The following is a 72,089-nucleotide window of genomic DNA, read 5'->3' as shown; positions in this document are numbered from 1 at the left end:
ACAATCATAGCCCACGCCAAGTACTACACGATGCACACACTTGTCACCATTACAGCGTGCGAGCGGGAATAAACTACTTTAATAACATCACTAGAGTAGCACACGAGATATATTGTGATACAAAACACATTGCAATCATAAAGAGATATAAATAAGCACTTCACTATGCCATTCATAACGGTGAATAAGTATTCTGTTAAATATAGCCTAAGAGACCCACACGGTGCACACACTGTCACCTTTACACACGTGGGACAAGGAGTCTCCGGAGATCACATAAGTAAAATCCACTTGACTAGCATAATGACATCTAGATTACAAGCATCATCATATGAATCTCAATCATGTAAGGCAGCTCATGAGATTATTGTATTGAAGCACATAGGAGAGAGATTAACCACATAGCTACCGGTACAGCCCCGAGCCTCGATGGAGAACTACTCCCTCCTCATGGGAGACAGCAGCGTTGATGAAGATGGCGGTGGTGTCGATAGAGGAGCCTTCAGGGGCACTTCCCCGTCCGGCGGCATGCCGGAACGGAGACTCCTGTCCCCCGGATCTTGGCTTCGCGATGGCGGCGGCTGCGGAAGGTTTTTCTGGTTTCGTCGAACGTGTCGAGGTTTTTAGGTCGGGGACCTTTATATAGGCGAAGAGGCGAGTCGGAGGGTCGACGAGGCGACGACACACTAGGGGCGCGGCCAAGGCACGGGCCGCGCCACCCTGTCGTCCGGGGCCCACATGGCCCTCCTGCGGCGGCTCTCGGGTGTTCGGAAGCTTCGTGGAAAAATAGGATGCTGGGCGTTGATTTCGTCCGATTCCGAGAATATTTCCTTACTAGGATTTCGGAACCAAAAACAGCGAGAAAACGACAGCGGCCCTTTGGCGTCTCGTCAATAGGTTAGTTCCGGAAAACGCATAAATATGACATAAAGTATGCATAAAACATGTAGATATCATCAATAATGTGGCATGGAACATAAGAAATTATCGATACGTCGGAGACGTATCAGACACTCTCAACATTGATCACATAACAGAATAAATAGATAGATGCTAGACTCTACACCCTCTTGTTGGATGATGAACACCACTAACTGTGTAGGATTACACGAACCGTCAATGCCGGAGTTAACGAACTCCACAATATTCAATGTTCATATTTAAATAACCTTAGAGTGCATAACAGATCAACATAACCAAACCAAGTACTAACATAGCATGCACACTGTCACCTTCACACTACGAAAGGAGGAATAGATCACATCAACACTATCATAGCAATAGTTAACTTCATAATCTACAAGAGATCACAATCATAGCCCACGCCAAGTACTACACGATGCACACACTTGTCACCATTACACCGTGCGGGAGGAATAAACTACTTTAATAACATCACTAGAGTAGCACGCAGATATATTGTGATACAAAACACATTACAATCATAAAGAGATATAAATAAGCACTTCACTATGCCATTCATAACAGGTGAATAAGTATTCGTGAAATATAGCCTAAGAGACCCACACGGTGCACACACTGTCACCTTTACACACGTGGGACAAGGAGTCTCCGGAGATCACATAAGTAAAATCCACTTGACTAGCACAATGACATCTAGATTACAAGCATCATCATATGAATATCAATCATGTAAGGCAGCTCATGAGATTATTGTATTGAAGCACATAGGAGAGAGATTAACCACATAGCTACCGGTACAGCCCTGAGCCTCGATGGAGAACTACTCCCTCCTCATGGGAGACGGCACCGTTGATGGAGATGGCGGTGGTGTCGATGGAGGAGCCTTCCGGGGGCACTTCCCCGTCCCGGCGGCGTGCCGGAACAGAGACTCCTGTCCCCCGGATCTTGGCTTCGCGATGGCGGCGGCTGCGGAAGGTTTTCTCCGGTTTCGTCGTACGTGGTAGGGTTTTCGCGACGGAGACCTTAAGTAGGCGGAAGGGCAGCCTCGGAAGGGGTCTGGGGCCACCAGACACTAGGGCGGCGCGCCCCCCTCCTGGGCCGCGCCGCCACCATGTGTGGGCCCCCTGTGGCCCCTCTGCGGCGGCTCTCGGGTGTTCTGGAAGCTCCCGGGGATTCTAAGATCTTTGGGCGTTGATTTCGTCCAATTCGAGAATATTTCCTTACTAGGATTTACGGAACCAAAAACAGCGAGAAAAAGCAACTGGCCCTTCGGCATCTCGTCAATAGGTTAGTTCCGGAAAACACATAAATATGACATAAAGTATGCATAAAACATGTAGATATCATCAATAATGTGGCATGGAACATAAGAAATTATCGATAAGTCGGAGACGTATCAAACACTCTCAACATTGATCACATAACAGAATAAATTGATAGATGCTAGACTCTACACCCTCTTGTTGGATGATGAACACCACTAACTGTGTAGGATTACACAAACCCTCAATGCCGGAGTTAACAAGCTCCACAATATTCAATGTTCATATTTAAATAACCTTAAAGTGCATAACAGATCAACATAACCAAACCAAGTACTAACATAGCATGCACCATTGTCACCTTCACACTACGAAAGGAGGAATAGATCACATCAACACTATCATAGCAATAGTTAACTTCATAATCTACAAGAGATCACAATCATAGCCCACGCCAAGTACTACACGATGCACACACTGTCACCATTACACCGTGCGGGAGGAATAAACTACTTTAATAACATCACTAGAGTAGCACGCAGATATATTGTGATACAAAACACATTGCAATCATAAAGAGATATAAATAAGCACTTCACTATGCCATTCATAACAGTGAATAAGTATTCGTGAAATATAGCCTAAGAGACCCACACGGTGCACACCTTGTCACCTTTACACACGTGGGACAAGGAGTCTCCGGAGATCACATAAGTAAAATCCACTTGACTAGCACAATGACATCTAGATTACAAGCATCATCATATGAATCTCAATCATGTAAGGCAGCTCATGAGATTATTGTATTGAAGCACATAGGAGAGAGATTAACCACATAGCTACCGGTACGGCCCCGAGCCTCGATGGAGAACTACTCCCTCATGGGAGACGGCGGCGTTGATGGAGATGGCGGTGGTGTCGATGGAGGAGCCTTCCAGGGGCACTTCCCGTCCCGGCGGCGTGCCGGAACAGAGACTCCTGTCCCCCAGATCTTGGCTTCGCGATGGCGGCGGCTCTGGAAGGTTTTCTCTGGTTTCGTCGTACGTGGTAGGGTTTTCGCGACGGAGACCTTAAGTAGGCGGAAGGGCAGCCTCGGAAGGGGTCTGGGGCCACCAGACACTAGGGCGGCGCGCCCCCCTCCTGGGCCGCGCCGCCACCATGTGTGGGCCCCTGTGGCCCCTCTCTGGCGGCTCTCGGGTGTTCGGAAGCTCCCGGGGATTCTAAGATGCTTGGGCGTTGATTTCGTCCAATTCGAGAGAATATTTCCTTACTAGGATTTACGAAACCAAAAACAGCGAGAAAACGAGCAAGCGGCACTTCGGCATCTTGTTAATAGGTTAGTTCCGGAAAATGCACGAATATGACATAAAGTGTGCATAAAACATGTAGGTATCATCAATAATATGGCATAGAACATAAGAAATTATCGATACGTCGGAGACGTATCAAGCATCCCCAAGCTTAGTTACTGCTCGTCCCGAGCGAGGTAAAACGATAACAAAGATAATTTCTGAAGTGATATGCCATCATAACCTTGATCATACTATTTGTAAACATATGTAGTGGATGCAGCGATCAAAACAATGGTAATGACATGAGTAAACAAGTGAATCATAAAGCAAAGACTTTTCATGAATAGTACTTCAAGACAAGCATCAATAAGTCTTGCATAAGAGTTAACTCATAAAGCAATAAATCAAAGTAAAGGCATTGAAGCAACACAAAGGAAGATGAAGTTTCAGCGGTTGCCAGACAAACCTTCAAAGACCGGCTCCCATGAATTATTTTTATTTTTGTGTGGCACTCCTTCCAACCTTTCTTTCACAAACCATGGCTAACCGAATCCTCGGGTGCCTGCCAACAATCTCATACCATGAAGGAGTGCCTTTTTATTTTAGTTTTATTAGGATGACACTCCTCCCCACCTTTGCTTTCTCAAGCCATGGCTAACCGAATCCTTTGGGTGCCGTCCAACAATCACATACTGTGGAGGAGTGTCTATTTTTGTTAATTAATTTGGGACTGGGAATCCCATTGCCAGCTCTTTTTTGCAAAATTATTGGATAAGCGGATGAAGCCACTAGTCCATTGGTGAAAGTTGCCCAACAAGATTGAAAGATAAACACCACATACTTCCTCATCAGCTATAAAACATTGACACAAATCAGAGATGATAAATTTTGAATTGTTTAAAGGTAGCACTCAAGCAATTTACTTTGGAATGGCAGAGAAATACCATGTAGTAGGTAGGTATGGTGGACACAAATGGCATAGTAGTTGGCTCAAGGATTTTGGATGCATGAGAAGTATTCCCTCTCGATACAAGGCTTAGGCTAGCAAGGTTATTTGAAACAAACACAAGGATGAACCGGTGCAGCAAAACTCACATAAAAGACATATTGTAAACATTATAAGACTCTACACCGTCTTCCTTGTTGTTCAAACTCTTTACTTGAAATTATCTAGACCTTAGAGAGACCAATTATGCAAACCAAATTTTAGCAAGCTCTATGTATTTCTTCATTAATAGGTGCAAAGTATATGATGCAAGAGCTTAAACATGAGCACAACAATTGCCAAGTATCACATTATTCAAGACATTTTACCAATTACTACATGTAGCATTTCCCGTTTCCAACCATATAACAATTAACGAAGCAGTTTCAACCTTCGCCATGAACATTAAAAGCTAAGAACACATGTGTTCATATGAACCAGCGGAGCGTGTCTCTCTCCCAAACAAGCATTTATTCAGAGATTGAAGATAACAAAACGAAAATAAAAGCACACAGACGCTCCAAGTAAAGTACATAAGATGTGACCGAATAAAATAGTTTCAAGAGAAGAAACCTGATAAGTTGTCGATGAAGAAGGGGATGCCTTGGGCATCCCCAAGCTTAGATGCTTGAGTCTTCTTGAAATATGCAGGGATGAACCACCGGGGCATCCCCAAGCTTAGAGCTTTCACTCTTCTTGATCTCATTGTATCATCCTCCTCTCTTGACCCTTGAAAACTTCCTCCACACCAAACTCAAAACAACTCATTAGAGGGTTAGTGCATAATCAAAAATTCACATGTTCAGAGGTGACACAATCATTCTTAACACTTCTGGACATTTCCCAAAGCTACTGGAAGGTGATGGAACAAAGAAATCCGTCCAACACAGCGAAAGAGGCAATGCGAAATAAAAGGCAGAATCTGTCAAAACAGAACAGTCCGTAAAGACGAATTTTATTGAGGCACCAGACTTGCTCAAATGAAAATGCTCAAATTGAATGAAAGTTGCGTACATATCTGAGGATCACTCACGTAAATTGGCATAATTTTATGAGTTACCTACAGAGAATTAGGCCCAGATTCGTGACAGCAAGAAATCTGTTTCAGCGCAGTAATCCAAATCTAGTATGAACCTTACTATCAAAGAATTTACTTGGCACAACAATGCGATAAAATTAAGATAAGGAGATATTGATACAGTAGTAACAACTTCCAAGACTCAAATACAAAATAAAAGTACTGTAGCAAAATAAACACATGGGTTATCTCCCAAGAAGTTCTTTCTTTATAGCCATTAAGATGGGCTCAGCAGTTTTAATGATGCACTCGCAAGAAATAGTAGTTGAAGCAAAAGAGAGCATCAAGAGGCAAATTCAAAACAAATTTAAGTCTAACATGCTTCCTATGCATAGGAATCTTGTAAATAAACAAATTCATGAAGAGCAAAGTAACAAGCATAGGAAGATAGAACAAGTGTAGCTTCAAAAATTTCAGCACATAGAGAGGTGTTTTAGTAACATGAAAATTTCTACAACCATATTTTCCTCTCTCATAATAACTTTCAGTAGCAACATGAGCAAACTCAAAAATATAACTATCACATAAAGCATTCTTATCATGAGTCTCATGCATAAAATTATTACTCTCCACATAAGCATAATCAATTTTATTAGTAATAGTGGGAGCAAATTCAACAAAGTAGCTATCATTATTATTTTCATCATCAAATATAGGAGGCATATTGTAATCATAATCAAATTTATTCTCCATAACGAGGCGGTACTAAAAGACTACTATCATTATAATCATCATAAATAGGAGGCAAAGTATCATCAAAGTAAATTTCCTCCTTAATGCTTGGTGGACTAAAAAGATCATGCTCATCAAAACCAGCTTCTCCAAGCTTAGAATTTTCCATATCATTAGCAACAATGGTGTTCAAAGCGTTCATACTAATATGTTCCATGGGTTTTTTAATTTTCGCATCAAACCATCCATGTCTTAAATCAGGAAATAGAATAAGAAGCTCATTGTTGTCCATTATGCCAAACTAGTGTAAACAAGAAACAAAAAGATGCAATTGCAGGATCTAAAGAAAATAGCTTCGAGCACACACACAACGGCGCCAGAAAAGTACTTTACCTGGGACCGGAGTATGAATGCCTTTTACCTTTCCTCCCCGGCAACGGCGCCAGAAAAGTGCTTGATGTCTACGGGAGCTTCTATTCTTGTAGACAGTCTTGGGCCTCCAAGAGCAGAGGTTTGTAGAACAGCAGCAAGTTTCCCTTAAGTGGATCACCCAAGGTTTATCGAACTCAGGGAGGAAGAGGTCAAAGATATCCCTCTCATGCAACCCTGCAACCAGAAAGCAAGAAGTCTCGTGTGTCCCCAACACACCTAATAGGTGCACTAGTTTGGCGAAGAGATAGTGAAATTGTCAACACCCGGATTTTTAAGTCCAGATGCCTATTATGCCATACATCGCAATCCCAGGAATATTGTTGTTGCGAGACATAATAGTTGAATATCATAGAGTCATCATTTATTACAACACATAATCATCTTACAAAGATAGATCACATGATCCAATATTACACTAGTAGTTGATCTATTGATCAACGAACATCACAAATAGCGGAAGCGAAGTAGTAGTGGCTAACTAATCCACAGGCCAACGCTTGATGTCAGGAGTAGTCCTAGTTGTCGTAGACGTGCTGCTGTCCATCTTCCTTGTACTGCGATTCTCCTTCAAAGTCTGGCCATTTGAATAGCCAGGGACAAAGCCATGAGTACTTTTAAAGTACTCGCAAACTAATACTAAGGTAAGTACTTATCAATTTTAGTAAGGGGTGCTAAGCTCTAAGTTTATTTGCATAAAGCCAATTTTAGTTCACAAACATTTAGTAAAAGCCTCCTCATTTGCTAACTAATTCAAGTGGGAACATTAGTGTCATTCCCACAACTCTGTTGTAATTCAAGCCAAATTCAACATTCACCTTTCAACTGCAAAATCACAAGTCATATGTCACATTTTTGAAAATGGTCTGATGACGGAACAGTATGGCCTTTCCAACCGTCCTTAACCGTGGACGCGGCTATTCGAATAGGTTTACACTCTGCGAGAGGTTGTACGCTTGTGCCACAACTTTTGATTACATCCGTCGAGGGTAACCACTGAATAATCGTAACTCGAGTACGCGGATCATCAACCATAACCTTTCACTTACATATCCTAGTATAGGCACCTCTCCCCATGAGCTTGGCCTCCCAGTGAAGACAGACGGTCAGCCTGGGAACTGCACAGGGCTTGGGCCGGACATTCACCTCATCTTTAACGTCGTTTCTTTTGTGGTGGAGGCAGCTTTCGGCATAACCCCGATGACGCTTGTTTAGAGGGAACCCATACTAAGACACATAAACTTCCAGTTAAGCCCTACCCATAATCAGGTATTGTGGGGGTACTTGTAAATTGGAATGGTATCACATCTGAACCCAACCATCAGTTTTCATCAAAATTCACCTAATCATTCATGTCACATTCACCTTCAAAATCTTTCAAAGTCATTTCATTTCACGTGTTCCCATCTAGAGTAGTCAATTTTATTTATTTAGCAATAGCAACTAGTCATGAGGGGTGCTATCTAGCTTTGTTTGCTTTAGGCTAAATTTGATGCTCTTGTTCTATTCTAGCCCAAGTGAATCATAAATCAAAAATAAGCTTTGAAATACAATAAGCAAAATAATTGCAAGGTAAAAACATGGGATAGGTTTATTGGACATAAAAATAAATGGTGATGGTGCCTTGCTCTTGTAGAGCTTTGCACTTGGGACTTTGCAAGAATGTTAGCTTGCCTTGGTTGGTGTATTGATCAAAATGTTCCTCCTTCTTCTCCGTAGATGTTCTCGTCGTCCCCTTCGTAGCCTTCGGTACTAGCGTCTATAAACGAATACGGGGTACACAATCATCATACCAAACTTATATACTAAACTAAGCACACCCATGATTCACACACTTAAACTAGCATCACACATTACTATTAAGTTGGTGGATGTGTTTTTCTTATTAAAGAAAAATAATTTCCTCTCATACTAACTTAGGTGTTATTTTCAATTACTTAGAGAAATAATCTCCTCTCATTATCTTATTAAGATTTAATTTCTCTCATGAGTAATATGTGACCTAGGTTGACCAAAGTCAACCTCTTCACACTTATCATTTGAGAAAATGATTTAAATGAGGTGAACACCTCATACCCTTTAATCCTAGCATGGTAAAGATTTAATATCACCAACAATTTATATGAGACCTAGATGACCAGAGTCTCTACCTCATTTTGAACTGGTGGTGACAAGATTTAAATGAGAGAAACACTCCCATAAGATTTCTTAATAGTTTTGGACAATATCTTTGATTAGAAATAGCCATAAAGTCCTTTAATTAAACTAGGCCATGATCATTCAAAGTAAGCATGGCATATTTTTCCAGAAACAATTAGTACAAGTGAAATTTGAATTATAGGAGTTGGAATCAACTCAAAAGCATTTTTGGTTGATTTTTAATAATTATTCTAAGGCAGAAAAGTCCCTGTCTTGTTTATTTTTCTACTTTAATTCTACAATAGATATGGGTTTGAATCCAATGGAATTGTGTAGAGAAAACTCTAAGCTTTCCAAAAATATAACGTTTGTAAAATTTGGCCAAGTAGATTTGGAGTTATTCAATTTTGAACACAGCATCAGTTTGCAATTTAACTGAAAAAGAATTAACGAAATTTGAAATCAAATTGGGGGCGGGAAACGAAGTGGGCCGGCCCAGCGGTGGCCTGGGCCACGCGTGCATGGCGCATGCACGTCGGGCGCGGGCGACGCACGCGGTGCGTCGGATCAGGATCCGACGGCGCTGGGCCGTCGTCTTCCTCCCGACTCTGCTAGCTTGCGGGGGCGATTTCTCTCACCTCGGAGCTCGGATTGAGGCGTGGTTAGGTGCGTTGGAAAGGTATTTTCAAGGGCTACGAGATGGGGTAGGAGTGACGAAAATCTGGGCAGCTATGAGGGTGGCCGCCGGGTGCACGCTGGCGAGGTTTGGAGCCGTGGAGAGGCAAGGAGGGAGGAGGAGAGGCTCTAGGAGGGAGAGGAGGATGTTTCTAGGTGTGGTGGTGCCGTCCAAGGCGAGCGGAGGGGTTTATATAGCGTCCAGGGGCGGGAACGCGGCGTGGAGGCCATGGCGGGCGACGTCACGGTGCACGTCGTGTGCAGTCGACTGCGGCGTGGCTTTTGTGTCAGCAAGAGAGGTACTGGGTAGGAGAGGATACGTGCATAGTGGAAGGCTGGATGGCGTCGTGTGCAGGGCGCACGGGTACGAGGCCAACGTCGGCGTCCTCTCGGGGCGTCGCGTCGTGGCGTCGTCCTGGGGCGCGGGTAGGTCAACGAGGGTGTCTAGGAGATGTGTGAGAGAGAGAGAGGAAGATGGTGGCGCAGTGGGACACGGTGGTTTGCGGTGTGCACGTCGGGTGACATAGGTGTCCTCGGTTGGGTGACCAGTGACGATGGCATGAGGGTGGTGGTCAATCCCTTGCTCTCCTTCACCAAGGACCATGTCTGGCAGGTGTCTAGGGTCTAGGGGACTGTAGATGACATGGTGAGAAGGAGGGAAAAGGGCCAGGGCATGTGGGTGCATGGTGGTGAGCATGTGAGGGGCATGGTGTGACATGGGCTATGCTATGCTTCTCCTGAGGTCAACCTTGGCATGGTGGGGGTCAGTGAGGTGAGTGAAGCTTATTTGACAAGGTGAGGGTGACTAGAGAGGGAGGAGGACAAGGGTTGGCATGTGATGTCATTTGGAGTGGCATGGTCAAGTGGGGTGAGTCCAGGTGAATTGACAAGGTGAGCAAGTGGAGAGGGGTCTAGAGCATGTACATCTAATATTTGTCAAAGTGTAAGTGACATATGACATGAATTTGGGCATGGTGATGGTGTGAAGTGACCATGCACACTAGGTGAGGTCATGTTAGCTGGTTTAGGGTACCATGTCTTGTAGATGAGCACAAGGGAGAGAGAAGTGAGGTGATGGTGGGTGGTTGAAATAGTGGTTGAATAGTGTTTGTACTCTATGGCATTGAATTGATTCTTTGCTATGGTCTCATGTGTGATGACTTTTGACCAATTTTTGTGATGGATGGGTTCTAAATTATGTTGGGCAGCCATGTATGGCATTGGTTTGAGATTTGGAATGGATTTGTGAAAATCCTAAATTTTGAGGGAATCTAGAATTTGTTTCAAAGTGGCATTTTGGTTTGACTATTGTGAGCAATGGTCAGAGATCTGGTCAAAGTGGTCAACATCAAAAGTGTTCATCTTGATGAGTTCTTGGATGAGGTGCAAAAAGTTGAGAAGATTTGGTTTGAGAATCTCCTAATAAAAAGGCTCAAAGTGGGTATGATATTAAAAATGTCAATTTTGACCATTAGTGTATGTAAGCTCATTTTGATTTCATATTTGATTTGAGTTGAGTTTCTTTGGTTCCAAATGTGTTAATAAGTGTTTATTAACCATTTCCAACCAATGGGGCAAGCCAAAAGGGTCTAGGTTAAAGATTGCAAAATTGGCCATAACACATAAGAGGTGACATGTCAAATTTTCTTATTCTTGTAATTTGCTCCCCTTGCTTTACTTGGGCAAGGTTGAGGTTCAATTTAGTGTTAGATTGGGTTTAGATATGGTTTCACACCATTTAGTCAAGGTAGAAGTGCATAGGTCAAGAATTGGGTATTATGGCTATGTGTCACATATGCCTCTATGCATATGTTGCATTTGATTTTTAATTTAACTTGGCTTGACCCAATTGTTGTTGTTGAGTGTTGAAATGGTATATAGGAGTGCTCCAACCATTCACCACAATTCTTAGGGTCAAGATCCTCAATTTCACAAATTTGTTATTTGCTCTCATATGCCTCTATGGCATTATTACTTTCTTTTATTTTCTTTGGTTTCAACTTGGAATTGGTTTGAGAAGTACTAGATAAGGTTTATGAAGGTTTTCCAATCCTCTATATAAAGTGGAAAGGTCTAGAGTAAAGTTTTATAAAAATAGCCATAGGCACATATGCCCTTTTTCTTATTTAAATTCTTTTTATTTTATTTTAACTTGGATGGAAAAAAGGGGGGATTTGAGGTTTAGGGTATAAGAGTATTTCAAAAAACTAATTAAACAAGCAATCATGGCAATAGCACAAGGATTAAACAAGATCTCTATGTATCAACTGGATTTAATAAAAGTTTTTGTTAGTTCCAAAATTTGGAACTAGGGAAATTCATTTTGTTTGTTTTGAAATTTTTGGGATGTTACAAACTCTTCCCCCTTAAACAAATCTCGTCCCGAGATTTTAAGAAAAGTTAGGTTCCTAAGAAAGATTGAGCGAGTGAGATTAACGGGGGAACATACTTGGCATGGCCTGGGGTGCTTCTGTGCTTCGGTGGTATTCAAGCGGTAGTAACGACCGTTGCGGTTGTTTGGGTAGTTTGGGGCAAACTTTCTTCCGGTTGCGACACGAGCGCTGCTGCTGGGCAGGTGCAGCGGTATTGAGGGCAATCTTGGCAAGCTTCTTGGGGCATTCATTGGAGTAATGACCCACGGTTCCACATTCATAGCAGGTTATCGTTGACTTGTCCTTTTGGGCAAGGGGTAGAGCATTGCTTCCGAGTCCTTGGGGCATTGTTGGCGGCTTTCATCGGGCACTTTTTAGAGTAATGACCAGTAACACCACATGCATAGCAAGTCACAGTGGACTTGTCTCTGGGGGCATGGTTGGGTATTGGGATGAGCTGCTCCAGTGATGCTATCCTCACGCGGAGGCGAGCAATGAGGTAGTCCTTCTTGGCGTGCTTATGACGAAGTGCCTTGCGCTCCATTGCAAGGATGTTGATGGTGTCAGTCATCTTGGCGTGCTTAATGTGCATCTGGTTGGCTTGGGCACGGGGGTTGTTGCGGGTAGGAGGGGCCATCTGAAAAATGAGGTAGATCATAAGATAAGGGGGAATTTCTATGGTTTGTTTGAGATAAAATTTGAAAAGTTCCAAACTTGAGTAGTGTTGAGGGGGTACAACCAACAACACTTTTTCATTCATACCAAACATCACACATTACAAAGCTAACACACCGTTGGTTTTAGACCATTCATCGCTCTACGATACAAGGGGATCCTGATACAAACTCTTGCGTAGGTGTGAGTTCTACTAAAGTGATCAAGTGTGCAAAATTTTAGGTAGAATTTCAAGGAAAAGTAGAGCATGGACTTCTCCTTTTGAAAAGATTTCAAGGATAAGAGTGAGAATAAGTTTTCATAAATATTCACTTCATTGGTTTTGAAACTAAGTTTTTCGGACGTCCATTCTAACTAGGGTCTCCTAAGGTCAAACAATGGCTCCGATACCAACTTGTCAACACCCGGATTTTTAAGTCCGGATGCCTATTATGCCATACATCGCAATCCCAGGAATATTGTTGTTGCGAGACATAATAGTTGAATATCATAGAGTCATCATTTATTACAACACATAATCGTCTTACAAAGATAGATCACATGATCCAATATTTCACTAGTAGTTGATCTATTGATCAACGAACATCACAAATAGCGGAAGCGAAGTAGTAGTGGCTAACTAATCCACAGGCCAACGCTTGACGTCAGGAGTAGTCCTAGTTGTCGTAGACGTCCTGCTGTCCATCTTCCTTGTACTGCGATTCTCCTTCAAAGTCTGGCCATTTGAATAGCCAGGGACAAAGCCATGAGTACTTTTAAAGTACTCGCAAACTAATACTAAGGTAAGTACTTATCAATTTTAGTAAGGGGTGCTAAGCTCTAAGTTTATTTGCATAAAGCCAATTTTAGTTCACAAACATTTAGTAAAAGCCTCCTCATTTGCTAACTAATTCAAGTGGGAACATTAGTGTCATTCCCACAACTCTGTTGTAATTCAAGCCAAATTCAACATTCACCTTTCAACTGCAAAATCACAAGTCATATGTCACATTTTTGAAAATGGTCTGATGATGGAACAGTATGGCCTTTCCAACCGTCCTTAACCGTGGACGCGGCTATTCGAATAGGTTTACACTCTGCAGAGGTTGTACGCTTGTGCCACAACTTTTGATTACATCCGTCAGGGGTAACACTGAATAATCGTAACTCAGTACGCGGATCATCAACCATAACCTTTCACTTACATATCCTAGTATAGGCACCTCTCCCCATGAGCTTGGCCTCCCAGTGAAGACAGACGGTCAGCCTGGGAACTGCACAGGGCTTGGGCCGGACATTCACCTCATCTTTAACGTCGTTTCTTTTGTGGTGGAGGCAGCTTTCGGCATAACCCCGATGACGCTTGTTTAGAGGGAACCCATACTAAGACACATAAACTTCCAGTTAAGCCCTACCCATAATCAGGTATTGTGGGGGTACTTGTAAATTGGAATGGTATCGCATCTGAACCCAACCATCAGTTTTCATCAAAATTCACCTAATCATTCATGTCACATTCACCTTCAAAATCTTTCAAAGTCATTTCATTTCACGTGTTCCCATCTAGAGTAGTCAATTTTATTTATTTAGCAATAGCAACTAGTCATGAGGGGTGCTATCTAGCTTTGTTTGCTTTAGGCTAAATTTGATGCTCTTGTTCTATTCTAGCCCAAGTGAATCATAAATCAAAAATAAGCTTTGAAATACAATAAGCAAAATAATTGCAAGGTAAAAACATGGGATAGGTTTATTGGACATAAAAATAAATGGTGATGGTGCCTTGCTCTTGTAGAGCTTTGCACTTGGGACTTTGCAAGAGTGTTAGCTTGCCTTGGTTGGTGTATTGATCAAAATGTTCCTCCTTCTCCGTAGATGTTCTCGTCGTCCCCTTCGTAGCCTTCGGTACTAGCGTCTATAAACGAATACGGGGTACACAATCATCATACCAAACTTATATACTAAACTAAGCACACCCATGATTCACACACTTAAACTAGCATCACACATTACTATTAAGTTGGTGGATGTGTTTTTCTTATTAAAGAAAAATAATTTCCTCTCATACTAACTTAGGTGTTATTTTCAATTACTTAGAGAAATAATATCCTCTCATTATCTTATTAAGATTTAATTTCTCTCATGAGTAATATGTGACCTAGGTTGACCAAAGTCAATCTCTTCACACTTATCATTTGAGAAAATGATTTAAATGAGGTGAACACCTCATACCCTTTAATCCTAGCATGGTAAAGATTTAATATCACCAACAATTTATATGAGACCTAGATGACCAGAGTCTCTACCTCATTTTGAACTGGTGGTGACAAGATTTAAATGAGAGAAACACTCCCATAAGATTTCTTAATAGTTTTGGACAATATCTTTGACTAGAAATAGCCATAAAGTCCTTTAATTAAACTAGGCCATGATCATTCAAAGTAAGCATGGCATATTTTTGCAGAAAAAATTAGTACAAGTGAAATTTGAATTATAGGAGTTGGAATCAACTCAAAAGCATTTTTGGTTGATTTTTAATAATTATTCTAAGGCAGAAAAGTCCCTGTCTTGTTTATTTTGCTACTTCAATTCTACAATAGATATGGGTTTGAATCCAATGGAATTGTGTAGAGAAAACTCTAAGCTTTCCAAAAATATAACGTTTGTAAAATTTGGCCAAGTATATTTGGAGTTATTCAATTTTGAACACAGCATCAGTTTGCAATTTAACTGAAAAAGAATTAACGAAATTTGAAATCAAACTGGGGGCGGGAAACGAAGTGGGCCGGCCCAGCGGCAGCCTGGGCCACGCGTGCATGGCGCATGCACGTCGGGCGCGGGCGACGCACGCGGTGCGTCGGATCAGGATCCGACGGCGCTGGGCCGTCGTCTTCCTCCCGACTCTGCTAGCTTGCGGGGGCGATTTCTCTCACCTCGGAGCTCGGATTGAGGCGTGGTTAGGTGCGTTGGAAAGGTATTTTCAAGGGCTACAAGATGGGGTAGGAGTTGGAGGCTATGGTGACGAAAATCGGGGCAGCTATGAGGGTGGCCGCCGGGTGCACGCTGGCGAGGTTTGGAGCCGTGGAGAGGCAAGGAGGGAGGAGGAGAGGCTCTAGGAGGGAGAGGAGGATGTTTCTAGGTGTGGTGGTGCCGTCCAAGGCGAGCGGAGGGGTTTATATAGCGTCCAGGGGCGGGAACGCGGCGTGGAGGCCATGGCGGGCGACATCACGGTGCACGTCGTGTGCAGTCGACTCCGGCGTGGCTTTTGTATCAGCAAGAGAGGTACTGGGTAGGAGAGGATACGTGCATAGTGGCAGGCTGGATGGCGTCGTGTGCAGGGCGCACGGGTACGAGGCCAACGTCGGCGTCCTCTCGGGGCGTCGCGTCGTGGCGTCGTCCTGGGGCGCGGGTAGGTCAACGAGGGTGTCTAGGAGATGTGTGAGAGAGAGAGAGGAAGATGGTGGCGCAGTGGGACACGGTGGTTTGCAGTGTGCACGTCGGGTGACATAGGTGTCCTCGGTTGGGTGACCAGTGACGATGGCATGAGGGTGGTGGTCAATCCCTTGCTCTCCTTCACCAAGGACCATGTCTGGCAGGTGTCTAGGGTCTAGGGGACTGTAGATGACATGGTGAGAGGGAGGGAAAAGGGCCAGGGCATGTGGGTGCATGGTGGTGAGCATGTGAGGGGCATGGTGTGACATGGGCTATGCTATGCTTCTCCTGAGGTCAACCTTGGCATGGTGGGGGTCAGTGAGGTGAGTGAAGCTTATTTGACAAGGTGAGGGTGACTAGAGAGGGAGGAGGACAAGGGTTGGCATGTGATGTCATTTGGAGTGGCATGGTCATGTCTTGACATTTTTTTGTGCAATATCTTTATCCCTGGGTCCATGGCTTGGTCAAGTGGGGTGAGTCCAGGTGAATTGACAAGGTGAGCAAGTGGAGAGGGGTCTAGAGCATGTACATCTAATATTTGTCAAAGTGTAAGTGACATATGACATGAATTTGGGCATGGTGATGGTGTGAAGTGACCATGCACACTAGGTGAGGCCATGTTAGCTGGTTTAGGGTACCATGTCTTGTAGATGAGCACAAGGGAGAGAGAAGTGAGGTGATGGTGGGTGGTTGAAATAGTGGTTGAATAGTGTTTGTACTCTATGGCATTGAATTGATTCTTTGCTATGGTCTCATGTGTGATGACTTTTGACCAATTTTTGTGATGGATGGGTTCTAAATTATGTTGGGCAGCCATGTATGGCATTGGTTTGAGATTTGGAATGGATTTGTGAAAATCCTAAATTTTGAGGGAATCTAGAATTTGTTTCAAAGTGGCATTTTGGTTTGACTATTGTGAGCAATGGTCAGAGATCTGGTCAAAGTGGTCAACATCAAAAGTGTTCATCTTGATGAGGTCTTGGATGAGGTGCAAAAAGTTGAGAAGGTTTGGTTTGAGAATCTCCTAATAAAAAGGCTCAAAGTGGGTATGATATTAAAAATGTCAATTTTGACCATTAGTGTATGTAAGCTCATTTTGATTTCATATTTGATTTGAGTTGAGTTTCTTTGGTTCCAAATGTGTTAATAAGTGTTTATTAACCATTTCCAACCAATGGGGCAAGCTAAAAGGGTCTAGGTTAAAGATTGCAAAATTGGCCATAACACATAAGAGGTGACATGTCAAATTTTCTTATTCTTGTAATTTGCTCCCCTTGCTTTACTAGGGCAAGGTTGAGGTTCAATTTAGTGTTAGATTGGGTTTAGATATGGTTTCACACCATTTAGTCAAGGTAGAAGTGCATAGGTCAAGAATTGGGTATTATGGCTATGTGTCACATATGCCTCTATGCATATGTTGCATTTGATTTTTTAATTTGACTTGGCTTGACCCAATTGATGTTGTTGAGTGTTGAAATGGTATATAGGAGTGCTCCAACCATTCACCACAATTCTTAGGGTCAAGATCCTCAATTTCACAAATTTGTTATTTGCTCTCATATGCCTCTATGGCATTATTACTTTCTTTTATTTTCTTTGGTTTCAACTTGGAATTGGTTTGAGAAGTACAAGATAAGGTTTATGAAGGTTTTCCAATCCTCTATATAAAGTGGAAAGGTCTAGGGTAAAGTTTTATAAAAATAGCCATAGGCACATATGCCCTTTTTCTTATTTAAATTCTTTTTATTTTATTTTAACTTGGATGGAAAAAAGGGGGAATTTGAGGTTTAGGGTTTAAGAGTATTTCAAAAAACTAATTAAACAAGCAATCATGGCAATAGCACAAGGATTAAACAAGATCTCTATGTATCAACTGGATTTAATAAAAGTTTTTGTTAGTTCTAAAATTTGGAACTAGGGAAATTCATTTTGTTTGTTTTGAAAATTATGGGATGTTACAGAAATACAGGTGGTATGAATAAATGCGAGCAGTAGCAACGGCACCAGAAAAGTGCTTTGCTGTCCAGGACTGGTTGATGGTGGTAATATTGCAGGAAGTATAGATGCAGTAAAACAGTAAACAAACAGCGATAGCGATATTTAGGAACAAGGCCTAGGGATCATACTTTCACTAGTGGACACTCTCAACATTGATCACATAACAGAATAAATAGATAGATGCTAGACTCTACACCCTCTTGTTGGATGATGAACACCACTAACTGTGTAGGATTACACGAACCCTCAATGCCGGAGTTAACAAGCTCCACAATATTCAATGTTCATATTTAAATAACCTTAGAGTGCATAACAGATCAACATAACCAAACCAAGTACTAACATAGCATGCACACTGTCACCTTCACACTACGAAAGGAGGAATAGATCACATCAACACTATCATAGCAATAGTTAACTTCATAATCTACAAGAGATCACAATCATAGCCCACGCCAAGTACTACACGATGCACACACTGTCACCATTACACCGTGCAGGAGGAATAAACTACTTTAATAACATCACTAGAGTAGCACGCAAGATATATTGTGATACAAAACACATTGCAATCATAAAGAGATATAAATAAGCACTTCACTATGCCATTCATAACGAGTGAATAAGTATTCTGTGAAATATAGCCTAAGAGACCCACACGGTGCACACACTGTCACCTTTACACACGTGGGACAAGGAGTCTCCGGAGATCACATAAGTAAAATCCACTTGACTAGCACAATGACATCTAGATTACAAGCATCATCATATGAATCTCAATCATGTAAGGCAGCTCATGAGATTATTGTATTGAAGCACATAGGAGAGAGATTAACCACATAGCTACCGGTACAGCCCCGAGCCTCGATGGAGAACTACTCCCTCCTCATGGGAGACAACAACGTTGATGGAGATGGCGGTGGTGTCGATGGAGGAGCCTTCCGGGGGCACTTCCCCGTCCCGGCAGCATGCCGGAACAGAGACTCCTGTCCCCAGACCTTGGCTTCGCGATGGCGGCGGCTCTGGAAGGTTTTCTCTGGTTTCATCGTACGTGGTAGGGTTTTCGCGACGGAGACCTTAAGTAGGCGGAAGGGCAGCCTCGGAAGGGGTCTGGGGCCACCAGACACTAGGGCGGCGCGCCCCCCTCCTGGGCCGCGCTGCCACCATGTGTGGGCCCCTGTGGACCCTCTCTGGCGGCTCTCGGGTGTTCTGGAAGCTCCTGGGGATTCTAAGATGTTGGGCGTTGATTTCGTCCAATTCCGAGAATATTTCCTTACTAGGATTTCTGAAACCAAAAACAGGAGAAAACAGCAACTGGCCCTTCGGCATCTCGTCAATAGGTTAGTTCCGGAAAACGCATAAATATGACATAAAGTATGCATAAAACATGTAGATATCATCAATAATGTGGCATTGAACATAAGAAATTATCGATACGTCGGAGACGTATCAGTCACCGGTGTAGGATTCCATTGTTACCCCGGAGTTCTGATAATCGCTCTTCATGTCCTTTTCCTCGGTGTAGAATGTGTAGCTGTTGATATCGTACGCCTGAAATGTCATCAAGTTGTGTTCGGCGCCCTGTGACAAGGTGAATATGAGTTTTTCTTCCGCAGGAGAATCCTCGTCTATAGGGTACATCAGCATCTTGTCCTTGAACCACCGCGTGAAGGTTGAGTTGTGCTCTCTGATTATATCTCCGTCCGTCCTCTGTTGGCCCTGGTCATTGTACGTCTTTGCAATGAAGGTTTTGTGCTCTACCACCCAAGGATCGACCACGTCTATGTGTTGTAGCGCGACTAGGTTTGCTCTTTCAAAGTCGGCGATTCGACCCTTGAATTCGACATGCATTTCGCGGCTACCCTCGCGGTGACCCCATCCAGCGAGCTTCCTGAGGTGCCTGTTTACAGGCAGACCAACGGGGTTCTCGATTTCTAGATAACTCGTGCAGAAGGAGATGCACTCTTCGGTCAGATAGCCCTTGGCTATGCTTCCGTCTGGACGTGCCCTGTTACGAATGTACCCTTTGATGACACCATTCATCCTTTCGAACGGCCTCATGTTGTGCAGGAACGTCGGCCCCAGTTGGATGATATCCTCCATGATATGTACCAGCAGATGCACCATAACGTCGAAGAATGCGGGCGGGAAGTACATCTCAAGCTCGCACAGTATCATCACGATCTCTTCCTGTAGCCTTCTAAGTTGCCTCACATCAACAGACTTCCGAGAGATGATGTCGAAAAAAGTTGCATAGGCCAAAAAGCGTTTCACGGACGTGCGCGTCCATGATCCCACAGATTGCAACCGGAAGTATCTGCGTCATCAGCACGTGACAGTCGTGAGACTTCATCCCGCTGAACCTATCCTTCGCTTTGTCTAGGTACCTGCTTATCTTCCCCGCGTAACCGTAAGGAAGTTTTACTCCTAGGAGACAGTCGAAAAACTGCTCGATCTCCTCCTGACTTAGAGTGAAGCACGCGGGGGAGGGGGGCAGTAATATTCAATCTTCTTGACCTTTTTGCCCTTACAACGACTTTGCGTGTCCTCCGCCTCATCATCATCATCATCGTCATAATCATCATTAGGGCGTCCCGCGTGAAGCTCCTCCCTGATCCCAATTGATAGCAAGTCGTACCTTGCTTTCGGCCCATCTTTGGTCCTCTCTGGCATGTTGAGGAGGGTACCAAGAAGACTCTCGCACACGTTCTTCGTGATGTGCATGACATCAAGGCTGTGAGGCACACGGAGGATCTTCCAGTACGGCAAGTCCCAGAAAACAGACCTCGTCTTCCATACGTTAGCTGGCCGGCTCCGGCGCCTTTCGCTTCTTTCCCGGCGGTGGGCACTCTTTCCAATTTGTCAATAGCTCGTCTATTTGCTCGTCGCTTCTCATACGTGGCCGTCTTCAGGGTTCATCTTGACCATCGAACAGATCCTTGCGTTTCCTCCATGGGTCGTCGTCGCGAAGCCACCTTCGATGTCCCATGAACACCGTTTTCGAGGACCCGGGATCTCTATCTAGCTGGCGGTACTTTGTGTCATCCATGCACTTGACGCATGCATTGAATCCGTGGACTACCTGCCCCGCGACATATCCGTAACCGAGAAAGTCGTGCACCGTCGTGAGCAGCGCGGCTCTCATAGGGAAATATTCTTCCGCGGCGGCGTCCCACGTATTGGCAGACGCGTCCCATAGCATGGCTAGCTCCTCTTTCGGAAGCCCCATATACAGATTGATGTCGTTCCCTGGTTGTTTCGGCCCTTCAATTAGCATACTCACTTGAATGTACTTCCTCTTCATGCACAACCAGGGGGGAGGTTGTACATCCACACAAACACGGGCCAGGTGCTATGCGTGCTGCTCTGGCTGCCAAACGGATTGACTCCATCGGTGCTCGCGCCCAGCCTTATGTTCCTAGGATCGTCCCCAAATTTTGGGTACTCGAGGTTCAACGCATTCCACTGGCAAGCATCCAAAGGGTGTCTCAACATCCTGTCCTTTTTCTTTTTCTTCGGATCATCTGCATTATCTTCTCCCTTCCACATCTCTGCGTGCCAGCGCATTAGCTTTGCTTTCTTAGGATCCGCAAAATACCGATGCAGACGAAGAGTGATCGGAAAGTACCACACCACCTTCTGAGGAGCTTTCATCCCCTTCTTGTACCAACTGACGCCGCACTTCGGACATATGGTAGACTCTGCGTGCTCGTCCCGATAAATGATGCAATCGTTCAAGCACACATGGTATTTCATGTGCGGTAAATCCAGAGGACACACGATTTTCTTGGCCTCCTCGATATTAGTCAGACACGTGTTACCTTTGGGAAGACGTTCGTGCCAGAATGACATGTTGTCATTGAAGGATGTGTCGGTCATTTTGTGCTTTACGTTCATCTCTAGAGCCATGAACGTTACTTTCAGGCGGGTATCCTCCGGCCTGCATCCTTCATACAATGGAGTAACCGCGTCTACCTCCAGTTGATCCATCTTGGCTTTCTCTCGGGCAGCAGCTCTTGCGTTACTCGTCTACTTGAGAAGCAACTCTTGAAGATAAGGGTCTTGCACCCAGTCCATCGACGATGGTCCGTCGTCTTCATCTTCATGATCGGCATGATGACGTCCATCTTGATCTTCCTCATCATCGGGTCCAGGATCTCCTAAATTGTGATCATGATCATCTCCGGGATCTTCTACATTCTGATCATGTCCGGGATCTTCTACATCCTGATCATGTACGGGATCTTCTACATGGTGCTCACCTCCTTCCTTATTTCTTGAAATCCCATGGAAAAATTCATAATCATCTTCGTCGCCTTCCCACCGATAGCCATCCATGAAACCACGCACGAGAAGGTGGTCCCGCACCATATCGGCTTTAGGGTCCAAAAGGCTCGTCAGCTTGCATCTTCGACACGGACATCTTATCTCCTTTTGGTTATTTTTAATCATCTCGGCCATCACGGATTTCAAAAACCTAGCCACAACGCCTTCGCTCATCATGCGGACCATGGTCGCCTGCAGGTATAGAGAAAATGGATATATCTTAGTATACCAAAAGAAAATTTTGGCATGACCTTCCCTAAAAATAGGACATATGTATATGCGTAGTATGCCCATTATTCGCCGAAACAGAAATGAATCAACGTTTCGGCAAAATATTGGCAACTCGATCGCATTTCAAATCCCTGCAAACAAAAACATGCAACACATGTGTGGAGGGCTTCGCATATACAACACATGTGGAGGGTTTCGCATACAACACACATGCACATGACTCTTCGCGCATGCACAACACATGTGGAGCTTCGCATAACATATATGCACACACACGTGTGCAAGACGATCGGAACTGTTCACACACAAAGCATAAAACCAACAAAGTTACCGATACGGCGAGACCTAAAGTGTTGGATGAGGAAAAAAGTTGAGATTAAGTAGGGTATTGAGCTAAGAAAGCTTCACCATTACTTACCTATCAAGAAAATTAAGTTTACTAACTTAATTTTGGTGAATGAAGAGGTGAAAATGAGGTGGGGAGGAGGGGCAACACGACCAGATCCAGATTTGATGGGAGGTGGTGGTGCAAGAGTGTTTGGAGAAAGTGGGTGGCACATGTGGGGAGGGGGATGAGCAGGAAATGTGGTCCCAGGTTAGCAGTGGCACACCACATAGTTGTGCGCCATTGCTAGGGTGACATAGCAATGGCGCACTGCTATGTGGTGCGCCACTGCTCACCTGATACCTGCACCCCACGACCCTGCCCAACTTAGCAGTGGCGCACCTTGTTGGTGGTGCGCCATAGCTAGTAGTGGCGCACCGCGGCAGTGCGCCATTGCTAAAGCCCTCATCTCTAAAGGGGGCCTGGCCACCTCCTAGCAGTGGCGCACCAGCACTCAGTGCGCCATAGGTAGGCAACGTAGCAATGCCGCACCTCATCAACGTGCGCCACTACTAGGTTGGGGCAGGAGCTGGCCTCCTGTCGGCATTTAGTGATGGCGCACCACATACCAGGTGCGCCACTACTACATTTGTAACAGTGGCCCGCCGTTTTGTGGTGCGCCACTGCTAAGTAGTAGTGGCGCACGGCCTTCATGATGCGCCACTGGTGACAATCTAACGGCCAAGCCTTTTTCTAGTAATATTAGGTTGTATGCACAATAAGAAGGAGTAGAAAAACATTGAACCAAGTGCATGATTTACACGTGTTTATCATGGGAACAATAACACTGTTTGTACTTATCAATTTTTACTAAACATCAGTATACAGAAAATGAATCACATTTTTAAATGACATAAATAGATAAACAATGACTCAGTGGTCTGAATAAATTTTCATAAAATGAATTGTAAATACTTAGATGCCTTTACTGAATATTGTCAGAGAGCAGATCTATGTGGGCTCACATAGTACAGTTACCGAATTATTGGAGTGACATTTTTCTTGCTAAAATGGGCACAAAAAATCTACAAATCGATTGGTAAGCTGGGTGTAGAGAATTAAGGTGCATACATACAACGGAGAGATGTAAACCCACAACTAACTGAAAATAAGTGACGGGAAATTGGAAGTTGTAATGTGAACAACAGTTTCTGAGATATCCTCCATTCTGTCATCTGTAAGGATCTAGCGATGGTACAAAGCTATGTATTGCCGTGAATTGTCCAATATCCAATAGTGAATTAATTCATATCTAGCACATGTTTCCAAAGATTATACAATATCCAATACTAAATGAATTGATCTCTAGCACATATATATTTCCAAAGAATTAATCGTATAATGATGCCTCCTTGGTGTGCTGTCTCGTGCCTAACAAAAATTTACAGAAGAGATAGGCTTAGTAGAAGCATCCCCTAATATAGAAAAAGAACATTTGCTCTCTAAAAACACCTTAAACAATCATTGTAAGTATGCAATATTTTATTGTGCTCAGTCAAAAAAATCACTTGCGGGTGCTACTCTCCGTTGGAGCGGTGTGAAGGCACAAGGCACTCCAAGAAGCCACTAAGGTCACCGTATTCTCCTCGAGCCTTTCCCACCAAAGGGAAAGCCTCCATCCACTAAGCACTACTAGAAAACAGGCTAGTGGTGTACCACTTTTTGCTATCAGTGGCGCACTAGTGGTGCGCCACTAATATCACGCCACTGCTAACTATTATCAGTGGCGCACCATGCAGTGCTCCACTGGTAAGGCACCTAGTAATAGCGCACCACACAGTGCGTCATAAGTAGCATAAATATGCGCCATAGCTAGCAATCAAAGGTGCGCCACAGCAGTACTACGCCATGCGCCATAGTTAGCAACCGAAAGTGCGCCACATGGATACTACACGGTGCGCCATTGGTAGCATCGTGGGATAAAATAAAATAAAAATGCAGGGGCACTTGTACGGTGTTCTACTGCTCTGATTCTGTCCCTTTTATTTATTACATACAAACAGTCTCTAAACTTTGCAACTAACACCCTAAAAGAAAAGAACAAAAGCAATCAAGTCCCTCATCTACAAGGCCATATAGGTGCGATTTTGGCCAGCGCAGTGGCGCACCACATATAGGTGTGCCATTGCTACCTCATATAGCAATGGCGCACCTATATGTGGTGCGCCACTGGTAACTCTAGATTCATCTATAATTCAGTTTAAACTTTAGGGATGGTGCACCTTAAAAGTAGTGCGCCACTGCTATATTTTTACCAGTGGAGCACCATTTTTCGGTGCGCCACTGCTAACTAGTAGTGACACACTATTTTTGAGGTGCGCCACTGACACCTTTCTTACGGCTAGACCTTTTCCTAGTAGTGAAGGGACCCTTGAGGGTGGTTACCGAACCCATACAAGCTTGGGACAAACACCCAAGTATCAAGCTTGAGGCAAACTCCACAATACTAGAGGCTCTCAAGTACAAGGCCACAACGTGTCACAGACGACTACAAGGCCACAAAGGCTCCAAGGCCCCACAAGGGCAACAACGACACAAAGGCGGCAAGGCCACAAAGGCTACTACGCCACAAAGGAGACAAGGCCACGAAGACAACAACACAAATAAGGTCAACAAGCCCTCTAGGGTTCCAAGAACCCTAGAGGGAATACACACGAACTCACACGAGACCAAAACCCCGGAGAGAACCCAAACTGATGCACCTAATGCAATGGCTAAGAACAACACTAAGATGGCCAAGTCCTTCTCTCCCAAATTACAACAAAGCTACAAAAGCTATTGGGGAATAAGGAAGGAAGAACAAATAGTACGAAGAACACCAAATTACTCCAAGATCTAGATCTAGCAAGATCCCCTCACAAGAAGAGGAATTCACTTGGTGGAGAACTAGATCTAGATCCCTCTCTCCTTTCCTCGAAAAAGATGCAAGGAGTAGTGGAGGGATCAAGAGGAGAATCAAGCTCTTCTAGGTCAACATGGGAGGAGAGATAATAGATGGGAAGAGCTAGTGTGGATGGAGGTGGGAGAAATGTATAAATAGGGGTTCCACAAATGTGTCCGTTGGGACAGAAAACTGGGCAGATTCGCCTCGACCGGTACTACCTCTCGGTACCTCCTATGTGTAAAAGAGCATCTTAATATAGGAAAAAAAAGCATCTTGAGCCGGTACTACCGCCTCCTGGGCCGGTAGTACCGGCCATGTACACAAGCATGAGAATACAACAAAAGAAGAGGCTTGAGAAGAAGCTGGGCCGGCAGGTGGGCAAGCAAGTAGCAGTGCGGTGCAGCTAGGTCGGCCCATGTGCGTGGGCGAGCAGCACGGGTCCTCCTCCCTCGCGCCCGCGCGCCCCCTTCTTCCCTAGCGCTGAGGTTATTTCTTATCTGGGCCGGCCCAACTTCGACTGTTCTGTTCGACTTTTGTTCCTTTCTGTTGGATCGTTTTGTTCCCGGACCCTCCAGCTTGTTCCCGCTCTCGTGAGTTGTCCTTAGCGGGCCGTTTTCAGCTCGTTCGGGCTGCTGGTGCTACCACTGTTGGTCGGTGGGTTTATAAATCGGTCTATTTTCTGCCAACTTTCGATGTGGGACTATTCTCCCGGGAGGCCGAACGAAAAAACGTCCGTTAAAGGATTTTCTCAATGGGCCGTGTTTTGTCTAAGCCCATTTAAGGGTTTAATTGTTTCCGTTTGTTTTCTGAATGGGCCGCAGGCAGCGCAGCTTCGCCGATCGATTCGGCCTGTCCGTTGCGTCTATACCGTATGTACGCCGCGAGCTATCCGTTGCATGTATACCGACATACCGTAGATAGCTAGTTGTACGTTGCGTGTATATTGTACGTACACTAGTAGTTAGCTGCCTGTGTATACCGTACGTAGCTAGCTATCCGCTGCGTGTATACCGCATGTAGCTAGTTTTCTGATACGTGTTTCGTTACCTAAGCTATCCGTCCATGCATGTACTGCATTGTACGCGCCGGAGGGAACAACATCGTAGATGGTGGGGAACAAGAGCCTGAGGGGAACAACCGCCTAGACGGAGGGGAACAACATCGTAGACGGCTGGAAACAACAACCTGAACGAAGGGGAAGAACAACCTATACGGTGGGGAACAACAACCTAGACGGATGGGAACAACAACCTAAACGGAGGGGAACAACAACCTATATGGTGGGGAACAACATGCTACACGGTGGGGAACAATAACTTGAACGCAGGGGAACAACTACCTGGACAGAGAAGAACAACATCCTAGACGGAGGGAAACAACAAACTATACAGATGGGAACAACATCCTAGACAGAGGGGAACAACAAACTATACAGAGAGGAACAACATCCTTGACAGAGGGGAACAACAAACTATATAGAGGGGAACAACATCTTAGACGGTGGGGAACAACAAACTATACATGGGAGAACAATATTCTAGACGAAGGGAACAAAAGAGAACATCACAGGAAACACGAAAAATACCATCGGGAACAAAAGGAACAACTCAGTATATTACGGAACAACAGAGAATATCACCAGGAGGAACAACAGAGAATATCACCAGGAAGAACGAAGCGTACTAAGAAAGAATAAAAAGAAGGAGAGGAAAAAGACAAGAACGTACTAAGCTGCAGGTAGTGAAATGAAAAAAAAATCTGAAGGAAAATATGAGGAAACAGCAGCTTCTGTATAAAAAGTATGTTACTTCAAAATCGAACAAACATGGGGTGTAGCTTTACTGGCTCCGTTCTCGTGTACTCTTTCCCGTGATGCGAGTTCGAATCTTGAGCCAGTCGATCTGTTTTTGCCTTTTCTCGCGACAAACAACGAGGGTGGAGGTTGACGAGCTACATGGTCCGAGCCCACGATTCAAACCCTTCAGCGAAACGGTGCGGGAGCGAGCGACGCGGGGATCAAGCGAAGCTCGAGCGTGGCGGTGCGCAGGGCGCACAGCGGGTTGGGCCAGCAAAGAAGCGACGGATGGAGTCCAGTGGACACATGTGCATGTGAGGTACCTGGACCGGTACCACCAGCGGTAGTACTGGCCGCCAAAAAGACTTATTCTCCTTTTCTTTTCCAATTAGGAGGCAACCATAAAATGCATAACTTAAGCTAGAAAATTTTAATTGAGGTGAAACCAATTTTGTTGGAAAGAGAACGACAAGAGCTACCTTCATACAAGGTGAAAACATGGAAATGAGTGGAGGATGATTTTATATAAATTTAGAGGTGCAACCTCTCAATACGGTAAACCGGGAAAATCATCCAACTCGAACACGCAATATGAGATGCATCCGGAATCCGTTTCCGATGAGCTAGATCTTGTTATGAGAATGAACACAAGCTCTAAAACAGTCCATGGATAAAAACCAACAACAGCCAAGAAACACAATGCAATGCATGCAAGGTTTGAGCTCTCTTCGACGATGTGACCAACTATCCTACGGAGCACAAACCTTGACCTTACGCATTCCACTCGAGCCGGCAAGCTCCGTCTTCATCTCTCTTCAACATTGCACATGTCACCATCTTCATCCAACATACACGCCACCTTCTTCATTCATCCTACACCGTCTTCATCAATCTTCATTTTCTACACCGTTTTCATCCGTCTTCATCTTCTACACCGTCTTCATCCATCTTCTCCATTGCACTTGATCTCTTCTTCATCTTGCAACCTTGAGACCAACATATGGCTCAAATATTGCCTATGGACTCAACCTAAGAGAGAGCATTAACACAACCGTTAATCCATAGAAATTATCATCAATTACCAAAAGCGCACGTGGGGGCTCCATGTCCTTTCACCACAACTTTGTGCGCTTGGGTTCCCGTCGGGCCATGCCATCAGTACGCGCAGATCAAAAGGATAACTTTAATTTGTTTACGGTACACTGCTGCTGGAGATGCCCTATTCCGCCCGGTCCAAAGCGAATGGGTGGGGGGTCTTGCGTCTTCAGCCTGGCCTATCCTATTTGCAGGTGCATCAGATTAGCAATACGAGATGCATCAGTCTCCTCTACGGTGAGTAACGCAAGCCTCGTAGCGATGCCAGCTCAGCACTAAGACCCATGCAACACCCGCATATAAATCAAAGTGTCCAAAGAATTAGTGCATCATTGGGTCAATTGCCATCAAGAAATCATCATATGATCCTTCAAAAGGAAACGGAATCACATCTAGACTGCCACCAATCCTTTAGGCATTGGCTCCCCACATGAGTGGAAAAAAGACACCCAATATAAACTCAATGTCATTGACATGACTGATAAATAGTGCCGGATGTCAAAGCTACATTACTGGTGAAGAAGAAACAAGAAAAAAAACAATAGCTTAACAGCTCAGCGCACGGCAGAATAATACCAAGCACAATTACCACCAATAGGCTCTGCCTCATGGTGGCAAGGATGAGGCAGAGAAAGCCGGGGCACCAGCTAGCATCTCCACGCAAGAAGGCTCATTCAGCACTAGAAAAAAAGTACACACAAGCAGACAAGAAGATATCATGTAGGTGATCAATACAAGATACTACACCAAATCGATCAAACAAGCACAAATCTGTCTGTGTGAGATGTTAAATTTGCAGTAACTTTCGTGCATATACATTGTAGGAAAAACAAGACCATGTAGGGTTTTTTTTTCTGTAGAACTAGTGTATTGTGTGAAACAGTCAAGATTGTTAACATAACTTTTTCGGGAAAAAAATGTGTTCACATAACTTCCATGTTACTGGTGTTACCGGTAATATGGATACAAATATTTAACTCCCATTCACCAAATATTGAATGAAATCCAGCTAACAAAAATTAAAAAAAAAACAAGATTTTGAACTCTCGAATTCACTTTAAAAAGCGGCTAGGATTTTGAACAGCGACTTTAGTTCAACTAGCACTGGATCGAGGTCAGATGAATACTATTGTGAGGCTTAAGCATTTGAAAAATAAATTCTATCCTAGAACCAGCTCATTAGAAATTAGTAGTACAGCAATGGATTAACTGTGAGTAAGGTTTACCCCATTGCGATCTGCAATAACTATCGTCCATATACAGCAAGAAAAAAAAACATGACCACTTAGCTTTTTTTGTGTAAAACTAAAATACTGTGTGAAAAGTCCAGATGATTCACATAACTTTCGGAACTAGATGATTTAACCCTTATTGGTGCTGCCTATAGAATGTATTCAAATATTTAGTTTTAATTCACTAAACATTGATTAAATTCACGTAACAACATTTGCGGGCTTGTGTGATAGGCTTGGACATGGCGGTTCACAGAAGTGATTTGCCAATCATCATAGAAACAGACTGTTCAGAGCTGGTTCATGCCGTGAAATAACTGATTAAGAGCGTCTCCCAGTCGCGTCCCCAAACCGTCCCCAAAACGGCGCCAGATTGAGCGTTTGGGGGACGTGTTTCGTTCGTGCCGCGTTTGGGGAACGTCGCTCCCCAGCCGCGTCCCCCAAACGCCGCCCCCAAACATTAAAATACTCTTTTTTTGTTTTTTTTTGCATTTTTATTTCAGTAAAGAGAAAAAATATTGCAGAAACTAATACATAATTGGCAACGCGGTTTACACGAAGACATAATTTGGAACATGATTTTCCACAAACTAATACATAGTTTGAACCATGGTTGACACAAATATAAAATATTGCAAAAGAACTAAACCTAACTAGGTCGTGCATCAAAGGTTTCGTGTGTTCGCTGCTAAGAAAGAACACTCGAGGGCACACGCAGTCACTCTAAACTGGAAAATCCAGCTGGTGACGGTGCCCCTGTTGGTTCTTCCGAGAAAGAACAACCAGAAACCTCCGTGCACGTATTCGCTGCGAAGAAACAACACTCTTCAGTCGTCGTCCTCCTCAGCGATGTCGCTGTGGTAGTTCCGGTGGCAACGCGTCTCGTCGAACACCTTGACGCTCATGTCCCTGTCGCCAAAGTAAGAGAACAGGAGGACGAAGCCAGCTTCGAGGCGGTGGTAGCGCGCGAACTTCTCCCGGCCGATGTGGAGGTACATCTTGCCGCGTGCGTCGTAGATCACGTCGACGATCCACCGGCAGCAGTCGCAGTCATCCTTCCGCAGATGCAGCGAGCGCGGGCGCTCGTCGCCGGCGACGTAGTCGGCGAAAGAGTCCGGCAACCTCTGGATGCCGTGCGGGTCGCCCTTGAGGACGACGATGAACTCGAACAGCACGGGCCCCTCGTCCTACATGTCGGACGGCGAGCGTGTAGCTCTGCCGCGGCCACGATCACGACCACGGCCGCGAGCTCGGCCTCCGCCTCTACCAGCCATGGCGTCGACTCTTGAGATGGTGGTGGTTAGGGTTGGGGAGAGAGGGATGCGCTAGGGTTTGTGTGTGAGAGGGACAATGAGAGGCGGCCCTTTTATAGGTCGGAGGGAGGCGGAGGAGCGGTGGCGCTCATTAACGACGGCACGCAGAGCTAGACGCGACGAGACGCTTCGCTGTGCCTCTGCGGGAACTGCACCGTCGCTACGCGCCAATAACTTATGTCGTGAGGTAGGCGACGGTTAGGTTAAAATTCAATGTGCCACTGACGGGTCGGCCCCGCCACTCCCCGCCTCGCTTTTCGGTGTGTTCGGCGTCTCCGGTGCGTCCACTGTGGGGTGGGGACGGGCTCAGGGCGTCGGACACCGTATCTGGCCGCGCCGGACAAAAAAGGCTTTGGGGGACGCGGCTGGGAACGTTTTTTTATCCGGCGCGCCCCAAATCCCTTTGGGGGATGCGACTGGAGATGCTTTAAGACAGGTCTCCGTTTGTCCACTGGATCTAAGAAATTAAGTTGCTTATTAGTATGAAAAGTTCGTAACTTTGTGTTTGTAAAAGTGAAACAATCTCAGCTTAGGTTTAGCCATGGTCCTGAAAATCTAACGAGACTATAGAAACATAGTGCCAAATGGTGGTTTAGAACCTGAAGCTGTTTTTAAGGATCTTGAACATGATCGCCTTGTGACCCCACTTTTGAGCTGCTGCAAATTGAACCAACGATCTCTGGGATTGAGTACGGGGCCACGAACCAACTGAGCTAGTTTGGGCTCTTCCCTTGTGATCCCACTTGGTTAACAGAATTTATTTTACCAAGAGTACATAAATTTTGAACGAGTTTAGTTTGTCAAGGTTCCTCCTGTCGAGTCCACGAACAGAATAGATGCAGAGTTTCTTTGAAACATCAGGAGGTCTGCTCACGCTAAGCTTTGTCACGATGCCAGATCAGCTCCACTAAGAACCAGACAACGCCCCCGTAAATCAAACTGTCTGAAAGTTCGTGTGAATTGCCATCAAACCATCATCATGAAGTCCTTAAAAAGGGGTCCAATTCACATATGAAAATATAAAATGACCCGAGTAGCTAACATCTGGCCGTCCACATACATATATAAGCTGGACAAAAGACACCCAATACGAACTAATTGTCACTGACTTGACTGAAAAATCAGTCGTACCAGAATTATCAAAGCTACATTACTGCTGAAAACGAACGAAACAAATAGTTTAACAGCCCAGTGCAGATTTTGCAGACCATGACATAACAGCTCAGTGCAGCAGGATGGAGCTAGTATCCGTGGTAAGGATCTCGGATGATGCAGAGGAATTTCCGTGCACCAGGTAGCATTTCCACGCAAGAAGGGTCCTTCAGGACTAGCAAAAGGAACATACAAGCAGACAACAGGATGTCATGTAGGTGATCATACAGCTACGCCAAAACGATCAACCAAATAAAACAAGACAAAAACACACATACATTGATCGATATAGGTAACAAAATCAGTCAGCGTAAGCTGCTAAATCTACAATAACTTTCGTCCATATAGTGAGGGAAAAAACATGACCATTTAGTTATTTTTGTGTACAACAAATATATTGTGGGAAAAGTCCAGATTATTTACATAACTTTCAGAACTGGATGATTTAATCCCTACTGGTGCTGCCAATAGCATGGATTCAAATATTTATTTTTAATTCATTCACCAGATATTGATTACAATCCACATAACATCAATTTAGAAAACCGCGATTTTGAACTCCATTTCACTTTCAAAAAGAGTTAGGGATTTTAGAGCCAAGTTTATTTCAACTGGGACTGAACCAAGGGCATACCCATTCAACTGTGAGGCTTAATCATTTGAAAATAAATCCCAACCTAGAACTAGTATAAATTGGTCCTAAAACAATGGACTAACTGTGAGCAAGGTTTTACCCAATTGCGAAACTTTCTTTTGACCTTCCAAACAAGCCATCCAGGCTTCTTATATTCCTTTGTAGAATATATCAGTCCTTTGTTCCTACACAACAATTAATAACCTATTAGCTCATAGGAAAAAAACTGTTACCTGGAAGAGTAAATAAGATCTTCAAGGAACCTTGAGAATAACTAGTTATGTACCAGACGTTGCGAATGCAGCAGCTCAGGACATGGTGGATGAGGCTACAAGGACCCGGGGCAAAGCCATCTAGCCCCAATTCATCGATGGGCTGAGACCAAATGCCAGTACGGAGCTGGAATTGTGCAAAATAATGTGTTCTTGGATGTGTGTAGACGACAGTTTCAGCCATGATGGTAGGTAAGGACTTAGAGGAGACACTTAGAGACCTTTCTTCTATGAAGTCCGATGCTTGTTATGGGGATAAACCTTCCCAACATAAGATCGGCAAGTTTGTATACTAAAATGTGAGAAAAGGAACTATCACTATGACCAACCACCAAGATCTCCGAGTCACATTCTACGAGATAGAGGGGGTAGCGGAGAATGTTTGGCGGACATGTGGCAATTAACTTCGGTGGTGACGGTTCTCGAGAGCCTAAGCCTATCTGATCCTGCAGGGGGTGATCAATCTGGAGAACAGTTGATGTAGCATCAATGGCAGGGGTTTGGTTATGAACCACATATAGCTTGCCACGGAATGACAAGGGTCGAACACTCCGTGGGACCTTCCAGCTTGTCACAGTCCAATGCCTGTCCTGCGAGGTAGCAAAGGCTACACGAGACTGATAATGGGATGCAAGCATGACGGAGATGATCCCAGCATTGCAGGAAACTGAAGCACATATATTGTATCTGATGAAGAACCACTTCTCACACTCAGGTACTTGGTTGCGATCACCATCCAGCTGAGTGAGGAGGGTGGACAGTGGTGGGAGCTCTGCAATGTCGCCAGTGAAAGGGTGGAGGACACAGATGACGGTGTCTTCGTCCCTTTGGAGTAGGAGGAGGCCGTCGACACTGTCAAGTGCGCAGTGATTTCTGAACAACGGGAGCTTCACACGGACGAAGGTACCCGTGTAGAGATTGAAGAAGCGGACGTAACCATCCAGCTTGCCATATCCGGGGTAGAGGCCGTGACCCTCGGTGAGCATCATCCAGCGGCGCGGGTGGAAGCGCAGATCGGTGACGCCGCGGCCGCGCGGACAGAGGGTGCCGGACCGCCAACCGGTGCAGACGGCACGGAAGCGAACATAATCCAGGAAATCGCCCTCCAAAACAAGCCCCGCTATCAGGCGAAGCAAATCTCCAGGAAGGATCGACGCCCATGGAGAGAGAGAAGAGGGCGCCGGCATGGCACTGGCAGCATCCGAAGTTGCCACCGCGGAGCGCCGGCGTTTCCTTGTGCACGAAGTCATGGCCAGCGGGCGCGGAACCGGATCCGGGAGAGATCACGACGGTGTCATCACCGCGTGCCAATGTGCAGGTCTGATGAGACAGATAGGCAGGTAGAAGCTGAACCAACATTTCTGGTAGGAGAAGTAATCAAGGTATCATCAGAAAGGGAAAGGAATATCAATCAGAGATTTTTGTTTGTGATTTGATTTGGATGGCTTTCCTGATGCAATCCGCTGCAAGTTACACTGTGTATTTGGCAAGTTCTTCACCAAAGATTTGCATCCGTTAGAAGTGGAAGCCTGAAAATCAGTATCGACAGTTTATGATTATTAATTCAGGTCACGGGGATTGTGGTACTGGGTTCAGACGTTGGCTTCCGAAACCGGAGTACCGGACTACGAGTTTCTTCAGGATGAACAACTTTCTCTGCCTGCTCCTCGATTCTTCAGGTAATGGCGAAAGGGCTTTGTTCTGGCGTGATGTTTGGCTGAATGGGAATGCCCCGTCTTGGCTTTGATTGCTCCAGACTTGTTCAAGCTGGCATTCAGTAAGAAGTTGACTGTACGTGTGGCCCTAAATAACGGGGCATGGATGCGAGGATTGCAAAGGATGAACAATGAAAGAGAATTGGACCAGTTCATCGAGCTCGGGACGCCGATTCAGGCTGTAACTAAAACATTTTGCCGGATATAGCAATGCTATATTAGTACTGAACAACAAACAAAACAATAGTTTAACAGTACAGGGCAGCAGGGGCTGAAGGACTTGCATTTGTGCATAACACAGAGTACAACAGATTTTGTTAAAGCTAACTTAGTGCGGCGCACCAGGACGAGTCTCTCTACTTCATCGTGGACATCCACCAGCTCCTCCACGCAACATGGGTCATGCATTCAGCTCTAGCAAAAACAACACAAGCACATGAGGAGATGTCATATATAGGTGGCCATATGACTACACAAAAATGATCGAACAAACAATATAAGAGAAGCATCGATCTAGGCAAGAAATCATCCTGAGCAAGCTACTAAATCTGCAATGACTTAAGTCAATAGTATATAGTGCAGGGGAAAACTTTAATACAGTACTTCAGTTTTTTGTGTAGAATTAATACATTGTAGGAAAAAGTCCACATTACAATGAACTTTCGGTTTAACCTGGCAGCATGGATTTAAATGGTAGTAAATTCAATTCACCCAACAATGATTGAAAGTTCACCTAATAAAAATTCAGAAAACCAAGAATTTGTAGTACTCCGGTTCACTTTCAAATGCAATTAGCGGTTTCAAAAGTGTGTTTATCCAATTGGGATCTGACCGGGGGAGGATGGATAGTATTACGAGGATTAAGTATTTGAGAACTGAAACACATATACTTTGATCGATCTCGGTAACAAACTCAGTTAGTATAACTGCTATATGCAATAATTTTTGTCCATACATAGTGATGAAAAAAAACATGATCATTTAGTTTTTTGTGTGCAACTAATATATTGTGTGAAAATGTCTAGATTGTTCACATAACTTTCAGAACTGGATGATTTAACCCTATACTAGTGTTGCCAATAACATGGATTCAAATATTTAATTTTAATTCACCAAATATTGATTGAAATCCACCTGAACACAATTCAGGAAACCACGAATTTTAACTCCATTTCTTTTTTCGAAGTCCAAGATATTGACCTCACTAGTATCATTGTCGCTTATTTTGGGCATTTGAAATCACCACTTCTATAGCCGAATTTAGTTCAACTGGGACTGAACCAAGGGCGAACCCATACTATTGTGAGGTTTAAGTATTTGAAATAAAAATCCTAACTTAGAACCTGCTCATTAGAAATTAGTAGTAAAACAAAGGGACTAACTTACCCCAGTGCGGAACTTTCTTTTCACCTTCCAAAGAAGCCATCCAGGTTTACGGTATTCATTTTTAGAATATACCAGCCCTTTGTTCCTACACAACAATAACCAATTAGGTCCTGGAAAAAAAAATGCTACCTATTCCAGTAAATAAGATCTGCAAGGATCCGAACCAGACGTTGCGGATGCAGCAGCTCATCACATGGTGGATGAGGCTACGAGGACCCGGGGCAAAGCCATCTATCCCGCATTTGTCGATGGGTCGAGACCAAGTGCCAGTACCAAGCTGGTATTGTGCAAAATCACGCGTTCTTGGATGCGTGTAGATGACAGTTTCAGCCATGACTGTAGGTAACGACTTAGAGGAGACGCTCAGAGACCTTTCTTCGATTAAGAGGGCACGATCTCCAATCCTTGTTATAGGGATAAACCTTCCCAGCACAAGATCCGCAAGTTTGTATACTAAAATATGAGAAAAGGAACTGTCACTATGACCAACCACCAAGATCTCCGAGTCACACTCTACCAGGTAGATGGGATAACGGAGAACATTGGGCGGACATGTGGCGACTAACCGTGGTGGTGACGGCTGCTGAAACCCTATGCCTATCTCATTCTGCAGGGGGTGATCTATCTGGAGAACATGTGATGTAGCATCAACTGTTGGAGTTTGGTTATGCACCACGTATATCTTGCCACGGAATGACAAGGGTCGAACACTACGAGGAACCTCCCAGCTTGTCATAGTCCAGTGCCGGTCCTGAGAGGTAGCAAAGGCTACACGAGACAGATGGTGGAATGCAAGCATGACTGTGGTGATTCCAGCATTGCAGGAAACCGAAGCACATAGATTGTTTCTGATGGAGAACCACCTTTCCCATTCAGGTGCTCGGTTAAGATAACCGTCCAACTGAGTTAGGAGGGTGGCCAGTGGTGGGAGCTCAGCAATGTCGCCAGTGAAAGGGTGAAGGACACGGATGCCGGTGTCTTCGTCCCTTTGGAGTATGAGCAGGCCGTCGACACTATCAAGCGTGCAATGGTTCCTGAACAACGGGAGCTTGGCACGGACGAAGGTTCCCGTGTAGAGGTTGAATAAGCGGACGTATCCACCCAGCTTTCCATATCCAGGATAGAGGCCATGACCCTCGGTGAGCATCATCCAGCGGCGCGGGTGTAAGCGAGGATCGGTGACACCACGGCCGCGTGGACAGACGGTGCCAGATCGCCAACTGGTGCAAACGGCGCGGAAGCGAACGTAATCCAGGAAATCGCCCTCCAAAACAAGCCCTGCTATCAGGCGAAGCAAATCTCCAGGAAGGATCGACGCCCATGGAGAGAGAGAGGAGGGCGCCGCCATGGCAGCATCCAAAGTTGCCACCGCGGAGCGCTGGCGCTTCCTTGTGCACGAAGTCATGGCCAGCGGGCGCGGAACCGCGTGCCAATGTACAGGTTTGATGAGGCAGATACAGGGAGGTAGAAGCTCAACGATCATTTCTGGTAGGAGCAGTAATCAAGGTATCATCAAAAAAGGGAAGGATATCAATCAAAGATTTTTTTTCTGTGATTTGATTTGCATATGTTGCCAGCCGCTGCTTTTCAAGGCTTTCCTGATTCGCTTGGCTCGTTGGCGTGCCAACAAAAATATCAGATGCTAGTATACAAACGGATGCAATCCGCTCCAAGACACACTTTGTATTTGGCAAGTTCTTCACCGAAGATTTGCAGCAGTTAGAAGTGGAAGCCTGAAAATCAGTATCGACGGTCGTTAATGATGCTTAATTCAGGTTATGGGGATTGTGGTACTGGGTTCAGGCGTTGGCTTCTGAAACCGGAGTACCGGACAGGCGGACACTACGAGTTTCTTCAGGATCCCCTTCAGCCTGATCGTAAACCACAAAGTAAGCTTTATTTATCTGTAATCAAAGCCTCAACTACGTAGCAATAGATACGGCGGGTATAATCTGTTCGCGTCGATTGCATGGCCAACCAGTGTCAGTTGGTCGGATAAAACTAAGCTTCTTTACAATATCAGATCACCACAATAACCGTACAACGCGCACGTATACATGAAAGTATCTGAAGAATTAGCTCGTGACCTGTCACGATTCAGTAGTAGTATGCAGTTCCTTAAAAATGAAATGAATTCACATCTATAATCGCGATCCTTTTACGAAGGAGTTTACACGGTTGGAGGATATAACAACAACAACAACAACAACAACAACAGATAAAGGAGAATGCCCTGTTTGGTTGCAAAGAATTGAGGCTCGGAATTGGAATTGAGGCCCATATAGGTCAATTCCGCTGTTTGGTTGCGCTTAGAATTGGGCCGTGGAATTCGGAGGCCAATTCCGAGGTCCAGCCCCGCAAGTGTAACTTTCGGCCTCCCCAATTCAGAGGTCTGGACCTCTGAATTCGCTCGGAAACGAGCGAGCGTTATCTCGCTCCCCAAACTCGCATTGTCCCGCGCCGCCGCCCGCATCGTCGCCGCGCCGCCGCCCCCCGCACCGCCGCCGACTACGAGTACCGCGCCGCCGCCACCGCCTGCGGGGACCTGCACCACCCCGCGTCGCCGCCGCTCGCAGGGAACCGCGCCCGCGTCGCCTCGCCTGCAGGAACCGAGCCGCCGTCGCCGCCTGCAGGGAACCGCGCCGCCGTCGCCGCCTGCAGGGAATCACGCCGCCTCGCCTGCGAATCATCGCCCCTGCGCCGCCGCCGACTGCAGGGACCCACCCCCGCGCTGCCTCGCCTGCAGGGAACCGCGCCGCCGCCTGCAGGGAACCGCCCTCGCGCCGCCTCGCCTGCGAATCGGGGCCAGCTACAAATCCGCGGCCAGCTCCGCCGCTCGCCGGCAGCGGCGCTCCAAATCCACCCCCAATTGCGCCGCTCGCCGGCTACGCCAACCTCCGGCAAGCCATCTCCAGTTTATGCCATCGCTGCAAAGAAAAAGGAAAGAGAAAAGAGAAATAAAAGGAGAAAAGAAAATGGAAAGAAAAAAGAAATAAAAGGTTATTATGTGAAAAATTATATTATTCTATATGTTCATGTATATTTCATCCATATTTCAAAGTTTATATTGTTCAAAGTCAAAAATATTCAATTCCACACAATTTGCATCCAAACGGGTTCTAGAATTCCATTGCTCTTTTGATTCTGCAGATGAATACCATGCGCATCCAAACAACAATTATGGTATTCCATTGAAATCGCTGATTTGGTTTTCCATTCCTAATTCAATTCAGAGTCGAATTCTGTGCAACCAAACAGAGCAGAAGAGAAAATTAAATCCTTTTTCCCAAACAAGTTGGGGTAGGCTAGATATGAAATCCAACAGAAAAGAGAACCAAAACAAGGAGAAAGAAAGAAAAAAGAAAAAAGAAAAAAGAAGAAAGAAGAAAGAAGAAAACAAAAGGAAAAAAAAGGAAAGAGAAAAGAAGCGAGCGACTAAGGTTCCAGCACATGGATCGCTAATCTCCATGAAGTCCTATCAAGAGCTAAGACTTTAGGTACATTTCAATCTCTCGGGTCTCTTTTTATCGCCTCCGCCCATATCAACTTTGGTCGTCCTCTACCCCTTCTAGTCTCCTCCATACTCTTTACAGTTCCACTGTTAACGGGAGCTTCTGGAGGCCTCCGCTGGATATGCCCAAACCACCTTAGTCGGTGTTGGACTAGCTTCTCATCGATCGGTGTCACGCCTAGCCTATCGTGAATTACCTCGTTCCTAATCCGGTCCTTTCTTGTATGGCCGCACATCCAACGGAGCATGCGCATCTCCACGACACTCATTTGTTGGATATGTTGTTTTTTAGTGGGCTAACATTCTGTCCCCACAAAGCATCGCCGATCTGATAGCCGTCCTATAGAACTTACCTTGTAGCTTTTGTGGGACCTTTTTGTAACATAGGATACCAGATGCCTGCCTCCACTTCATCCACCCTGCATTGATCCAATGACAAACATCCTCATCGATATCACCATTGCTTTGCAACATTGATCCCAAGTAACAGAAGGTGTCCCTCTTGGGCACTATCTTTCCTTCTAAACTGACATCTCCATCTTCACCACCAACACCACAAAAGTCGCATCGCATGTACTCAGTCTTGGTCCTGCCAATTCTAAACCCCTTTGACTCCAAAGTTTGCCTCCATAGCTCTAACTTCCTATTCACGTCGGCCCTAGTTTCATCTACTAGCACCACATCATCAGCAAAGAGTATACACCAAGGAATATCTCCTTGTATATCCTTGGTCACATCATCCATCACCAAGAAAAACATGTATGGGCTCAAGGTTGACCCTTGATGTAGTCCTATCGTGATTGGGAAGGTATCGGTCTCACTATCACCTGCGCGAACACTTGTCACAACATAATCGTACATATATCTGATGAGGGTAATGTACTTTGCTGGAATTTTGTGTTTCTCCAGCGCCCACCATATGACCGTCCTTGGTATCTTATCATACGCCTTCTCCAAGTCGATGAAGACCATATGTAGGTCCTTCTTCTGCTCCCTATACCTCTCCATAAGTTGGCGAAGTAAGAAAATCACCTTTGTAGTTGATCTCTCGGGCATAAAACCGAATTGGTTTTTTGTGACTTTCGTCACTCTCCTCAAGTGATGCTCGATGATTCTCTTCCAAGGTTTCATAGTATGGCTCATAAGCTTAATCTCTCGGTAGTTAGTAAAACTTTGAATATCTTCTTTATTCTTGAACATAGGTACTAATATGCTTTTCTTCCACTACTCGGGCATCTTGTTTGACCGAAAAATATGGTTGAAAATCTTAGTTAGTCATACTATTGCCACGTCTCCGAGGCTTCTCCACACCTCAATTGGAATACCATCAGGACCGAGGGAATATTTTTTCTCAACAAGGGTAGCAGTGTTATCTACGGATTAGTACTCCTTCATCTACGTGTTTCCCTTTTCTTTTGTTTCAGTACTTAAGTCAATACTAGGAAACATGCCCGCGCGCTGCCGCAGATATAAATCATGTAACCTCTTTAACTGCATGTTTATTGTATCATTGCTTTATTGTTGTGCATGATCTGACGAACTTTAGCTAGGTATAGATCAGTGGATTGCGGATAGCCTTTGTTGCCTCCTTTGTTCTCATAGTATGACTCCCGCTACCATTCTAAGTCAACTGCTCTTATATGTTCCCATTCGGACTCATGGGCATGTTGCGTCGGACGTGACACTTCATTCTTCATGTAAATCTTGCATGGTATCCTTCCCCACCTTCTAGTGCGTCATGTTGTCCCCTGAACTCGCACAAAGATCCAGTTGGTCACAAATCCTAGCGAAACCCTATCCTCCCTTGGTCGTTTCTCTATCCCCCAAGCTTGGACGTCTCGGCCGCGCGCACACGGTCCATCCACCTCGTGCGACCTTGTTGCCGTAACATTGATCGACTATCGTGACCGTTAACTAGGACTGAACCAAGGGCAGACCCATACTATTGTGAGGTTTTTAAGTATTTGAAATATAAATCCTAACCTAGAACCTGCTCATTAGAAATTAGTAGTAAAACAAAGGGACTAACTTGCCCAAGTGCGGAACTTTCTTTTCACCTTCCAAAGAAGTCATCCAGATTTACTGTATTCCTTTTTAGAATATATCATCCCTTTATTCCTACACAACAATAACAAATTAGCTCCTAGAAAAAAATTGTTACCTACTCCAGTAAATAAGATCGGGTAGGATCCGAACCAGACATTGCGGATGCAGCAGCTCATCACATGGTGGATGAGGCTACAAGGACCACGGGCAAAGCCATCTACCTGCATTTGTTGATGGGCCGAGACCAAGTGACAAGCACCAAGCACCAAGCACCAAGCTGGTATTGTGCAAAATCACACGTTCTTGGATGTGTGTAGACATGGCTGAGCTGGCAAAGTTTTAGGCCCTGTGTGAAATTCGAAAATAGGCCATACCTCGCTAAAATGTACAACCAACGAGAAGTTATAAATGTATACATGTTTTAAATGGGCGTTTAAAGTATGGAATTGTTCTCTACGCCCATATATATTCTAAATTTGAGGTAGAATCATTTTTTAAACCGTTTTAAGAGGGGAAAAAATATACTTCGAAAAAAGACCGGATGGGTGGCTAGACAAAAAAAAAAGACCTACATCTGATGGTTTTGATACATTTGAATTGTCCAGGATTTAAAAACTAGGAAAATGCTTTCAAAATCTGAAAATCCTATAGCATGTGAAGTTACCGCAACAAGTACATATGCATAGACGAGCACATTATAAGAAATGTATGCCCATTAGAGGAATTCAACGATACCCAACCAAACTTATCTCACAACCAAACTTCTCATATTCAAATTTAATATTTAATTATTGCAATTTTAATCTCTAGATTGAACCAAACTTCTCATATTGAAATTTAATATTTAATCATTGCAATTTTAATCTCTAGATTGAACCAAACTTCCCATATTTAAATTTAATATTTAATCATTGCAATTTTAATCTATAGATTGTGGTTTCATGTCAGTCTCTTCTAATCTATCATCTATGGTTGTTATCATTGGTGATGCGTTGCTAATCTGGTGCGCTAGTCCTTTGGGACCTTAGCACTACCACTACAAGCTTTGCTCGTGCTAGTGTCGCTAGGTGGTCCGAGTACCTATTTATTATCTTATGATTTTTAGGCTATTTGTACTACAATTGATGATTAGATCGGTGGAATTTGGTAAAGAAAAGAAAAAACGAAATCGCCTTGTACACTCTACCGTTGCTGAGCTAGCTATGGTTAGCTGCAGGTGGCACGCACGTTTGCTGGTCCGGCAGGAACATGCTGATGTTGCTCACCGTTGGTATCTGCTGGCTGTAGCACGTGAGAAAGCCACAACCCGGCCGGCCCAACAACGCAACGTGAGTCGTGAGGTCGACGCTGTCAGTTCCGCTCCGGCGGATGAACCACCCCTACCTCCATCGCCTTTTTCTATCCTCCAAACAGTTTGGTCCCGCTCGGTTACTTGGCTAGTTGGCTGCCGGATGATTTGGTGCTAATATATAGCGCATTGTTTCCATGCATTTTCAATCGTTTTGTCACTGAACTTCCGCGTTCTTTCATGTTGACACACGATTAGGCCGGCGCGAGGTGCCAAACAGGACCAAAGTAATTGTAGTCGAACGTGCCACACCGGCAGGTCGTTTGGTTAGCGTGACCAATAAGCCCACGGTTCAGGTCCAACGAACCCGTGCATCCACACTGCAGAAAAAAGAAAGACCCAACGTGACCGACCAACCGTATTCTCAGCTAAAAAAGGGAGAGGGTAACGAATAAGGAAATTGCAGGGAATAGCCTCGCCTTGTCGCCGTTTCAGGTTAACGTGTACTTTCCCATTGATAACGTTGCAGCATTTCTACGAGGAGCAGCAGATTATGTTTGGCGAAAACTTAGAAAATAGGTTTCTGCTTTGGCGTTTATGTTTGGCAGCCTTTAGAAAATATAAGATTCTGTCATGGAAGAAGAAAGAGTTTAAAGATCTCAAAGATTTGCTCGTATCATTTAGACTCTATTTTATAATTGCTATAGACAATTCATGTATCTCTACTATGTACTAGTACCTCTGTTTTAACAAAAAAAAAAATGTTTTTTTCTAGAAAGCTAAAGAGAGTGAATTTTCTAAAAATATTTACATTTCGGAACGGAGTTAACACTCTTTGCTACACACATCGATGCATTCTCAGAATTTCATTCGCAAGAAACTAGCAAAATCCATCTTTTAACTATCTTGTTCCAAGCAACATAATTTATATAAACATCAATTTATTAGTGGTGGTTAATATTTTCATATTAAGGGTGGAACTTAACTACTTACTCATAAAATGGTGTACACTTGTTGCCAGAAGGTGCAATGCCTTGTGTTGGTTGTGTATTTCTCACTTTTGTCACGCAAGGTCGTCTGAAATTCATGTGAGCTCCACTATAAGGCCTCAATACTCCTTGTCCGCTATCATGAATACCTATTTTCTAAGTTTTTTGGTGAATTTTTTTTCTGATTGTGCGCACGAAGTTGTGGGAAGAAAGCCTAGTTCCATTCCACAAATTACACTTTTTCTTCATAGTAGACTTTTATGGAGTGCCTTGTTGATTAATCATGTGCAACCACATGGCATTCTTATTAATGAATGTGTGTCGCTTCTTATCGGCGAACGATGGTTCCTATGATCGGCTTTGATCAAAAAGCATGAACATGATATTGAAATCCCCTTCGTGCCAGGGACTAGATCATCTCACATCTTTCGGGTCATTTTTCTCAGTCTTCCCCTTTTCCTTCTCCATCTTGTTGGGCAAACAATTGTCAAAGCTTGAATAGAAATATAACTAACTTTCAATAATAAACTGAACCGCAAAATTGGAGCTTTCCGCTGGAGAACTAACAACTTTCAACTCCAAAATACTCAGCTTCCAACTAATAAATGGAAGCTTTTCACCAAGGATCGACAACTCAACTCATGTGTGTCAGAGGTTTTCGCTGACAAAACCAGTAACATTCAAGAAAGAAACATAACTACTATCTCCGTGATTACTAAGGGCTTCTAACTTGTGCGTTTCTTTTCATACTTGTGAGAAAACAATAGGCCCAAAATAGCTACGTATGGCGCCCCTCAATACGTCGGGCTCGCCAGCACATGAATGAGGGGGGATAAATGCTACCACTCCTAGCGGAGAGTCCACACAAGCAAATGAAAGTTACGGTAATGCGTTTACTGGACACTGCGTTGGAGACTTGGACTCACATAGGTGAGAGCGTTGTTCGAATGATTCCTATAGTGGTCCATCGTTCACCAATTATGATTGTCGTTGTACAGGGTCATACCCTACAAATTATGCAAACTATATCCCAAGAATACACAAAGTGCCTCTTCTTCTCATATTTACACGCGAAACATTCTAGTGGGACCGTTGGGAAAGATGATGCATTGTGCTATGTGGACACGGCTTGGAGTTCGTGCAGGCGAAGTGTTATTCAACAAGTTTTGCTATAGCGATCGACCGTTCACCAATTATGATTGTCTTTAAACAGGGTGTGCCCAACAAAATTATGCTAAATATCTCCCCAAGAAAGCGACGCAAATTAAACGTTATGGGTGTCCCAAATCATTTGAGTCAAATGCGCTGTTCCTTGTCGATAACCATGGGAGCCAACAGTGTTAGTGTAATCCATTCAGCGTTTATCGATTATCGTACATGCACGGTCCCATCCGTGGCCGTCTTGCAACGTCACCGGAACAGAACGACCGTCGACCGACGATGACACCACTATCCGATCCGGGCCGAAATAAACCGATCGGGCACGTACGTGCTGACTGCTGACCCACATCTATTCGGCGGACACAGCCGCACGGCCACCGCCAGCCATGGCTCCGTTGCTGCTACTCGCTACCAGGCAAACGTACGTGCAGGGCTCAACTCAACGGCTCTGTAACCGCAAAAAATTAAAGGAAATATCAACAGCTGTGTGAAAGTAACCGTAACATGACAGTTGCTGCTCATTACGCACGCTCCTAAATTCATTGACTTGGCCGTGTACGTGCTCCATGCCAGAGGGAAGATTTGGTCAGATCGCGTGTTTGATCGCTATCGGTGATTAATTACATGGTTTGATATCAGCGTTTGAAATGATATTCTGAAGCGTTTCTTCTGCAGAGGATGAGTACGAAAATATTCTCGAAATAATTATTCACGTTCCAATTAAGTTTGTCGTCTGTGCTAGCCGGGAAGAACAGGATTATTCTGAATTCTCTAATCGGAACTCACTGTTAAGTAGACATTTCAGCTCTCTACGTCCATAAATATGTCAACAACATCGCTCTCCAGGAAAAACAAAACATTGTTAGGCGAGGTGCCAAACACAGGTTCGATATGGATTGATACTTGGCTGCCGGATGATTTGGTACTACTAGCGCATTGTTTCCATGCATTTCCGATCGCCACTGCAGTTCCGGGTTATTTCGAGTTGGGGGTGAAGCACAAGGCAAGCTACTAAGGAATCCCAGCGACTCGACTAAAACAGCGATCTTTTTGATCAATTATATTCGTTTGGTTGAGTCGCGGATAGAATTTAGGCCACGGTTTGGCCTACTAGACCAACGCCCCAGCGACCAAACCCATTTGGTCTACGATGGTCATTTTGGCCCGTTGGCCAAAGCCAAATTAAATACAAATGAAAACTAAAAGCACGCAAAAGTTTGAAAAAATCCATTCATTCAAACATAACTTACATAGGAACTAAATAAAAGAAAATAATAACTACTTCTGCCTCTGTGCGGGCGTCGACGATGGCACCTACTCATCTTCCTCATTCTCGACGGGGTCGACGAGTATGGGGGGTGTCCATGGCCCTTGTTGTGGCCACGCAGGGTGCTCTAGTTTCCCCTTCCCACACGGCCTGCAGCGGCACGTGCGGCGGCATTGGTGGCGGTGGTGGCAGTGTGACGGTGTGCTCCGCCACCATGGCAACGAGCCAGACGACATCGTCCTCCCACACCCACTTGGTGTTCTCCACTTTGGACTCCTCGATGGCTCGGGCGATGGTCGCGGCCTCGGCGTAGTCCTCCGACACCAGCGCCTTCTTCATCGCCATTTTCCGCATCGGGAGGCATGTCCTCCTCATTGTCTTCATTGTACTCCTCGTCGTCGGTGGCCACGGTGAGGTCACCATAGTACTCGTCGGGCTTGAAGTCGCCCACCTCCCTGGATGCACGCTGCACCTCATTCTCCCACGCGAGGAAGATCCGCTAGAAGTCTGCTCGTAGGTACGCATTGTCCTACCGCAGCGTCTACAGGAGCCGAGGGATGCGGCAGCGCATCTCCGCTTCTAGCGCAAGCTCGACATTCGGCGTTGGTATTGCGGTTGAGGTGCTAGCCGACGAGAAGCGACACATCACGGTGTAGGCACGGGTCCGCTTGCGCCCACCACCATTGGCACTCCAGAATGGGGACGTGGTGCCGGTTGCTCTCCCGTGGATGGGCGGCTGGTGACGCGCCACCGCCGCAGTGGCTTGCGGCCCGACGAATTCTATCGCGCGTGCACGGGGCGGCAGATTACAACGATGTAGAGGTGAGGATCGTTGTGGCAGTGACGACCGGCGATAGGGGCGCGACGAGGAGCCCACCTTGTGGTCGTTCGCCATCTTCTTCAACCAGGACAACATCTTCATCGACGAAGGTGATGGTGCTGGTTTGCTGCTTTCTGGCAACATCACTGGCCGAGAGAGTGGGGAGAAGAGATGTGCGCTTGGGCATGTATAAGAAGCCCTAGCCCATCAATGCCCGCACGAGTTCTAGCGCCATCAGCAGCAATGCCTTAAGGCAGTTGTGGTAGCGGTCAACGACTTCTTTGATGGTTGTAACTGCTGTCGTCGGTCAGCCTTCTGCCGTAGGATCGCTTCCATATGAGATTGTGGTGCACGCGGAGGACACAGACGCTATCCGCAACGCGTCCGTACAAACGCAACCGTCCCCTAAGTTTGGTGGGCCGATGGTCACGGTACACCAGGCCCGGCCCTGGGGCAGGGCGAGCGGGGCGGCCGCCCTGGGCCCAGAAAATTTAGGGGCCCAGTTCTTGGGCTATGTATTACTGTACACGGCACCCCTGGTAGCACTAAGAGGCCTTCAGGTACAAGGCGTACAAGGCACTAAATCAGCGCAGGAAATAAGAGAGACCCACTACCACAAACAGACGAAGGGTTCTGGATGATTGAGATGAGATCGATCGGTACTTGTATATACGTACGTGTACCGTGTATGCTTCTGTTCAGTGCAAATCGTGAAACCGCCGACCCTAGAAACTGCTGCTCGTGGACGGCAGCCCTCGCTGTCTCCCGATCAGAGATTGCGGCGAAACATCGGAAACGAGCACGGAGAGGAAATTGGCCATAACGACGGTGCCACAGCCCACATGTATTTCTCTGATTCTTCCCATATAAGTGGCCTATTCTATGCCCCAATTTCTGATAATTTTAGATCGTTCTTGGATTGATGGTGATAAACATTATGTTTTAGTTGTTCCAAGGGATGATTGATCATTATCAAGGAAGTGTTCATTATTTTGGAATATACAGTATATCATTGGGTCTGTGATTTGTGAGTTCAGCACGCGAGGATCAGTAAGCATTTGTTGACTTAATCTAGTAATTATGTATCTTTGCACTTGTTTCTAATTACTAATTATTTCTTTACATGTCGATGTCGTCATGTCATCTGGAAAGTGCAATGTGATATACTAAGCTATTTTTGAGGTAACATTATGCATTACTTGATACTCCCTCCATCCAAAGTATAAGCCAGGTTTTTTTGAAGGGTGTTTGATGCACGATTTTGAATACTAATATATACCGAATTATGTGGTTTCGTAATAAATAAATAATATTGTTGCATTGTCTTGCAAATCTCTTTCATTTCATATATATTTATACAAATTTTGAGAACATATTATAAGTACAAACCATAGTTAAAGTTATAAGTTGTTAACCAACAATATTAAAAGGCGCCTTATATTTTGTAACGATGTGAGTATAAAGATTCATTTTCGATGCTTCTATTAGGGGCCTCAGATTTAAGTTTTGCCCCGGGCCCTTGAAACCTCAGGACCGGCCCTGCGGTACACGTCCGGTTGTTTTGTTCGAGCTAACTAAAATGCGACTTGGGGGGTAAGAAGCCCTCTAAGCAATTCAATAGATGATATTTGGTGTGTACAGCGAGAGAGCGGGCGCTAGCACTCGAACTCGGGATCTCGCGGGTCACTGCAGGTATCAGCACCCGGCAACCATCCGGGCTATGCCTCGGTTCACTTGTTCGAGCTAACTGATTCAGAATTAGTGTTAGCCTGACCGTCATGGCGCTGAAGATTCCTTTAGAGGAGCTGCCAAACAGGGACCGAAACTGTAGTCGAACGTGCCACAGGCAGGTCGTTGTTAGCGTGACCAAGAAGCCCGGTATTCAGATCCAACGAACCCGTGCAGCCATACTGCAGGAAAAGAAAGACCCAACGTGACCGCCCAACCGTTTGTCGCCGTTCCATGTAACGTGTAGTACTTTACCATTGACAACGTCTCAGCACTTCTACCAGCAGCAGCCGATTATCAATCGTTGGCATTTATGAAAGTTGTGTCATTAAGAAAAGAGTTTGAAGACATCAAATATTTGCACGTTTCATTTAAATTTTAATTTATAATCGGTGTAGATAGTTTGGGTATCTCCATTCTAATGAATAAGACGTCATTGTTTTTCATGGGTTTTTACCAAGAATTACTCCAAATATGTAAAGATTGTTACTATAAAATTAGCATCATTAAAAAGTGTTTTTAATAAGAATCCAACTATATTAATTACGTACAATATAATCAATATTTTTTATTTATATTTAAATATTGATTGTCAACTAAAAGATTATGTTTCTTGGATGCTAGTTTTCTTTAATGACGCAGCCTTCAGTGTAATACTTTGACAGATTATTTTAGAAGGGCCTGACAATGGCCTGGTATATTCTCTTACTATCTCAACTGATTTTGTAAAGTGTAATTCAGTTCAGTGAAAATACAACATGCACTTTGTCAACCAATTATACTCTTTACTGTACAGATGTATGCATTTTCAGAATTCCATTCGGATTTAAGAAACCAACAAAAGCGATCTTTTAACTATCTTGTTTCAAGCGACATAATTAATATTACGAAATATGTTTCATACTGAATCTAAAATATTACTGGTGGTGCTCATCCAGAGGGTCAAACTTAACTATTTATACTCATAAAACAATGTACACTTGCTGCCAGGTCCAATGCCTTGTGTTGGTCATGTATTTCTCACTTTTGTCACACAACATTTGAAATTCGTGTGAATTCCAGTGCATCGCCTCAACACTCCGTGTTCATTGTTCACTATCATAAATACCTATTTTCTAACTCTTTAAATGTTTTTTTTCTAATTGTGCACACGAAGTTGTGGAAAGATAGTTACAATCCACAAATAACATTATTTCTTGATAGTAGACTTATATGGAGCAATTTGTTGATTAATCACATGCAACCATATGACAATGTTATTAATGAAAGTGTATCTCTTCTAATTGGATAACGATGGTCCCTATGATTGGTTTCGATCAAATAGCATCACTGTGATATCAAAATCCCCTTCGTGCGAGGGACTAGATCAACTCATGTCTTTGCAGTCATTTTTCTTGTCCTTCCCCTTCCCCTTCACCATCTCATTCAGGTTGTGCAAACCATTGTCGAAGCGTGAGTAGAAAAATAACTAACTTCCAAGAAAAAGGAAACCACAAAATTGGAGCTTTGCAGCGGAGAATCAACAACTTCAACTCCAGAATCCTCAACTTCCAACTAATAAACAAAAGCTTTGCGCCGAAGGATCAACAACTCAACTCAAGCGCATTAGAGGTTTTAGCTAAGAAAACCACTAACTTTCAAGAAGTAAACATAATTACTTTCTCCTCGGTTACTAAGAGCTTCTAACTCGTATGCTTCTTTTCATTCTTGTGAGGAAACAATAAGCCAGAAATAGCTAAATATGGCGCCCCTCCATACGTTGGGCTCGTCACCACGAGAAGGAGAGGGAGGGTAGAAATGACAATCACCCCTAGATAGAACATGCATGCGAGAGAGGGCCATGTCGATAAGGCCACACAAGCAAATGGAAGTTAGGGCAATGTGTTAAATGGACACTGCTTTGGTGACTTGGACTCGTGCAAGTGGAAGGCGTTGTTCGAAAATGATTGCTATAGTGGCTGATCGTTCACCAATTATGATTGTCGTTGAATAGGGTGCACCCGACAAATTTTGCCAAATATCTTCCAAGAAAGCGATGCAAATTGAAACGAATGCTACGGTGTGCAAATGTGTTGTTCCATGTCAATAACCATCGGAGCCAATGGTGCCCGTGTAATCCATTCAGTGTTTATCGTACTATCTCTGTTCATAAAAAAATCACAATTTTTTTCTAAATTTAGATGTATCTAGATACACTTTCGTTTATTGATATATATACCTAAATTTAAACAAATTCTAACATCTTTTATGGACAGGGAAAATACATGCATGGTACCATCCGTGGCCGTCGTCACCGGAACAAAACAATTGACCATGAGTCCATAACACTACTATCCGTTCCGGGAGCCGATACAAACCGAGTAGTACGTGCGAGTGCTGACCCACATCTATTCGGCGGATATCGATCGGTGAGCAAAAGGACACGGCGACCGCCAGCCATCCTCCCGTTACCATGCATGGCCAACGTACATGCAGGGCTCAACTCAACGGCTGTGTAACAAAGGAAACCAAACGAAACGTTTTCTCCCTGCTCCTCTCTCCCAGGCGGCGGCGGCCAGATCCCATCTCCACCGGCGTGAGCTCTGGGCCCCTCTCCCTCCGCTTGCCGCTCCGGTGGCAGGAGGGGGAGGGGACCTCGTTCCTCCTCCGTTTTGTAGTTTGGGTTTGTCTGTCGTGGTGCGTCGTTGGGGTGGTGGGAGCGGCGCCCGGCAAATAAATCTGCCTCAACTCCACTCCCACACCGGCGGCGACCTTCACGGCGGCGTCTCGGAGTTGTTGGCAACATGTGCTTGTCGATCTTTCGGGTCGGCAGCTTGGTCTTCTCGCCGTTCTTCGGATCCGGCGAGATCCGTTTCTCGACGTGTCACCGGCGTTTGTCGTTGTCCACGACGGCGCCGGGGGTCGGGGCGAGGTGGTTCTTCTGGGAGCGAATATGTTGGTCCGGAGGTGGTGGATATGCCGTTCTTCTCCGACTTCGTCGATGGGAGGCGGCGTATCTTGGTCCAAGACAGCACGGGGACGTCCCCGGTCGACGTGCCACGGCGACATGTGCCTCGCTGCTTACAGCGAGGCCTGTTCATCGACTCACAAAGCCTCGTTGGCGATGGTGCTCTTTTGGATCTTGCAATGGTGGAGGCTCGGCGTCTCTTCTTGCGTTCGTCTCGGCGGCGTTGGAATTGGACGGCGGCCGCCGGCTACGGTGGTTGCGGGAAACCCTAGGGATCGTTTTGTATTTCTCGATCTTTTAGGATTTTATCTGCAAATTCAGGATAATCATTTTATCCCGGTTTGTCTTTTAGTTTCCACATGTGTTGCTTCATGTAACTTGATTTTCGATTAATGAAATATGTGGTTGCTCTCAAAAAAAAAAAAAAAAACGGCTGTGTAACCGCAAAAATGAAAATATCCACAGCTGTGCGAAATTAGTACTAACATGACAGTTGCTGCTCATTGCGCACACTCGTAACTCTCCTTGGACTTGGCCGTGCGTGCTCCCGGCGATTAATTGCTCCTACATGATTTGATATCAGCGTTTGAAATGGTATTCTGAAGCGTTTCTTCTGCAGAGGATGAGTATGAAAATATTCTCGAAATAATTGAGTACTCCATACTAGTACAATATATTAATTCAGCATATATGAATACAGATGTACTAGCTGGTGAGAAAGATACGGTGCTGGCAGATAGTAGTTGTTCACATTCCAAATCTGACCTCTGTGCTAGCTGGCCAGAACAAGTTTGCACAATCTTTGCAACAAAGAGGAAACATAAAACCAAGGATCAAATTGCAATAGTAGCGATAAATTTAGTTGATAAGTTGTTGTACCGGTGCAATAATTTAGCATCTTCTTTGGCAAACAAAGATTTTACTATCTAGTTAAATCATACCACACAAAGTATTGAAAAAAAGAAGCAAATACAATGTAGTGAAAGCGGACAACCAAATAGCAAAATATATAAAATGCTTCAACCAAGTAGGATTACCATGATCCAGCTCTGCATGAAATCGTAGACTACAACATTTCAGCTCTCTACATCCTTAAATATCTCAAGAACATCACCCTCCACGAAAAAAGAAAAGAAAAAAAGCATTGTGTAACCATCTGCCATCGCCCTCTAAGGAAGAAGCAATGTGTGGCCATCTACCGGGCCAAACACCATCAAACTGATTTAGTATTGACCATATGTCAATCAATTTTGATAACGCTGAAAGTAACATAAATAATAAACACGAACGTAGAATAAGACACAAACTTTACTTTTTTTTTCATAGATTCCGTGGTATTCCGAGCATCCATCGTTTAGCTAAGTTCCAAATTGATCCTCCACATGTATCTTTCCTAGCCTCTAATTTGTGCATTCTTAATTCGTTTACTAGTTAGTGTGCACATGTAACGTACATCTAGATACGAGTCGCAATGTTAGCCTTCGTTGTTCATTCTTCACCATATGTGACATTACCGTCTTATCCATTCTCTTTTCTACGCCCTTTCTTATTACTTTGCATTTACTACCACCACCACCTCTATCGTCCTTACGGAACTGCAACCACAACACCATCATCGGCCCTTCATTCGAGTGGTTCATGTCGTCGAAGAAAATTATCTTTGGCGCAATAGTTGTGACAACATTCAAGACATTGGTGCATCACCTCCACAAATTCTTGGCCCTAACTACATCCATCAAAACTTACTGCATCAATTTCGCACATCATTCGCCTCGGCTCTAATATCACATGGAACATTAGCGCACAACTCAGTAGCACACCGGACGATGCGGAGCGCATCGCGTCCAACCATGCTTTGAAGACGTTCGCGCCAAATATTTTCCTTTTCCTTTGGCTATGTATGTAGCACATCGGACGACGCGGAACACATTGCGTCGTAGATCCACCACGCTCCGAAACGTTTGCGCCAAATATTTCCCTTTTTGTGACTATGTAGCACATCAGATGACGACGCGGATCGCATTGCTTCGCAGATCCACCACTCTCTAAAGCGTTCGCGCCAAATATTTTCCATTTTTCTCTTGTTTGGCAAGTGTACAGTTGTAAGTTTGATGATGCCCACCCATAGCATTTGAAATGAGAAAAAGGAGTGGAAAGTAAATTCAAAATCCAGATAATCCTCTCCTTTGGAGTCGCATTCTTCTTTGTTGTCTCTTGGAGCCCCACCCTCAAAAGAAAAGAAAAGAACACGAAACGCCATACGCCACCAAACGCACCACCGCCGATTTTTCCCCCAAATCGAAACACACACAGAACAAAGAGACGGCGCCGCGATAACCCTCTCGCCGGGTCGCCGCCGTCATGGAGGACGACGACCACGACTGCGACCCCGACTTGGCCGCCGTAGCGGGCGCCGGCCCGTGTCCCTGCTGCTCCTCGCCGTCCGCGGCGGTCACGTGGCGGCGGTCCGTGAAGCGGAAGCTGGACGAGGAGGAGCGGGCCGGGGACGAGGAGGAGGGGGCGACGGGGCTGGCGCGGGTGGAGGCGGAGGACGAGACCGCGGCGCTGCGGGAGGCGTTGGGGGCGGCGCAGGACACCGTGGCGGCGCTGCAGGGCGAGGTGGAGGAGGAGCGCCTCGCCGCGGCCAGCGCCGCCAGCGAGGCCATGGCCATGATGCTCCGCCTGCAGCGGGAGAAGGCCGAGGTCCAGATGGAGCTCCGCCAGTTCCGCCGCTTCGCCGACGAGAAGATGGCCCTCGACGCCGCCGAGATCGACCACCTCCGCGCCCTCATCGCGCGCCGCGCGCGCCACCTCGCGCGCGTCCGCTCCAGGCTCCGCGCCTACCAGCAGACGTGCCTCCGCCTCGGCATCCCGCTCGCCGACGGCGACGAGGTCGAGGAGCAGGGCCATGAGGACCACGAGGACGGCGGTTTCCTCGAGGGCGAGGACGGCGACTATTACCCCGAGCTCCGCTGCTACAACGGGGAGTACTACTACGACGACGGGCAGGGGGAGAGCGAGGAGGATGCGGTGGTCGTGGATCTGGAGCACCGGATCTGCCTCCTCGAGCACGACGAAGATAGGCACTCCCTGGAGGAAGAGGAAGGCGCCCACCTGTATGCAGATGAGGCATTGCCGGAGTCAGCCGCGCAGGGAACGAGCAGGCTTAGCGCCGACGAGGTGTTATTACCTGATGAGAAGACTGAGCAAAAATGGAACCACCTCGACATTGATGGTGAGGAGTTGCCAGAATCTCCAGCCGCTGGATATGGCGCTGAAGAGGGTGGAAGTGATAGTGATGATGTTGGCAGTGGTAGCGACAGGGTCTACATGATTGACAAGGTGCATCAAGGTGCGGCAGCTCCTGCCGCCAGGGTCCTGGACGAGTACGAGGATGAGATGGTAGAGCCAGACATTAAGAAGCTATACATGAGACTGGAGGCACTGGAGGCCGACCGAGAATCGATGCGGCAAGCGCTGGTGGGAATGCGCACTGAGAAGGCTCAGCTTATGCTTCTCCGTGAGATAGCGCAGCAGCTAGCCAAAGATGCCAATCCAGGTGGCGCTGGGGTTGGGTCTGTTCCAGTCGTGCACCATTTGCGCGGGAAGCAAGCTTTGGGGGTTGCAGATAGGAGGGATATGGAAGACAAGAAGACAGCAGTTGTTAGGCATTACTCATCCGCTGCATTGTTTAAGGTATGATGATCCTTTGTGCTTATTAGACTTGTGTCGCCATTTAATGCATGCCCCAGTTGATACCTTTACAAATTGTTACAGAATTAGCTGAGTCATCAAAATTGCGTATTAGACTTTGCTTTAGTTAATTTATATATTTATAAAATTATAGGTTCAAGTATTAGTTAATTATAAAATTGAAGTAATGGCGGTTCTTTCTAAATTTGATGCAGAGTGTCTGTGCAGATGCGTTGATTAAGTAAAGCAACATCTGAACACGAAACATTATGCACTCCTTCCTATCCATAATAAGTGTCGGGGTCTTAGTTCAAATTTGTACTACTCCCTTAGTAAAATCCCAACGCTTTTTATGAATCCGAGGGAGTATCATTAATCTTGGATAGGTTCTGCGATATAAGCTTGGAATCATAGTTGTTAAATTTTTCCTGCGTAATTTGTTGCTATTAATGTCCTGTCTCAGCCCCGGTTTTTTAGCTGATGACCTAGTTCTAGTTAATTTCAGTAGAGACTAAATTTAGCAAATTCAGAGTTTTGGTAGTTGCTTAATTCTGCTGACTAGTCACTGATTAATGTGTGCACCGGTTTTAAAGTTTCAAATTAGTGCAAAGCGGAAATAGGGTAGGACATACCAGTATAGAACCTCTGGATAGCTGAATGTTTATCCATGGAACTAAGTTTTTTTTATATCTCCTTATATAGTCCATATGTCCCTATTTACATGGCGCTTTTGTATTTTGTTATTGAACTTTGACCATCAATCTGACTGATAATGTGTGAGTTACGTGTCACAAAAATCGTATCATTGGAATGTTTTTTTGAATAAAAGTTCGATGACGCTATATTTTTTTTATTATGTAACCCACATTTTGTTTGTCAAATTGATGCCCAAAGTTGAACCTCGAAATACCTTGGCGCCACCATGTAAATGGGGGAACAGGTGAACTCCAAATCCATGTTCCTGCATGTTTGCCGGTTCCTTAGGTTGCTTGGCATCTGATCCCATAGAAAGCCATGAGACTACCCTAGTTGTGGTGTGCCAATTGCCATCTGATCCCCTATGCAAACGCTTACACCTTCCCTGTGCCATGAGCAATTGCCACAGCATGGCAGTGCGCATTGAATGGGTAGTGGTGGCAGCGCTGGATGTCATGGAGAAGGGGGGCAACGTGAACTGACAGCATAATTTGTTTCAACCAATATCCATCCCAAGTCCTAGCTGTTTTTGTTGATGTCCTGTCTTAGTGCTCATTCTAGTTAATTGTTAAATGACACCAAATATAGCAACTTCTGAATATTTGCGTGCAATTGTTTCCAAGTCGTGCCTCAGTATGAAACCAAAATAGGATAATATTGTAGAATCTTTGACAAAGTGAAGGTTTGTCTATGAGATTTGTTTTGTTGTTATGTGCGTGCTTTCGTATTTCACCAACTGTGGTTATTTTCTATTTTAGTTGCATTGCTATTTTGCACCTTGATATGAATGTGCCTTGTTGTGATCCTTGTGGAGTCCACCGTGTACTTACTCTACTTCCACTGTTCTTGAGTACAATATTGTAGCAGGTTCTTTGCCCTACATTAACTGATTGTTATCATCTTGTGCAGTGGGTCGTCACTTTATTTTGCTCTCAGAAAAACAAGCCATCACAAAGCAGGTACAAGAGTCTTCCCTGGGAATTTAGTTGATGATACATGTTTAATTTATCCATAAAGCATATGCTGATATTGACTGCTTATCTTCTTTGCTGATAGGTATACATTTGGCTTATCAAGTAACAATGTTGGTTTGCTCCTACTACTGGACAAGTGCCCCCGGGTTCAGAAAACTCTGATGAGAAGAAAGTAAAAAACCCTCTGAAGCTGCTGCTGCTGTAAATAACATAGTTCTCGGTTGGGAAGTCTGCATCAAATTGCATTTTCTTATTTGGAGGTTGGGCGGAGCCAGTGTTGTTTTAATTCTTTAGTTGTTGATTTCGCTTTGACCCCAGCGGGGATGAAATTCCTTATGCTATGATGGTCCAGCATTGTTAATGCGGGGTTTTTTGTGACGCTTTTGCTTATTTCTCACCAGCAAAAGCTGTATGGATGTATAGTGCGCGTGTGACGCGTGGTGTTTGTTGGCTGTTGGTTGTTCTTGCTTCAGGTTTGATGACTGATGAGATAATACTGAGGAAGTTAGCCACACATATCTGATGTATTCCTTTTTGCCAGTATACAATCTGTTTGGTGCTGAATCCGTGAATCTGTTGTCACGCAATTGGGTTGATGGTATATTTTGTCATTGATCCACAGGCATAGAGAGACATGCTTTGGCCGATCGTCTCTTTCCGCCAAGAAACCTACAATTCTGTCAGTTAACAACAGAACCCCAGCTTCAGATTCAGAGCATTTGTTTTGATTATTACTCTCATTGTCCCAGCTTCACCAGCTATTTGGAGCATGAGTACAAAAGCCATCTGTGTACTGTGATGAGCCCTTCAGCCATCGTTGCTTTTCAGGTGATTATTATCTTTTATTCCGGCGAATATCGTTTGCTTTTTATTTAGCAGGCAAATGTCGTTTGCTATTATGGTGGGCTTTTGGGTCCACTTTCTTTTTAATTGGGCCAGACTTAGATGGGCTTCACAGCCAGGCTAGGACCAGGAAGGCGAAACAACGATCACTTGGCCTAGCCAGCTCAGGCTCGGCTCAACCGCAATTGCCCGCACCGCGCCGGAGCTCTCTGCCCTCCGGCAACTTCACCCATCGATTTCGCCGGCGCCCACCGACACTTCTTCTCCCACCTCCCACGATTCAATTGAGGTGAGCTCTCCTCCCTCACGTTTAGTCCCAATATCTTTCCATTTCTTCTCGTGCGGGAAACCCTAGATAGGTTCTTCTCTCTGAAAACTACCAACAATTTAACTTGTTGCAGTGGGTCGACCGGGGGAGCTTAGCTGAGGGGGGATACAGATGATGTGTGATGCTGAGGACATTCCCCGGCTGTAAGATCTAATCGCTCCATCTCCGATTCTCCCCACATTTCATTTCCTGCACTTTGTTTGCATATATGATGTGATGGTCTGATGGATGGGTAGAATAATTAGTAGCACGTTGCAATTGACACCTACCTGCATTTTGTATGGCACTTCTGACTTCAATTTTCCAGGGTCAATCCTGAGAAGAGACCATGTTTCGATGGCCAGACACAGCCGCATTCCCCAACATCGGCGGCAGCCGCGGTATCCAAGGTTCTCGACGATGACAACCTTCTCAGGGAGATCATCGTCCGTGTCGGCTTTCCCACGACCCTTGTCCGTGCAGCCGTCGTGTGCAAGCGCTGGCTCTGCCACATCTCCGACCGCAAGTTCCTCAGCCGTTTCCGCAAGCTTAACCCACCCCGCCTCCTAGGCATCTACATCGACAACTGGCCGGTCTCAAAGCAGGAAACCACTCTGCACTTTGTCCCGATGCTGCCTCAGCCCCCGGAGCTCGCTGCCGTGGTCCGCCGCGTGGCGAGCAACAACATCGGCGCTCACAAGCAACTATGTATCCTGGACTGCCGGAATGGCAGCATCTTCGCCAAGCGTTGTGAAGGAGGAGTGATGGCACATGAAGTGCACCGCCCGCTGTGCCCTGAGCCAGGCATGTGCATCGTACCACCACCCCCAACTGCCCAGGACCCAATCCAACTAGTTTTCGCTAGAATCCTCTCCAAAGAAGAAAATGGCAACTTGTCCTACCTCCACGTGTTGGCGGAGTGGATCACGGGGACAACAAATCTTATGGTGTGTGTATATATGTTGCAAGATGGTGTCTGGCGCATGCATACCTCGGTCACAGAGCAGATTCCTGATCCAGTGTGCTCACCAAAAGCTACGCTCGCCGGGAATAAAATCTATATGGCTGGCCTTCTCATTGACTATATTATTGTCTTGGATTTGACGGACTCAAGTTTATCAAGAATTCTGCTCCCACATGGAGTTACGTATCGCTGGTTTAGCACTGCCCTGTCACAGGCTGATGATACTTCCAGTGTATATCTCACCCATCTACATGACAATGATCAACTTCACATCTGGCTCCACAAAGGGGACAACTGGTTACTTGTCCATACCATCTATTTGCATAAATTGTTGGCCAATATGGGGATGCTAGATCACACGCTTGAGGAGGATGATGAGGATATTGATTTTCCCTATATATGCCATGTGGGGGATAATGCTGAGTTTGTGTTATTTCAAATGTGTGGATACGCACTCTATCTAGATGTCAAGAGCAAGACACTGTGTAAAGTGCATGGGAGTGCAGGAAATGCTCGATATTACAGTAAGATCTATCCTTTTATGATGACCTGGCCTCCCATATTCCATGCGCTCAAGGATGATCCTGCAGGTTTACCTTTTTATCTGTATAGTCCTCTAAATGGTCTTGCATAGTTTTGCAATATGCAATGTTCGTTGCTTGTTTTGGTGCTGTTGTGGTGTGGTTATACTGTTAGGTACACGATTGGTTCCTTATGCTATTCTTAAGTACTAGTTAAGCAACATGGTATAAATGTATAATACTTGACTTAATGTGTTTGGAAATCACTTATGTACTGGGGTAATATTACAAGGTGGACGTTTATGACCTACAAAATTATCAACCAACATGTATAAGAGCTGAATGTGCATAACTTTGTTATCGTGTTGACCGTTGTATTTTATTTTTCTGAAATATCATCACAAACACACCAGCTCTAGAGTTTTAGCATCCTATTTCTCAAACATGCTTGTGTAAATTTTTAATGCGTACCTATGAACTATGAACTTGAAGCAGTGGTTTTTTTTTAAAACATATCTAGTAGATCGTTAATACTCTTGGTTTTTTCTCAATGTTTCTTAGTCAATGGTATATTATTTTCTTGGACACAAGTGGATTATAGATTTTCGGGCGTGTGAGTTTATACATGATCTGTGACCCAGACATATCACCTTGATTTTTTTTCTTTTATACAACAAGTGGCTGGTCCAAGCTAACAGTGGGTAATCTGTTTTTGTGTATCCGACATTTCCTCTTGAATGATTAATTATTTGGTTTACTGAAATATGCTGTGGTTTAAAAAAAAAAAATATACTGCAGGACTAAATTCATTCTTTTGATTTTTGATCGCACATTCCATTTGTGGGACTATAACATGGAAATATGTTTGTTTGTGATGGGAATGCATTTAATCTGAATAGGCTAGCATTTTGGAAAAACATACCTATATAGCAGGACCAAATCCATTCTTTTGATTTCTGAACGCACATAACATTTGTGGGCCTATCGTTGTACTACTTCTCTTGCTAGTCCATTTGATATTTTGATGCCTAAGGTGGTAACAGATAATTAAATATTATGATGCTGAATTACCTCCATCCTAATCCTTCTCTGGTTTCTTTAACCAGGAATGTCATGTGAAGAAGTATAACAGGAAGCTTTTGGATGGTCAGCAACAATGGCATCGCCAAGGAAGATCAGAGAGCTGCATTTCTCCAACTGTCTTTGTTATAGCACGTACTGATTTATTTAGGATGCTATGTACGTGGAATAGGTAGCCCTCTATGGTACCAAGACTATCTTCTCCACTGAGATATTTTTTTCGTGAAGAGTCGTCCCTGAATTCATGTTTAGTAGCTATGCCGTCTAAGCCTCTTGTGTTCTGGTATTCTCGTGCTTCCATTGTTTGCTATGCTTGCTATTATGATATTTGCAGAATCAGTCATCTATTTTACATATACGTCAAGACTTATCGTTTGTTATCTGTACCTCTAATCCAGCAGAGAAGAAAAGAAGTTTCAGTGAGGTCAGAGTCTTGTCTACTCTAAATTGCAGCAATGGTAGCTCCCCTTAGGCATCTGCACTGCAATATCAATGGCTAGATTGTAGGTAGGTTTTCCTGCTGAAGCTGAGAACACTTGGTACAGAGCCCAATGTTTCATTCCCCGCAAGCAGATCGAACAATCCTCGAAACTACTGCACAAACCTAGAGCAGGGCATGGCAACCTTAGACTCGATCTAGTGCTTGCGTACCCAGTTATCGAGTTTTATGTTTGCTTAACTGGCCTCTTATAGGCTGGATAATTATTGGCAATCTGTGATAAGCAGCTTGTAGATTGCGAAGGTTGCCACTACTAACCTGCAAGTTAAGCTCGCCCTTCAGTCACTGAAGATGGTGTTCTGTCGTTCGTTTGCTCTTTTTCTACGGGAATATCAGTCATCTTGAATTCTTGATGGGCCTTCACTGTCAGTCTAGGAGCAGGAAGCAGGCGACGCAACTAGTAGGCTAGTAGCTACCCCCATGCAATTAAGCAGGGACAACCCATGGGTACTAACAAGATGCTACTCCAGTTTGTGAGGACTGCTAGCTCCTCCACGTGGAAGCTTAATTAAGAAGTGATGGCCCCTTCGACCAATCGCTTTCTGATCATGCATGCATGCATGACTTACGTACTTACGTACTTGCGCAATATAATGCAGATGCACTTAACACAATAAATAATCACTCGGCCTGCTTTTCACAGATCCAGCGCCCTAGGCGGCACGACCGTGCTTGGTTTGGCCAGTGGGTCCTTTAGGCCTCTCTGTCCCGACGGTGCTCCTCACCGCTCGACGAAGTTGAGTTCTAGTTCGGTGATGGGGGATGGCGATGGAGATCTCATCGGAGGGCCTGTGGTTAGTGGTGGCCTCCTCTTCCGTAGGAGGGGGTCGACCTATGAGCGGTGACATGGGCCCCTGCCGTTATTCCTAGTAAAGGAGGCGTACCTATGGTTCTTCGCACGCCAAGACGCATTGATCTGGCCGTTGAAGAGTTCCAGAAGGCTTCGTTTGAGATCTTCATTAGACGATTGATGCCTGTAGATTTCTGGATCATATGAAATTCGGTCGTGTGCTCCCCTATTTCAGCCCATGCGGCTTTAGGAGGGTGTGACATTATGGGGCATTTCGGTGTTTCGATTTCCATGATGAAGATAGTGGTGGAGAATATCAAGGTGGCTGAGGTCGGAGGCCTAGTAATGGAGAAATGAGTCTTCGAGGCGTTAATGAGTTTGCTTGGTTATTTATGTCTTCTGGCAGCGACATTGACTAGTGGGGGTGGTAGCACATGAGAAGTACAGTCTTTATCTTTGAGGGTGAAAACACAAGGTCTGACCTTAACTGGTTGTGCCTGACAATGACCTTGTTTAAGAGCGCGGACTTCCTCCAGAGTGAACGTAAGATCTATGATCGGGTGACGACGCTGCTTTTGCAATGTTCACTTCTTGGAGGTGTCTCCTTTGCAGTATTTGGACTTTGGGCGTTGTCTTGGCGGTGGTTTGTGTTACATCTATAAGATTTTAATCATTGTAGCGGGATCTTTATTTTTATCTTCTTCCTTTTGTTTTAGGACTATGCGCATTTGTAATGTGTTTAGGATATTTTGTTGTTGTAAAGGCTAGGTGTAATTGATATCTTCGTGATATTAATATATTTCTTTTATCGAAAAAAGAGACTCTAACCACTATCCAAGCAGTCCTAAAAACTGCCATCACTTGGACCGCCTGGGAACTTTGGAAAGAAAGGAAGGCGGGAGTCTTGGACAACACATCTTCTATGCCTTGAAAATCAAAGACCAGAGCAAAGAAGCGAAAAACATAGCAGTCCTTGTATGTGTGTTCATGAAAAGGCAAAGCTTTTTGCCTCGTTTCAAAAAAGACAAATTTTTGGTACACCGAAAATATCTACTCCCTTCGATTTAAATTATAATTAACTTAATTTTATTTAGATACATATGTTTTAGCTCTAGGTACATGCATATTTAGATAAAGTTAATTCAATTAATATAAACCAAAAGGAGTAAATGAAGTTGGGGTTGCAGTGCCATGGTCCATTTGACGAACCAGTCTCTTCTCTCCTCTCAAAGCTTTTCAGCCGAGTCCGCGAACAGGCCGAATATTCCATCAATGGCGCGGCCTCCAAACCCTAACCGGACGCGCGCCGGCGCCGTTTAGTCGAATCTGAAGGCCATCTCTGCCATTACCCCCCTCCTCCTTTTTGCCCCGCCGCTCCCACCCTCCCCATTCCCCTCGCGTCGCGTCGCCGCCACCTCCCCCTTCCCCTCCCCCTCCCACCACCAAAAAATGCAAAGCTTGCTCAGGGCCGCCGCACGACGGCTCGCCAAGGGACCGCCTGGTACCTGCGCGACCGCGACCGCGATCGCTGGCCGCATCCCGCCGTGCGGCCTGCTTCCGTGGCTGCGCCTGCGCGGGCATGAAGCGTCTCACGCGGGGCCACTCCCACTCCTTCGCGGGGTGTGTCGCTTCAGCAGCACGCCCACCCACCTAACGTCGAACTCCGCCTCGCCTCAGCAGCCGGGAGCAACCAAGAGTACATCGACTGGCGGAGAGGTACAAGGGACGAGAGGAGCGGCATCAGAAGCCGCCAACAATCCAGCTGCTGCAACGGGAGAAGAGGAGGCTGTTCCACCTTTCAGATTGTTGTAAGTAAAAGAAAAACCTTTCTTTTCTCTTTGCAAATCACTGTGCAAGCTACATCATGTTCTTCTATAGTACTCATCAACTCATGGACTAACTCTTGTTTATTTACTGATGCATAACACGGATCTCAATCCATGAGTAGTATGAATAAACAATTAGTCATCAAATTCTTCATCATGTCGTGGAGCTATTCTAAATTCAGACAGCCATTTGTGTGTATTTGGACTACCTTTCCTACAAGCAAAAAATATCTTTTTTCCCCATGTAATCTTGTTTCTTTGAAAAACTTTCAAATCCTGGTTCTTGAATCTGCCTACAAGATGACAAATAGTCTTGGATAAACAGTGATTCCTTAGTTTTCTCAACATTGTCTGACGAGTTCTTGCCTATCTCCTGAATCTTTGCTTTTCTGGATCTATAGCAGATATATTAGTTTTCTAAACATTTTGTAATGGTGTGTGAACACTTACCTTTTTCACATCTTTGCAAAAGTGTAAAACATAGTCACAAGGCTTAAAATTTATGAAAGAAACTTACATGTAGGAAGCTGTGAGATTATTCTTGCGAAAATTGGCAAGGAAAGGATCACTTGTGAACTGTGGAAAAAACCACAACATGAACATCTGCATAACAAGTTATAATATTATCACAGAATTATGTTCCTTAAATCAATCTGTAAGATGTGTTGATTTATTTAACGAACTGTCATGGTAACTATCAAACAATCGTCTCATTAGTTTTTATGATCAATGTCAGGTCTTTTGGCGGCCCGGCCAAAAGTAAATTGCGTGATGCAGATGATTTTTTCCAAAAAGAAGAGGTGCTGGAGAAGGTACCAAATGACAGGCTGATCACCCCTGTTGCACATCGCAACTACCTGTTCGCTGATCTGGCAGGCAGGCTGTTAAGGTCAATCCTTTTGATCCCATTCGTGTCCCACCGCCGCAAGCTTTCTTGCAAGGGGGTCTTCAAGAAGAAGGGGAACGTTTGTGTGATAGAGGAGTTACAGGCATTCGGACTTAAGGAGTTCTTCCCATATGCAGTATCTCATCTAACTGAAGATATGATGAGGGAAAGTTATCAGGAGGCACGAGACTTCTTTGTTGAGAAAGTTGAGAAGGTTTATGGGAAGGGCGTGCTAAATCAATTCCCTGCTGTACGAGCTCTGTTCAGACTTATTGACAAGTCACCCCTCGATGAAGAAAACATCATAAACCATGTCGCCATGCTATCAAAAGAGGGCACAGCAACACTCAACCAACGGATGTATGACCTTCTTCTGAAGGTAATACCTTTTCAGTACCCAAGGAAGAGACGTGAAGCGGCTGCAGTTATCAAAACGGTGCCATATACTGTGGACACCATCACCACTCAAAATCAGAGCACCATCAAGACTCAAAATCAGAACACCGTCAAGACTCAAAATCAGAACAGCCCGTTCTGGCTCTCCATTGCTCGGAAAAGCCGTTGGCTTGTAAACTGGATTGATTATCAAGACACAAACAAACCTGATGACAGTTCCTCAGGTGACGGTCTGCTCAAGCATCACCGCCATGGGTGCTCTGCCCACTGGATGGAGAAGTACATGAAGACAGCTGTCCAGAGCTTACCCAAGAGGCGACGCAAGATTCTGAAAGCTCGGCCAATAAAACGCGTGGATGTTCTTGACTTGTACTTCTACTCATACCCTGCGTTCACATACAAGACATACGATGCATGCGAAAAGCACGGCCTGGCTCACTTCCTCAACAGGCATGATCTTTTCCATGTCCCAACATGGTATGGCTGAGTAGTGTCAGCTGAGAAGAGCAACATCGGGTGATCTCATCTACTGTGCTCATTCTTTGTTTAACTCCCATCATGCACTGATGCTCTGGATATTTATGCCTCGTGGACTTGTTACTTAGGATTTTTGACCTGTGTTACTTCTTCTCTATGTATGGTGCAGACACATGAATGCTCGGTTGAGTGTTCCACTTTTAGATTATTTTGTCTACCGTAATGTGCTACCTATGTTAGATATTAGTATTTCAGCTGCTTTCCTTCCAAGTTGGTTTTTCTGATCAAAAGATTATATCCTGGTTCTTTTGCTGTCATCTTATTATTCCTCTGAAGTATGAAAAACTGAAGCTACAGACAGGTTTGGGAGGCTGAAAACAAGTTTTTTAGAAAGTTGCTCTAGTTTTTGTTATGCTAAAGGAGGCGCAGGGAAGTCCAGACTAGATTTGTCTGTGCATTACTCGTATGAAGCATGTGTGCTGTAATAGCAGGCCACATAATGTGTTTTGTTGTTGTTGATTGATTTCGTACTACCTCCGATGCATCTGTCTCTAAAATAATCGCGACACTTGTTTTAAAACGGAGGGAGTAGCTGGTTTGGCATTCGGACTTGTATACACTTGCCTTACTACTTCTCCATTTGGATGTGGGTTTCCGCAGAATCGCAACATCGGAAAGTTTTCCACTGAATAGGGACATTCAATGAATAATGATTTTCTTTGTTATGCTGTGACTGAACGGTGAACCGGAGTAGCTCCTTTGAACTTTGAAGAGGAATATTAGTAACTGTTGTGCTGATAACACGTATTCTCTATTTTTGCGAATGATAACACGTATTCTCTGTTTCTGCGCCTCCAGTACTTGTTGTATAGCCGAGTAGGAAACGTCTGCGGAGGGTGCACGCGAGGTTGATGACTTGCCGGCGCCACGGATGTTGCCGGTGCCTCGCGATGAGCAGGTTAGCGCTCGGGCAGCATGTCGTGTGCTGACATCTTGCAAAAGTTCACTTCATGTCCAAGGTCTCTAGTCTATAAACTAATCCTGGTAGAGGAACCGTATGTGAGATCTTAGGAACACAACTTGCAGCCAACATAGAGATCTTAGGAACGTATAAACTTGCATTAAAGCTTTGCTGTCAGCTGTGCTTTTAGCCCTTTTACCCACCCACCTCTTTCTCTTTTTCACATTCAGATTTTCAGAGAGTAGGTTCAGAGGAGATGCAGCCATGAGCTTGTAGCATCCATGTCGATTCCCTCCGGAGATGGCCAAGAGGCGTGAGGCTAACTGGCTGACCTGCGGGCAAGGTGGTGCTTCAGTCTGGAGTCAAGCGGCAACGGCATAGATGGAGTGGCAGCACGTTGATTTGGGGCAAATCGACACGGCATCGTTTCTCCCTGTCGACGTCTACTTGGCAGCCGTGGCGCGCAACGGCTGGTCGACAGCCACCTGACGCCCCTGTTGGTTTCTGCATGTTTTGCGTACCCGACTACCCGCACCATTGGCGGACGACGTACACGAGCTGTCGAGCATGCATTGTAGCACGATAAATACAACTCACGGACCTTATGGCGCCCGGACCCAATCGCGACCGTCTGATTCCATGGAGATCCTCGCTCAGCCATTTTGCAAAAAGATCCCTCCACTTGTTCCTAATCACGATGCGCCCGAAGAGTGCTTTATATAAATTCCCCCAAGTCCCCGTTGAAACCCTAAAATCCCCCCACTCCGGCCGTCCAGATCCAGCCGCCAGACGCCCTCCGCCTCCACGCCTCCTCGCCGTCCCTCCTCAGAAGCCACCGTGGTCGGACGGCGCTGGCTACCCCCGGCGTTCTCCGACGGTAGAGACACGGCCGGGCTGGATCCAGGCGGCGCCTCGTCGCCGCAGTCGCCTTCGCCTCGTCGCGGTCCGTCGCGCCGGCGCCGCCTCGACGCCGGCCTTCGCGTGGCATCTCCGGCGCGGGAGACGGTGCCTCGTCACCTTGTGGCTGCCTTCCCGGTCGTCCCAGCGGAAGCTCCAGCTAGCTAACAGCCACCTCGTCGGAAGGCCTGGCTTCAAGATCTGGCTTCAAGATGTTCCTCTTTTTGTTTGTTAGGATCTAGTTAGTATTTTGTTAGGATCTTTTATTCAATCTCCTGAATCTAGTGGATGTTTCTTATGGATCTTTTGAAGATTTTTGCAAAGATACATTTTTTACTATGGTAGATATTTATGCCGAAATCCGATTTCTTATGAAGATCTGTGGTTGAAATCAATGTATCCAGTGTTTTCTGGTGGTCTTTCATGGATCTTTTGCATGTCCAAATAAATGTTACTTATACAAGGATCTGCGGATACTAACTGTAATTTGTTAGATATTCATATCAATTTTGGAAGAACTTTAGATGGTAACAATAGATCCACTTTCTAAATTGTGAAGAACTTTATAAACAAAAGGGAGTCAAAAAGGAGTTCCTGATATGAATCTGAAAAAAAACTATGGTTTTTTTCACAAAAAAACTAGTCACCAATCTTGATGCACTCTGACGAAATAGATGGTGTGAGATAAGGGACTGGCGCCATAAGGTCCTGGCAAAATTCGCACCCATTGTAGCAACACCAGCATGGGCACGACCGAGTCGGGGCGGCAACGGCAAACCGCGAGCAGCTGTCGGGCGGGAATCACCGCCATCTGGCCGCCGCATTCGCGACGCTCAGCCAACGCCGGGAAATCCAGGGGGTGGCAATCCGGGAGGGTTCGCGGTGTAGGTCGAAGAAAGGGCTTTTTCTAGCGGATCAATCAGCACACCTGGTCAAACTTATAGCGATGGATGATTAGATGTGCTAGTGCGTGACTCTTCCTTGGACCACGGCGAAGAAGTTATCGGGGAATACACGTCCGGTTCTCGTACAACAAAGAACATAACGAGAGGTTTTTTTTTAGCGATCGGTCATTGATTGAATTAGCGATCGAAGGACAGACGGACGAAACGCTTTGACCGTACCAACCGGACGAAACCACGGAAACGCTTTTCTCTTTATTATTAGGTATAGATTTTCCAAAGAACAGACAATCGTGTCTACGTAACAACTTCCGTGACATTATAAATTACGACTTTCTCGCTATCGGAGCCATCAGTTTTAGATCTAATTGTCTTAATTATTTTAATGATGTGGATTAATGTGGAGCTTTTATGGTGCCTCTAATTATTAAATATAAGATAGTTCTGTTGCTTAAATAGAAAAATGCTAAACTAACGAAAGTTAGCTAACATACTGGGGCATAAGCACAAAAATTTGCAGCTCAAAATAACATTCAGGAGATTTTTAAGAATTTTTTTCGTGACAGCACAGAATCTGTTTCAGAATTGCAAATACCCCAAACACTACTTTCTTTCTATTAGAGGCTACCCTTGACACAAAAACGAAATAAAAACGAGAAGTAGAGGTTATTACAGCAGCAATAACTTCCAAGACTCAACAAAGTAAAAATAACAGAAATAAAACATGGATTGTCTCCCATAAGCGCTTTTCTTTAACGCCTTTGAGCTAGGCGCAGAAAGGGTGCAAATCAAGTATTGTCAAGAGGTGGCTCATCAACACCATAAGTTGTCCTATAAATAGAGTCATAAGGTGACTTATTTCTTTTTCTAGGGAAGTGTTCCATACCTCTTTTGAGTGGAAATTGATAACGAATTATTCCATCTCTTATATCAATGATAGCACCTGCAGTTCTAAGAAACAGTCTTCCCAAAATAATAGGGCATGAAGCATTGCATTCAATATCCAAAGCAAAAAAATCAACGGGGACATAATTATTATTCACTTGTATAAGAACATTATCAACTCTCCCCAAAGATTTCTTTGCAGCAACATCAACAAGAAGAACATACAAATAACATTTTTCTAACGGTGTCAAGTCAAGCATATCATAAACACTTTTAGGCATAACAGAAATACTTGCACCAAGATCACATAAAGCATTACAATCAAATTCTTCTACTCTCATCTTAATAATAGGTTCCCAACCATCTTCTAACTTTTTAGGAATTGAAGTCTCATGTTTCAACTTCTCTTCCCTCATTTTCATAATATATAGCACTAGCAATATGCTTTGTAAGAGCAACATTTTGTTCACTAGCATTGGGAGTTTCAGCGAGCTTTTGCAAGAACTTTATAACTTCAGTAAAGGTACAACTTTCAAAATCAAAATCATTGCTATCAAAAATAAAAGGACAATTATCTCCCACACCTCTAAAAATTTCAGCACGCTTGTCGGGAATAGTTTTAATGGGTTTATACACTTTTCTATGTGGAGTGGGGACTTTTCCTACATTTACGATTTTGCTAGTAGTAGTAGGAGGTTTGCTAGCATTCAAAGGTTCAGTGTTACTATTGGTGGTGATTGTGTAAACATTGGCTAAATTATTTTCTCTAGCCATGTCATCTTCTCTTTCACACCTAGCATGCAATTCAGTTAACAACCTCATATTATCATCAATTCTAACTTGAATAGCTTTTGCTCGAGAAAAAGTTTTATTCTCAGTATTATCATGAGGAACAACCTTTAATTTAAGAAGATCAACATCAAGAGCAAGGCTATCCACTTTAGAAACAAGAGCATCTATTTTGCTAAACTTTTCCTCCACAGATTTATTAAAAGCTATTTGTTTACTAATAAAATCTTTGAGCATACCCTCAAGTTCAGAGGGAGCACTCCTATTGTTGTTATAAGAATTACCATAAGAGTTACTAAAACCACTTCCATTGTTGGGAGGATACGGCCTATAATTATTGCTACCAAAATTATTCCTATAGGCATTATTATTAAAATTGTTGCTCTTAATAAAATTCACATCTACATTTTCTTCTTAAGCAACCAAAGAGGCCAAAGGAACATTGTTTGGATCCATAGGAGCATTATTATTTGCAAGCATAGACATAATAGCATCAATCTTATCACTCAAAGTATAAGTTTCCTCAACAAAATTTACCTTTTTACCTTGTGGAGCTCTCTCGGTATGCCACTTCGAATAATTTACCATCATACTGTCCAGAAGTTTTGTAGCCGCCCCAAGGGTCATAGACATAAAAGTGCCTCCAGCAGCTGAATCCAATAAGTCCTTGAAGAAAAATTTAGTCCTCCATAGAAGGTTTGAATAATCATCCAAGTAGTCAGTCCATGAGTGGGACAACTTTTAACCAAAGATTTCATTCTTTCCCAAGCTTGGGCAACATGCTCAGTATCAAATTGTCTAAACTTCATAATATCACTTCTCAAAGATATAATTTTAGCAGGAGGATAATATTTTCCAATAAAAGCATCTTTGCATTTAACCCAAGAATCAATATTATATCTAGGCAAAGATAGAAACCACTCCTTAGCTCTACCTCTGAATGAGAAAGGAAACAATTTCAACTTAATAATATCACCATCTACATCCTTATATTTTTGCATCTTACATAGCTCAACAAAATTGTTGAGGTGAGAAGCAGCATAACACCAGAAAATTGCTCTTTCATAACAAGGTTCAACAAGGCAAGCTTCATCTCATAAAAAGCTGCTTCAGAAGCAGGTAGAGCAATAGGTGTGCAAATAAAATCATTGTTGTTGGTGCTAGTAAAATCACAGAACTTAGTATTCTCAGGATTACTGATGCGTGTGGTTGACACGTCCGTTGGGAACCCCAAGAGGAAGGTGTGATGCGCACAGCGGCAAGTTTCCCTCAGTAAGAAACCAAGGTTCAATCGAACCAGTAGGAGTCAAGAAGCACGTTGAAGGTTGATGGCGGCGGGATGTAGTGCGGCGCAACACCAGGGATTCCGGCGCCAATGTGGAACCCGCACAACACAACCAAAGTACTTTGCCCCAACGAAACGAGTGAGGTTGTCAATCTCACCGGCTTGCTGTAACAAAGGATTAACCGTATTGTGTGGAAGATGATTGTTTGCGAGAAAACAGTAGAACAAGTATTGCAGTAGATTGTATTTCAGTATAGAGAATTGGACCGGGGTCCACAGTACACTAGAGGTGTCTCTCCCATAAGATAAACAGCATGTTGGGTGAACAAATT

At 44.7% G+C, this 72,089-nt stretch overlaps 3 protein-coding genes across 3 annotated transcripts; 1 reads left to right on the top strand and 2 right to left on the bottom strand.

The window, feature by feature from the left end:
* Window positions 1-32,271: 32,271 nt before the first annotated feature.
* On the bottom strand, window positions 32,272-34,478 carry LOC124696889. Its single transcript, XM_047229553.1, has 2 exons — window positions 33,789-34,478; window positions 32,272-32,283 (listed from the first exon to the last, which is right to left on the bottom strand). The coding sequence occupies exons 1-2, from the start codon at window positions 34,476-34,478 to the stop codon at window positions 32,272-32,274; spliced, it is 702 nt and encodes a 233-aa protein (XP_047085509.1).
* A 138-nt stretch (window positions 34,479-34,616) lies between these two features.
* LOC124696888 lies at window positions 34,617-40,848 on the bottom strand. The gene is made up of 5 exons (XM_047229552.1): window positions 40,142-40,848; window positions 39,156-39,256; window positions 36,494-37,661; window positions 36,330-36,414; window positions 34,617-34,757 (listed from the first exon to the last, which is right to left on the bottom strand). The coding sequence occupies exons 1-5, from the start codon at window positions 40,846-40,848 to the stop codon at window positions 34,617-34,619; spliced, it is 2,202 nt and encodes a 733-aa protein (XP_047085508.1).
* A 13,504-nt stretch (window positions 40,849-54,352) lies between these two features.
* On the top strand, window positions 54,353-57,965 carry LOC124703749 (myosin-binding protein 7-like). The gene is made up of 3 exons (XM_047235976.1): window positions 54,353-55,782; window positions 57,385-57,434; window positions 57,532-57,965. The coding sequence occupies exons 1-3, from the start codon at window positions 54,448-54,450 to the stop codon at window positions 57,623-57,625; spliced, it is 1,479 nt and encodes a 492-aa protein (XP_047091932.1). The 5' UTR covers window positions 54,353-54,447; the 3' UTR covers window positions 57,626-57,965.
* Window positions 57,966-72,089: the final 14,124 nt, after the last annotated feature.

This window comes from Lolium rigidum, chromosome 3 (genome assembly GCF_022539505.1).
Source record: "Lolium rigidum isolate FL_2022 chromosome 3, APGP_CSIRO_Lrig_0.1, whole genome shotgun sequence".
Lineage (NCBI taxonomy): Eukaryota > Viridiplantae > Streptophyta > Magnoliopsida > Poales > Poaceae > Lolium > Lolium rigidum.
The sequence above is the reverse complement of the archived record's forward strand: the minus strand, read 5'-3'. Positions and strand labels throughout refer to the sequence as shown.

Bases quoted from the DNA above. Each gene is read 5' to 3' on its own strand.
- LOC124696889 (XM_047229553.1), bottom strand. From the start codon at position 34,478: ATGACTTCGTGCACAAGGAAACGCCGGCGCTCCGCGGTGGCAACTTCG.
- LOC124703749 (XM_047235976.1), top strand. From the start codon at position 54,448: ATGGAGGACGACGACCACGACTGCGACCCCGACTTGGCCGCCGTAGCG. The intron at 55,783-57,384 runs GTATGATGATCC...CATCTTGTGCAG, and splicing joins CATCCGCTGCATTGTTTAAG to TGGGTCGTCACTTTATTTTG. The intron at 57,435-57,531 runs GTACAAGAGTCT...CTTTGCTGATAG, and splicing joins AACAAGCCATCACAAAGCAG to GTATACATTTGGCTTATCAA.
- LOC124696888 (XM_047229552.1), bottom strand. From the start codon at position 40,848: ATGGAGAGGTATAGGGAGCAGAAGAAGGACCTACATATGGTCTTCATC. The intron at 39,257-40,141 runs GTTAGCCCACTA...TTTTCTTTGCAG, and splicing joins ATGCTTTGTGGGGACAGAAT to CGATGGCATAAACTGGAGAT. The intron at 36,415-36,493 runs GTTCGGATCCTT...ATTGTTGTGTAG, and splicing joins TGCTGCATCCGCAACGTCTG to GAACAAAGGGCTGGTATATT.